Below are 72089 nucleotides of genomic sequence, written 5' to 3'. Positions count from 1 at the left end.
TCATTTTCCACTTCCAGTATGATGACATGACATATATCAATCTTTTTCTCAAAAACCGGAAAATTGAGCATATATACGCAACAGCTATTTGAAGACATTGGAAGGCAAGCAGCACAAGACCGAGATCTTTGAGAGAAGAATAAAAAAACAAGATGAGGCAGAAAACCACCCTGGCTTTCTGTTTGAAAGTACCTTCTGCATTGCAGGTAAGGGGAACCGAAATGGAGGAACGTGATATTCCGGAGGTGAGAGCACAGAGTTGAGGGTTCAGGCAGCCTGAAGCAGCTGGAATATATGGGAAAGAATGTGGGAAGGTGGGAGTTATGCAAAGAATGAACCCCAGAAATCTGTACAGGGATCCCACAGGGACTTTGTCTGAACACTAGGGTGTGCCCCTGTGGACAGAGATTCCATGAGCTCCCAAAGTAGTAGGGTGTGTTTCACTTCTGATGGGCCACAGTGGAGATATCTCAAGGAACACTCGAGGAACTCTCTAGATGCCTCAGAAGGTTCATGCCTTAGTAGTAGATCTGAGCCCACCCTGGGGTAAAGCCTGCTCCAGATATACCCTAACAAAACTTGAAAACACATCTTAAAAAGATCAAGCAGACCCGCATACGTCTTTACTCCCTGTGAAAACAAAAGTTGACATATTTTAATTTTTCAGTCATTTTTATTTATTTTTTCCTAAATGTTTATTTATTTATTTTGAGAGGGGGTGGAGGGCAGAGAGAGAAGGATAGAGAGACTCCCAAGCAGAGCCTGACATGGGGCTCGATCCCATGAACCGTGAGATCGTGACCAGAGCCAAAATCAAGAGTCAGATGCTTAACCAACTGAGACACCCAGGCGCCCCTAAAACTGACATCTTTTATTTTTATTTTTATTTTTATTTTTTTAATTTTTTTTTTCAACGTTTATTTATTTTTGGGACAGAGAGACACAGAGCATGAACGGGGGAGGGGCAGAGAGAGAGGGAGACACAGACTCGGAAACAGGCTCCAGGCTCTGAGCCATCAGCCCAGAGCCCGACGCGGGGCTCGAACTCACGGACCGCGAGATCGTGACCTGGCTGAAGTCGGACGCTTAACCGACTGCGCCACCCAGGCACCCCTAAAACTGACATCTTTTAAACGGAGCCAATAAAAATCCAGAGACTCAGTCACTTTGAGAAATTCTAGCATCCTAAAAAAGACACTAGATATGCAAAGGATTGTGCCAGTGACCAGGAGAAAAAACAGGCAGTGAAAATAGGCAAATGTTGTAGAGCTGGTATACAAGAGATTGTAAAACGGCTATCGTTAAGTATGTTCAAGGATTTAAAGAAAAATGACATAATGAGGAGGGAAAAGAAAGGTACAAAACTATCTTTAGGTTTGGCAAAGGCAATGTCTGAAATTAAAACTTCACTAGATTGGCTTAACAGATTAGGCCCTGAGAAAGAAAAAAAAAAAAAAAAACAAATCAGAGAATTTGAAGGCAGTGCAATAAAATTGCCCAACCTGAAACATACAAGTCAGATACAAGTCTGAAAAAGGAGAAGACTCGTTGATCTGGGAAACCATATCAAAGCATAACACAGGTATTGATAGTCTTAGAAAGAGAATTGAGCAAGAAGTCAGGCAAAAAGAAAAATTGAAGAAAGAGTACCTGGTCTTTTCTCAAATGTGATGAAAAATATAAACTACAGATCCATGAATCTTTCTCTGTCATAAGCAGGACAAACAGAGGGAAAACCACAGCAAGGCGCATCTTGAGCAAACTGCTGAAAACCAGTGACAAAGCAGAAATCTGAAAAGCAGCCAGAGAAACTGCTTTTCATTTGATTCCATTCAGGACCACAAAGCTAAGAATGGTTCAGAGACCATGCAAGCCACAAGACAACGAAGCTAACTGCCAACTTAAAGTTGTAGAAGTAAAAATATTTCTCAAAAATGAAGGCAAAGTGAAGGTAACTTTTTTTTTTTCCCAGACAAAAACAGAGAGAGTTTCATGCTGCAGGATTGGCGACACCCAGGAAAAATTACAAGATGTTCTTTGGGATGACAGAATGTGCAACCAGATGGAAACTCAGGTCTACGCACAAAAAATGAAGACCGCAGCAAATGTGGGGCATGTTCGTAAACGTTCATATTTAAAATACACGCATCACAGATCGTATAGGATAGACATCAAAATATAATTGACAGATTACAGTAAAAATGATCACAATGTAGTCTGAGAAATAATTTCTATAAAATAAAATGCATAGCAATACAAGAGACGGGAGAGGAGAAATGGAAGTGTTTTATTGTGTGTAATGTTTTTACATTGTATGTGAAGTGAATTTAGTGGAAAGGAGGACATGAGAAATTAAAGATGCTTATTGTAGACTCTAGAGCAGCCACTGAAAAAGAAGCGAAGGTGGGGCGCCTGAGTGGCTCAATCGGTTAAGCTCCCGTCTCTTGATCTTGGCTCAGGTCAAGATCTCAAGGGTAGTGGGATCAAGCCCTGTGTCCAACTCTGTGCTGACAGTGCAGAGCCTGCTTAGGATTCTCTCCCTCTCTCTTTCTCTCTCTCCCTCTCCCTCTGCCCCTCCCCCCATGCTCTTTCTCTCTCAAAATAAATAAATAAACTTAAAGTGTCTTTTTATATGAAATTTATTGTCAAATTGGTTTCCATACAACACCCTGTGCTCATCCCAACAGGTGCCCTCCTCAATGCCCATCACCCACTTTCCCCTCCCTCCCACCCCCCCATCAACCCTCAGTTTGTTCTCAGTTTTTAAGTGTCTCTTCCGGTTTGCCTCCCTCCCTAACTTTTTTTTTTTACCCTTCCCCTCCCCCATGGTCTTCTGTTAAGTTTTTCAGGATCCACAGAAAAGTGAAAACATATGGTATCTGTCTTTCTCTGTATGACTTATTTCACTTAGCATAACACTCTCCAGTTCCATCCACGTTGCTACAAAAGGCCATATTTCATCCTTTCTCATTGCCACGTAGTATTCCATTGTGTATGTAAATCACAATTTCTTTTTTTTCAATATATGAAATTTATTGTCAAATTGGTTTCCCTACAACACCCAGTGCTCATCCCAAAAGTGCCCTCCTCAATACCCATCACCCTCCCTCTCCTCCCTCCCACCCTCCATCAACCCTCAGTTTGTTCTCAGTTTTTAACAGTCTCTTATGCTTTGGCTCTCTCCCACTCTAACCTCTTTTTTTTTTTCCTTCCCCTCCCCCATGGGTTCCTGTTAAGTTTCTCAGGATCCACATAAGAGTGAAAACATATGGTATCTGTCTTTCTCTGTATGGCTGATTTCACTTAGCATCACACTCTCCAGTCACATCCACGTTGCTACAAAGGGCCATATTTCATTCTTTCTCATTGCCACGTAGTACTCCATTGTGTATATAAACCACAATTTCTTTATCCATTCATCAGTGGATGGACATTTAGGCTCTTTCCATAATTTGGCTATTGTTGAGAGTGCTGCTATAAACATTGGGGTACAAGTGCCCCTATGCATCAGCACTCCTGTATCCCTTGGGAAAATTCCTAGCAGTGCTATTGCTGGGTCATAGTGTAGGTCTATTTTTAATTTTTTGAGGAACCTCCACACTGTTTTCCAGTGAGGCTGTACCAGTTTGCATTCCCACCAACAGTGCAAGAGGGTTCCCGTTTCTCCACATCCTCTCCAGCATCTATAGTCTCCTGATTTGTTCATTTTGGCCACTCTGACTGGCGTGAGGTGATATCTGAGTGTGGTTTTGATTTGTATTTCCCTGATAAGGAGCGACGTTGAGCATCTTTTCATGTGCCTGTTGGCCATCCAGATGTCTTCTTTAGAGAAGTGTCTATTCATGTTTTCTGCCCATTTCTTCACTGGATTATTTGTTTTTCGGGTGTGGAGTTTGGTGAGCTCTTTATAGATTTTGGATACTAGCCCTTTGTCCGATATGTCATTTGCAAATATCTTTTCCCATTCCGTTGGTTGCCTTTTAGTTTTGTTGGTTGTTTCCTTTGCTGTGCAGAAGCTTTTTATCTTCATAAGGTCCCAGTAGTTCATTTTTGCTTTTAATTCCCTTGCCTTTGGGGATGTGTCAAGTAAGGCATTGCTACGGCTGAGGTCAGAAAGGTCTTTTCCTGCTTTCTCCTCTAGGGTTTTGATGGTTTCCTGTCTCACATTCAGGTCGTTTATCCATTTTGAGTTTATTTTTGTGAATGGTGTGAGAAAGTGGTCTAGTTTCAATCTTCTGCATGTTGCTGTCCAGTTCTCCCAGCACCATTTGTTAAAGAGACTGTCTTTTCTCCATTAGATGTTCTTTCCTGCTTTGTCAAAGATGAGTTGGCCATACATTTGTGGGTCCAGTTCTGGGGTTTCTATTCTATTCCATTGGTCTATGTGTCTGTTTTTGTGCCAATACTATGCTGTCTTGATGATTACAGCTTTGTAGTAGGGGCTAAAGTCTGGGATTGTGATGCCTCCTGCTTTGGTCTTCTTCTTCAAAATTACTTTGGCTATTCGGGGCCTTTTGTGGTTCCATATGAATTTTAGGATTGCTTGTTCTAGTTTTGAGAAGAATGCTGGTGCAATTTTGATTGGGATTGCATTGAATGTGTAGATAGCTTTGGGTAGTATTGACGTTTTAGCAATATTTATTCTTCCAATCCATGAGCACGGAATGTTTTTCCATTTCTTTATATCTTCTTCAATTTTCTTCATAAGCTTTCTATAGTTTTCAGCATACAGATCTTTTACATCTTTGGTTAGATTTATCCGTAGGTATTTTATGCTTCTTGGTGCAATTGTGAATGGGATCACTTTCTTTGTTTGTCTTTCTGTCGCTTCATTATTAGTATATAAGAATGCAACTGATTTCTGTACATTGATTTTGTATCCTGCAACTTTGCTGAATTCATGTATCAGTTCTAGCAGACTTTTGGTGGAGTCTATCGGATTTTCCATGTATAGTATCATGTCATCTGCAAAAAGTGAAAGTTTGACTTCATCTTTGCCAATTTTGATGCCTTTGATTTCCTTTTGTTGTCTGATTGCTGACGCTAGAACTTCCAACACTGTGTTAAACAACAGCCATGAGAGTGGACATCCTTGTTGTGCTCCTGATCTCAGGGGAAAAGCTCTCAGTTTTTCCCCATTGAGGATAATGTTAGCTATGGGCTTTTCATAAATGGCTTTTATTATGTTTAAATATGTTCCTTCTATCCCGACTTTCTGAAGGGTTTTTATTAAGAAAGGGTGCTAAATTTTGTCAAATGCCTTTTCTGCATCGATTGACAGGATCATACGGTTCTTATCTTTTCTTTTATTAATGTGATGTATCACGTTGGTTGATTTGCGAATGTTGAACCAGCCCTGCATCCCAGGAATGAATCCCACTTATCATGGCGAATAATTCTTTTTATATGCTGTTGAATTTGATTTGCTAGTATCATGTTGAGAATTTTTGCATCCATATTCATCTGGGATATTGGTCTGTAGTTCTCTTTTTTTACTGGGTCTCTGTCTGGTTTAGGAATCAAAGTAATACTGGCTTCATAGAATGAGTCTGGAAGTTTTCCTTCCCTTTCTATTTCTTGGAATAGCTTGAAAAGGATAGGTATTATCTCTGCTTTAAACATCTGGTAGAACTCCCCTGGGAAGTCATCTGGTCCTGGACTCTTGTTGGGAGATTTTTGATGACTGATTCAATTTCTTCACTGGTTATGGTTCAAGGTTTCTATTTCCTCCTGGTTGAGTTTTGGAAGAGTGTGGATGTTTAGGAATTTGGCCATTTCTTCCAGGTTGTCCAATTTGTTGGCATATAATTTTTCATAGTATTCCCTGATAATTGCTTGTATCTCTGAGGGATTGGTTGTAATAATTCCATTTTCATTCATGATTTTATCTATTTGGGTCATCTCCCTTTTCTTTTTGAGAAGCCTGGCTAGAGGTTTATCAGTTTTGTTTATTTTTTAAAAAAACCAACTCTTGGTTTCGTTGATCTGCTCTACAGTTTTTTTAGATTCTATATTGTTTATTTCTGCTTTGATCTGTATTATTTCTCTTCTTCTGCTGGGTTTGGGGTGTCTTTGCTGTTCTGCTTCTAGTTCCTTTAGGTGTGCTGTTAGATTTTGTATTTGGGATTTTTCTTGTTTCTTGAGATAGGCCTGGATTGCAATGTATTTTCCTCTCAGGACTGCCTTTGCTGCATCCCAGAACGTTTGGATTGTTGTACTTTCATTTTCGTTTGTTTCCATATATTTTTTTAATTTCTTCTCTAATTGCCTGGTTGACCCTCTCATTCTTTAGTAGGGTGTTCTTTAACCTCCATGCTTTTGGAGGTTTTCCAGAATTTTTCCTGTGGTTAATTTCAAGCTTCATAGCATTATGGTCTGAAAGTGTGCATGGTATGATTTCAATTCTTGTATACTTATGAAGGGCTGTTTTGTGACCCAGTATGTGATCTATCTTGGAGAATTTTCCATGTGCACTCGAGAAGAAAGTATATTCTGTTGCTTTGGGATGCAGAGTTCTAAATATATCTGTCAAGTCCATCTGATCCAATGTACCATTCAGAGCCCTTGTTTCTTTATTGACCGTGTGTCTAGATGATCTACCCATTTCTGTAAGTGGAGTGTTAAAGTCCCCTGCAATTACCACATTCTTATCAGTAAGGTTGCTTATGTTTGTGAGTAATTGTTTCATATATTTGGGGGCTCCCGTATTCGACGCATAGACATTTATAATTGTTAGCTCTTCCTGGTGGATAGACCCTGTGGTTATTATATAATGCCCTTCTTCATCTCTTGTTACAGCCTTTTTTTTTTTTTTAATTTTTTTTTTCAACGTTTATTTATTTTTGGGACAGAGAGAGACAGAGCATGAACGGGGGAGGGGCAGAAAGAGAGGGAGACACAGAATCGGAAGCAGGCTCCAGGCTCTGAGCCATCAGCCCAGAGCCCGACGTGGGGCTCGAACTCACGGACCGCGAGATCGTGACCTGGCTGAAGTCGGACGCTTAACCGACTGCGCCACCCAGGCGCCCCATACAGCCTTTAATTTAAAGTCTAGTTTGTCTGATATAAGCATGGCTACTCCAGCTTTCTTTTGGCTTCCAGTATCATGATAAATAGTTCTCCATCCCCTCACTCTCAATCTGAAGGTGTCCTCAGGTCTAAAATGAGTCTCTTGTAGACAGCAAATAGATGGGTCTTGTTTTTTTATCCATTCTGATACCCTATGTCTTTTGGTTGGAGCATTTAGTCTGTTTACATTTGGTGTTATTATAGAAAGATATGGGTTTAGGGTCATTGTGATGTCTGTATGTTTTATGCTTGTAGCGATGTCTCTGGTACTTTGTCTCACAGGAGCCCCCTTAGGATCTCTCGTAGGGCTGGTTTTGTGGTGAAGAATTCCTTCAGTTTTTGTTTGTTTGGGAAGACCTTTATCTCTCCTTCTATTCTAAATGACAGACTTGCTGGATAAAGGATTCTCGGCTGCATCTTTTTTCTGTTCATCACATTGAAGATCTCCTGCCATTCCTTTCTGGCCTGCCAAGTTTCAGAAGAGAGATCAGTCATGAGTCTTATAGGTCTCCCTTTATATGTGAGGTCACGTTTATCCTTCGCTGCTTTCAGAATTTTCTCTTTATCCTTGTATTTTGCCAGTTTCACTATGATATGTTGTGCAGAAGATCGATTCAAGTTACGTCTGAAGGGAGTTCTCTATGCCTCTTGGATTTCAATGCCTTTTTCCTTCCCCAGTTCAGGGAAGTTCTCAGCTATTATTTCTTCATGTACACCTTCAGCACCTTCCCCTCTCTCTAAACCACAATTTCTTTATCCATTCATCAGTTAATGGACATTTAGTCTCTTTCCAGAATTTGGCAATTGTTGAAAGTGCTGCTGTAAACATTGGGGTACAAAGGCCCCTCTGAAACTTAAAGTGTTTTTTTTTTATTTTATTTATTTTTTATTTTTTATTTTTTTCAACGTTTATTTATTTTTTGGGGACACAGAGAGACAGAGCATGAACGGGGGGGGGCAGAGAGAGAGGGAGACACAGAATCGGAAACAGGCTCCAGGCTCTGAGCCATCAGCCCAGAGCCTGACGCGGGGCTCGAACTCATGGACCGTGAGATCGTGACCTGGCTGAAGTCGGACGCCCAACCGACTGCGCCACCCAGGCGCCCCTTAAAGTGTTTTTAAAAAGAAACAAAATGGCATAGATAATAACCAGGAAAGGAGATAAAAAGAAACACTAAAAAACACTCATTTAATTCCAAAGGTGGCAGGGAAAGAAAGAAAGGACAGAATGAGATGAATAGTAAACTAACAGTTTGATGGCAAAAGCATAGGAAAGGTTATGCCAATGGTAATATAAAAAATCTGGAACAGACATATTAATTCAGACAATGTAGACTGCAGGACAAGGACTATTGTTGGATAAATGGCTAATGAAATCCTAAGATATAAATGTCCCAAGTGTTTATTACAAGCATGAAACTACTGAAAACAGAATAGGCAAATGCACAATTGTAGCTGAAGATTTTACCACTTCTAAAAAAATTTTTTAATGTTTATATTTATTTTTGAGACAGAGACAGACAGAGCATGAACAGGGAAGGGGCAGAGAGAAAAAGGGAGACACAGAATCTGAAGCAGGATCCAGGCTCTGAGCTGTCAGCACAGAGCTTGAGGCAGGGTTTGAACCCACGAACTGTGAGATCATGACCTGAGCCGAAGTCAGATGCTCAACCAACTGAGCCACCCAGGCGCCCCAAGATTTTACCACTTCTAAGTAGTTGATATGGTAATTGGACAGAAAATCCATAAGTCCATAGAAGGCTGGAACAGCACCACACAGACATGACCTAATTGGCATTTCGAGAACACTACACTCAAAGATAAAAAAACAAAAAAAAAAGTTTTATTTGTCAGTGCACAAAGACCACTCACAAAGATGAAACATTCTGGTCCATAAAACAGATTTCAATAAAATAAAAAAAAAATCTACAGAACATGCTCTCTCAGTACAACAGAATTAAATTAAGACTTGGTAACAGTGATCTACCTAGAAGAACACCAAATATTTGGAAATTAACATAATTCAGAATAACCCACATGTCAAAACATTAGGAAATATTTTGTGCTGTGTGATAGTGAAAACACAACATATTGAAATTTGTAGCAAGCACTTTAAAAAAAAATTATAACATAGGAAAAAGATCCAGGTGACCATAGGTTTGGTGATGACTTTTTATCTACAGTACCAAAAGAACAATGCATGAAATAAATGAACACGTTGGATGTCATTAAAATTAAAAAATTCTGCTCTGTGAAGGTTATCATCTAGAGAACAAAACAGGCCATAAACTGGGAGAAAATATTTCTGAAACACACAGCTGATAAAGGATTGGTATCCAAAACATATGAAGAACTCTTAAAACTCAACAATATTTTGGGTTTCACCCAATGAAAGCAAAAAGACTTAATTTGAAAAGGTATATGCACCTTTATGTTAATTGCATTATTATTTACTGTAGCCAAGATAGGAAAGCAACCTGTGTTCATCAATAGATACATGGATAATGAAGATTGGTATATACACAGTAGAATATTACTCAGCCATAAAAAAACTATGAAATCTAGCCATTTAGAGAGCATGGATGGATCTCAAAGGTATTAGCCTAAGTGAAACAAGTCAGAGAGAGAAAGATAAATAGCATATTCTGTTACTTATATGTGGAATCTAAAAACAAAACAAAGCAAATAAAAAGTAAATATAAAACAAAACAAATGAACAAACAAAACAAAACGGACTCAGAAACACAGAGAGCAAACTGGTGTTGCCACAATTTAAGGGGATTAAAAGGTACAAACTTCCAGTTACAAAGAAGTTGCAGGGATAGAAAGCATGGCATAGTAAATATAGTCAATAATATTGTAGTAACTTTGTATGAGGACAGATGGTGACTACCCATATATCATGGTGAGCACTGCATAATATGTAGAATTGTCAAATTACTATGTTATACACCAGAAATCAATATAACATTGTGTAAAAAAGAAGTGCAACAATAAGAAAACAAAATACCCAGTTAAAAAATGGGTGAAAGACCTGAACAGACAACTCACCAAAGAAGATATATAGACAGCGAATGAGCATATGAAAAGGTGCTCACCATCACACGTCATTAGGAATTTCAAATCATAACAGCAACGAAATATGACTATACACCTATTAGAAAGGCTAAAATCCAAAGCACGGACAACATCAAATGTCGTATGTGGAAGAAGAGGAACTCTCATTCACTTGCTGGTGGGAATCCTTAATGGTCCAGCCACTTTGAAAGAGTGTTTGGCAGTTTCTTACAAAACTACATGTACCCTTAGCATGTGATCTATCGATTATGTTTCTAGTTATTTACCCATATGAGTTGCAAACGTATATCTACATAAAAACCTGCACATATATGTTTATAGTCACTTATTCATAATAAACAAAATTTGAAAGCATCCAAGATGTCCTTCATTAGAGGAATGGATAAACTGTAATATACCCACACAATGGAATATTTTTCAGTGATTTAAAAAAAAAATTTATGTCACAAAAGGTAGGGAGAAAACTTAAATACGTTTTTCTAAGTGAAAGAAGCCAAAATGAAAAGGCTACCTACTATATGATTCCAATTACACCGAATCCTAAAAAGGGCAACACTACAGAGTAAAAAGATCAGTGGTTACCAGGTGCTTTGAAAGGGACAGGCGTGGGATGAAAAGACAGAGCACAGGGGATGTTTAGGGCAGTGAAATTATTCTCTACGATATTCTAGTGGTGGATACATGCCGTTGAGCATTTGTCAATACCCACAGAATATACAACACAAAAGGTGAAACCTAATGCAAACTGTGGACTCTAATGAACAATAGTGTGTTAATATTGGCTCATCAATTGTAACATATGTACCACACTAATGCAATATGTTAATAATAGGGCAAAATAAGGAGGAGGTGATAAGGGCATATATGAGAACTCTGTATTTTCTGTTCATACTGATGTAAACCCAAAATTAATCTAAAAACTAAGTCTATTAGTTTAAAAAAATGCTAAGAGAAAAATTAAATACTTCTATTAGAAAAGAGGAAAAGTCACAAAACAGTGATCTAAACTTCGATCTTGAGACCCCAGGAAGGAAAAGCAAAGTAAACCCAAAATACATAGAGGAAAGGGAATAATAAACATAACAGCAGAAATCAGTGAAACGTATAAGAATCAAATAAAGAAGATAAATGAAAGCAAAATGCTTTCTTTTAAAACATTTTGATTGATAAACCTCAAGCTAATCAGGAAAGGAAGAAGGAAATAATACATTATCATTATCAAAAGTGATTGAGAGAACATCATTTGATACACTATGGAATTGAAATGCAATTAAGGGAATATTATGAATTGCTTCATGCCAACAGGTCTGAAATTCAGTTGAAATTGGAAAATCCTCTGAAAGAGACAAATTGACAAAACAAATACTTTCTAAATTAAAGTGAATAAATTTGTACGCACAGGCCTTCCTCCAAAGAGTTTTTTTAGTTCAGATGATTTCACTGGTGAAAACTTGCAAGGTTTTAAAGGAGAAATAATATAAATTTTACATACACTCTTTAAAAAAAAAAAGAGGGTAAGAAAAACTGTCCAACCAATTTTATGAGACCAGCATTATCTTGATATTCAAATCAGGCAAAGTAACTGCAAAAAAAAAAAAAAAAACCCATAAACAAACCATTAGCAAATCAACTCCAGAAATACATAAAAAGTAAGGCACATTATGAGTAGGTAGATTTCATCCCAGGAATGTAAGTTTGGTTTAAAATTCAAAAGGCAGTTAATGTAATTTACCATATTAACAGGATAAATGGGAAAAGAAATAAAAGCATGTCAACAGATGCGGATAAAGCATTTGACAAAATTCAGTATCCATTCATCGTCAAAATTTTTGCACAACTAGAGATAGATAAGAATTTTCTCAACATGAGACAGGGCATCCATGAAAAACCCACAGCTAACATCATATCATACTTCTAGATCTGGAATTAGCAAGGATATCTTTCAGCACTTTTATTTAAAATTGTACTGGAGATGTAAGCCATTGCAATGAGCCAAGAAAGAGAAATAAAGGGCTCACAGATTGTAAAAGAGCAAGTCAAACAGTCTCTACAGTCAACGTGATATTTTTTACCACGGAAAATCCCAAGGCATCTAAAAACTATTATCAGATCTAATAAGTGAATTTATAGAGGCTGAGGAATATAAGATCAACATTCAAAAATTAATTGCTTCTCTGTGTGCTAGCAGTAAACAATTTGAAATCAGTTACCATAGAATAAAATACGCAAAATTTTTTAAAATATGCAATAATTAAGAATAAGTTGAATAGGGGCACCTGGTCGGTTAAGCTCAGTCGGTTAGGCATCCAACTTTGGCTCAGGTCATGATCTCATGGTGGGGTGGGTTCAAACCCCGAGTCAGGCTCTGTGCTGACACCTCAGAGCCTGGAGGCTGCTTCGGATTCTGTGTCTCCCCCGCTCTCTCTGCCCCTCTCCCGCTTGTGCTCACTCTATCTCTCAAAAATAAATAAATAAACACTTAAAAAAGTTCCATTAAAAAAAAAAGAGTTAGTTGAACATAAGATGTTCAAGACTGTCATGCTGAACTATCTAATATTACTGAGTGGAATTAAGTATTGCCAACGTCAAGAAATGGAATGATATATGATGTTCACGAATTGCAAGTCTCAATATTGTTAAATGTCCATTATTCCAAAACTGATCTCTGGATTTCAGTGCAAGTCCAATCAAATTCTCTGCAGGCTTAGTTGTAAAAATGAATAAGCTGATTCTAAAATGTATATTAAAATGTAAAAATCGATTAGAATCCCAAAATTTTGAAAAAGGAGGAGTTCCAGTATCCTACAGTCAACTGTATATAGTTATGCAATTATAAAATTGCAGTTTGGTAGTGTGACATTAGCATATGCCCAAACATATATATCAGTGGAAAATAACAATCTATAAATAGTTCTTCATGTATATGGTCTATAGGTTTTCATCAAAGGTAATTTAATGGGGGTGGATGGAAAGGAATGGAAAGATTTTTCAAAAATAGTAATAGAACACCTTGATATCTATATGGAAAAAGAATAATCCTTAACCCCCACCTCATACCATTTGTAAAAAGTAACTTGAAAGGCAACAGAGAACCGGATGTAAGATCCAAAGCTGTTTAACTTCTAGATGAATAAACTTTCAGATTGTTTTCTGTTTAGCTACTGCTATGTAACAAACCACCCACAAACAGTGGCTTCAAACAATTTTCCACTGTGCCCACAAGTTTGCAGTTCGGGCAGGATGGCTCATCTCTCCTTCACACATCAGGCTGGGATCACTGAACTGTACTAGAGTATCCCATGGCCAGTTGATGGTAACTATCAGTGAGGAACTCGACCACAGGTGACATCTAGTGGTCTCTGTCCCAACCCAGGGGCTTCTCCAAGGGCTGCTTCAGCTTTCTTCCATGGTGAGTGGATTTCAAAAGCCATTATTCAAAGAGACATGAAGTGGATATTGCTAGCCCCTTAAGGCCTGAGCCGCGCAGAACTTCTGACATACTGTATGGGCCAAGCAGTAATAGAGCCAGTGCAGATTCAAGGAGAGGAAATATAGGCTCTGCCTGTTGATCAGAGGGAAGGCAAAGAATTTGCTCACATTTATACTACTGCAAATGAGCTCAAATGTCTCATATAAGACACAAAAGGCACTAATGGTATAAAGGCAATTTGATAAATTGTACCTTCTTGAAGTTAAAAATGTCTTCACTTCCCGCAAGGTCATTAAGAAAATCAAAGGGAGTGACATCTCCAACATGGTGAAATAGGTCGTTCCTGGGTTCAGTCTCCCTCACGAGAACAAGTAACAACTATTCAAGAATAAGACACCACTGACAGAACCCTTGAACATGGGAATGAGGCTAAAGCACCCCCCCCCCCCCCGCATCACAGAGGCCAAGACATGACTGCACTGGGAGGGTACAGAAGTGACTACGTTGACCACATTCCCCTCCCCCAGACCAGCATAACACTGCACTTTAGGGAGAGGAACCTCCAGTTCCTCCAGTGGGAAAAGAGAACCCAGCAGGGGAGATCAACCAGCATCTCCTGCATTGGCATTACTCTGCGGGAGTCCCCATTCTGATCTCATGCCATGGGGTTTGCAGGGAATCTGTGGGGGCTCACCACTGGGAGTCTGACTCTCACAAAAAAGGGAGGAAGGGCTTGCCGAAACCAGCACGTGGATCTTAGCAGACTGAGTTCACACACGCAGCGCCCAAGTGGTGATCCCAATCAGCAGTTTTGCTCATCTACAAGAACCAAATTAGGGACATGTTCTGGCCAGGAAACTTAGTGGGGTGCAGATCTGCCTGATTTAGATTCCCTTACCAGGAGTTCTGCAGGCCCTAGTGCCTGGTTTCCCATGCCCCCCACCCCCCAAATGCTGAATCACACTCTACCAATGGAGTATCTCCTGGGCCCATCTGACCAGAAGGGCTGGTGACAACTCCTGAAATCTGTGTGGCCCAGCAGCCCTCCAATGATCTTTTTTTACAGTAGTAGAAAAAACGATCCTGCACTTTCTGTAAGAACACAAAGGTCCCGAATAACCAGAAATCCAGAGAAATAAATACAAAGCAGGAGGTATTACACTTCCTGATTTCAAGCTATACTATATAGCTATAGTCGTCCAAAGTAACATGTGGGCCTGTCAAACTAAAATACTTCTGCATGGCAAAAACTAAATGATCAACAAGGTGAAAAGACAACCTTTGGATTGGGAACAAACCGTTAAAGCACTCATACAACTCAATAGCAAAAAACCCAAACAACCTAATTAAAAATGGGCAAAGGACCTGAATAGACATTTCGCTAAAGAAAATATATAAAAGTGAACAAGTCAATGTAAAGATGCCCAATATCATTAATCATCAGGGAAATGCAAATTAAAACCACAGTGAGATACCACCTCTCACCTGTTTGGAACACACATCATCAAAAGGACAAAAGATCACAAATGCCTGCATGGATTTAGAGAAAAAAGGAATCCTTGTACACTGTTGGTTGGCATGTAAATTGGTACAGCCACTGGGGGATACAGTATGGAGGATCCTCAAAAATTAAAAATAGAGCTACCATATGATCCAGCCTTTTTACTTCTGAGAATATATCTGAAAAAAATGAAGACATTAGCTCAAAAAGATGCTTGGCCCCCATGTTCACAGCAGCATTATTTGCAATAGCCAAGCCATGGTGAACTGATAAAGCTAGTATATATATCCATAATGGCTGCATAATATTTCATTGTATATTAGTCATAAAATAATCAAGAAGTCCTACCATCTGTGATAACATGGATGGACCTTGATGACATTATTCTAAGTGCAGTAAGTCAGACAATGACAGACACTATGTGATCTCACTTTTATGTAGAACCTAAAATCAAACAAACACCCACTCCTGAAAAGAAAGCCAAAAAAACAGCAGCAGGAACAACAACAAGAACAACACAAACTCACAAAAAAAAGAGATCTGACTTGTGATTATCAGAAATGGAGGGTTGGGGATGGGTGAGAGAATTTGTAGGAAGTTGGCCAAAATGTACAAACTTCCAGTTATCAGATGAGTAAGTCCTAGCGATGTAATGTAGCACATGACGACTACAGCTAAGACTGCTGTATGATAGATAGCATGGTTGTTAGGAAAGTGAATCCTAAGTGTTCTCATCACAGGGAGAATTTTTCAATTTTTTTTCTTTTCATTGTATTTATATGAGAAGGTAGAAATTAGCAGAATCTGTCGTGATCATTTCACAATAGATGTGCAGCAAACCATCGTGCTATATGCCTTACAACTTATACAGTGATGTATGCCAATAATTTTTCAAAAATAAAAATAAAGAAATAAATTAATTTCTCAAAAAAAGAAAATATACAAGCATTATACTCAGATTTTTTTTTTTTTTGGTTAAAAAAAGAAAGAAAAAAAGGGTAAATGAAAATCTGGGAGTAAACATTCAAAATACATATATCCAATGAAGGACTTGTATCTGGAATATATGAAGAATGTTTACAATTCAATAATATAATGCTAAATAATAACAGATTCTTCACAAAAGAATATGTATGAATGGCCAATGAGTACATGGAATGAAGCTCTAAATCACTAGCAATCAGGGAAATAAAAATTAAAACCACAATGAAATAGCATTGCACATTCACTAGAATGGGTAGAATTTAAAATACTGGCAATAATAATTGTTGGTGAAGAGGGGCAGTGACAGGAACTCTCACGCATCCCTAGTGGAAGTATATAATATGATAGCTGTTTCTAAAAATTATAAAAATGCGTGTGTATAAAAGATAAAATCCATGTAATATCCCATTAAAAATAATTTTTAGAAGTAGAAGAGAATATATGATGGGAACACTGGAAGACAAGAAAACTAATATGTACTTATCTGCAAAGAATTTTGTAAGAAGCTTAGGAGGAGATAAACCCAGCACCCATTGTAAGAACCTATTGTCAGGCAAGTAGTATCCAAAGAATATCATCCCCAATCCCTGTGTGCACAGGGGCTTCTCTCTCCCATTGCTTTCTTTTCCTGGCTCTAGCCTGACTCAGTGACTCAGCAAAACAGTGTTTCCAAAATCTTACCTCCTTCTGTGCCATTGGTGTATCATATATTGATGCACCATATGACAGCATATAACACATATGACATATAATATGCTAATGGTTGGTGATGGCTACTTGTGTTCCTTGTCCCAGGACTGTTTGCATTTTAACAAACAATGCCATGGGCATTAAAAAAAAAATAACAACATATGTCTTTCAAAAGAAATTTTCCATTATTTTCGTAAATCCACGGGGATGACATCTTGGCATTGAGTATGGGGGTGGTTGTAAAACCTTCCTGACATTTCTTTTGTGTGCTATGAAAGTGATCAGATATTCTAACTATGAGCATGACTTCACTTGCTTGAGAGAATTATAAATCTCACAGTGAGAAAGGACCATCAAAAGATGGTCCAGAGATGGACTTTGAGAAAAGTAGGAGGATATGATAAGGTTCTAGAACCTAGGACCAAATCTAGTAAAGAAATACATTTTAGGTCCATTCTAGCCCATTCAAGACAACTAGTGTTAAAACCACATTCACAGGAAAAAATAAACCACTTGGAGCACCATTTCTTCTTAGTCTATCCTATATTATTTAGTCCTTGTTCGAAAGTCACCTTAGCTTCGTGAATTTTGCAGTTTTAAACTTTTAAATAAGTGTTGATGGTCTTCCCAACCTCGCTATTGTTTTGGAGAAAGATGAGAAACCAATGCACATAATTTATTGGCACAGAAATGCATGCATGATTCTAGGATGCTGACCATAATATTTCAAAAGACATCGAGGTAGCTAAAACTTCTGCCATTATATAGATGATCTCATCACCATTTATGCACTTGTCATTTCTTCTTTACCATTCTACGATATGCCCAGGCACTGTGGTAAGCACCGGAAATATAGGTGGATAAGGTAAGATCTCTGTCTTCAGTGAGGTGACATGTAATGCATGGCAATGTCAATGTTATCATTGGAATAGGCACAAACTGAACACAACGGATGTGAGGTACCCAGTGGAAGGTTTTGCAGCGAAGAGGTTTAAAGTATAAGCTAGAGAACTTCAAACAGAAAAGGAAAGAGGAGGATTTTCAATGCAAGAGTAGAGCAGGTCAAGTTTAGTTTCTGACAATTTCCGTGTCAACCATTAAGAACGGCTTATGTGTTCACTCGCAAAATGGGTGAAGATTTGCTGGCATTGAAAAAAGATAGTTTTTATAAAGTTACAGTTTTTACATTTCCGTCTGTAGGATTATGTTACGTAGGGCAAATAACATTTGGGGGTCTCAGTTTTTTCATATTTCAGTCACTAGGGCAGATACATTTTCAGCACAGAGTGACTGGTGCTCAGTAGGTGGTGAATATGGAATGTGTCTATCACCTTTTCAGGCTAAAACAACAACAACAACAACAACAACAAACATCTCCTAACTATTTAAAACATGGTAAGCAATTTCCTCTAAGATGGAAACTTTAGAGAAGACTGACGTACTGATTTGGGGAAAAAAAAAAACACCAAACCTAACCCTTGAAATAACTCTTTCACTTAGGCAAATAAAAACAAAGTTCCCACTTGTTCTCATAGAAGACCTGACCCAATGAAATACTCCAAATATTAATGATTCGTTCTGAAAAGGGGAGCATTTTGTAAAGAAATACAAAATGCGTATCTCTTTTAATTTATCCACATTTTTGTAGGTCATATTCGTGCTGGGATACTTTCCCCTACATTGAGTTTTGTAAGTTCCTTAAGGAACATGTGGTTCACCATAACTGATCTTAGTGCCATTTTGTTTCAGAGGACATACAAGAGGGGATGGAGAAAATTCTGAGAAGGACTTGAATGGGTTGACAAGACAATAGGTGAAGGAAGACTTCAAAAAGGGAACTGATCTAGAATTTTCTCGGCATAATGTGGAATGCATTGTGAAACTACAGACTTGGTTTCATTTGCGATTCAGTAACTACAACCTTGTAGCAGGGTGTCTGGGGCATCTGGAGGAATCTGGTTCTCCAGTTCTCCCAAAATACGACAGTGGCCTTCAGTGGTTCATTTTCATTTGAAATGAGAGAAAAGGATTTATACTTACAACCTTAAACAATAACTAATTTTGAAAGGATGAAATTGGTCAAACTCTGCGTTAAACACGCGGGGGGCCTTGGACCACCATGACTTGGTCATTAAAGTGAAGTCAGACCCCACAGACTGGTTAAATTTGTGCTATCTTTATTGTAGCTGAAAATAGCACTAATTACATATATTATACATAATATGTAAATAATGGATTATCATTTGATATGGAATATACTGTGAATATCATTTTATATATGATGGTGAGTAAATGTCATTTTAATAATGATGATAAGGTAAAATTAGTTAAAACTTGGAGAAATCCAATGTTATTGGCAAAGACATTAGGTGTACTTTATTGTGTAAATCATTTAAAATTTTTATAGTTGACAAAATGATATCATTTTTGTGAGGACAGGCCAGATATTTTACCTTAATCGTCGAAAAGGCAAAGCATTTGCTTGTGACACTATCCCATTATTCATGAGATAAGTTAACCTCAATTCTATAACACTGAAGAAAGGGCAAAAGTACATGGAACCCTATTGAAATTCATGCTTAATCTATTTATAAATTCAGTGCAAAATTCAGCATAGACACCTACTTAGACTTCAGATGCATTTATTTCATCCAACTTAGGCGTGGTTAGTAAGATAAAAATAAAAAGTGATATAATAATGTTAGCAACAGCTGTGGGTTCTGAGTTTTATATCCAATTGACTTTGGATGGGATACCAGGAAGCATACATAACACTGAGATCATATAAAAATACACAGGATTAAGATCCTGAACAACGAAGTCCTATTCCAAGTTCCTGTGGTAATGTGTTTTATTGTCAACATTCATCTCTTCATCTTCCTCTTCCTTTTCCGTCGTCATCCATCCCAATACGTTAGCGGGTAACGTCATTTGCAGCAGCCCATGGCTTCTACATTGACATTAACAACAGCACTCTGCAGTTGTCAAGCAGAACTCCAACCTCAATTTATATACTTGGAAAGAGAGAAAGAATGAAACATTTAGCACTTATTAGGTGCCAGATTTTACAGCTTGTAAAAAACATATTTTCCCATTTGACACAGAAGTCTTCAGAGAGGTTCATTGCCCAATGACACAGAGCTGGTAAGTGTTGATAAATCAGAGATTTTAAAAAAGTCATTTAGCCGGGGTGCCTGGGTGGCTCAGCCAGTTGAGCACCTGACTCTTGATTTTGGCTCAGGTCATGATCCCAGGGTCGTCCTGAGCTTGGAGCCTGCTTAAGATTCTCCCTCACACACTCTCTCTCTCCCCTTCCCTCTGCCTCTCTTCCCTTCTCTCTCTCTCTCAAATAAATAATAAAAAAAAAAAAAAAAAAGGAAAAAAGTCATCTGCCTAATTCTACAACCTGGGCATTGTCTTTTATATTACCCAGATTTCCATGTGATTTCAATGGCTAGATCAATCTGCATACTATCCTACATCTATCAATAGTGGCGAACAACGTTAGTCAGAAAGAAACTACAATAGTCCCCTCATCTGCGATTATGACCCACGGTCAACCATGGCCGGAAGCAGATGATCCTTCTGACGTACTTTCAAAAGGTCAACGGCAGCCTAACACTATGTCACAATACCTACATCGTTCACCTCACTTCAGTTAATCATGTAGCCATCTTATCATCTCACATCATCACGAGAAAAAGGAGGAGGACAGTACAACGGGCTGTTTTGAAAGACCACATTCGTATAACTTGTTTATGGTATTCTGTTATAGTATTTTATTACTAGTTACTGTTCATCTCTTGCTGTGCCTAATTGATAAATTCAACGTCCTCGTAAGTGTTCATAATTAAGAAAATACATGATCTATACAGGGTTTGGTACTATTGGCATCTTCAGACATCCACATGGGGGTTTTGGAACTTATGTCCTGTGGATAAGGGGGGGATCACTGTATGTGAAATAACTTCAGCGCCTGCTGCAAACTCATATGCTCAGAACTGCTTTGAAATGCAAGGAAGGACTATGCATTGTTGGAAGTAGAGTGTGAAGAGGGTCATGTCTCACATTGTAGACCGGCTCTGAGTGCAAATTCAATACTATAGATTAAGACTCAATGTACCAGGTGGGTTTTCGGTAGAGTATATGTAACTTTCCAGAGCATTTTCACCTATGTTATGTTTTAGTTCTCATAACAATCAAGACACCTAGGTAGGACAATTTATTCGTTTCATTTCACCACTGACAATACCGGAGTTCAGTATTGTCTGACTTTGGATATCAGGAGAATGCAGTCCTCACAAAATTGGTTGGAGAGTTTTTCTTCCCCACGTTTTTAAGAGTATATGTAAAAATTTATATTATTTCTTCTTTAAAACCTTGCTAGTTTCCCCCAGTGAGGTCATCTGAACTGAGGCACACTTTGAAATCCAGAAGGTTATACATCCAATTAGTTAGCAGCTTTTCTCATATTTCCATACACGTTATTTCTATTACATTATAGAATTCTTATATTTATGGTTTGGGCATTAAATGGGAATAGGATTTTTTGCCGTTTGCCCACCTTGTTGAAGAGAGATGGGAAGTTGGCAAAGATACGTTTGAACTGAGTAAACCTTTTTAGTTAACACAGAATTCTTTATCTTTATCCTTTTTTTTTTAATCCCCACTGCCAAAAGAGGGTGACTGGTTGGCCCTGGGTATTTCTCTTAGCTAGTATTACCAGATCCTAATTTTGATCAGGAAGCATATATACCAATCTACTAAAATGAACCTAATAGAAGTATTACAGGAAGAAGGCACTGACATGTTGATGTAACTTACGTTACCTTTCTACCCTCCTTCCCTACTCTCCCGTTCATGAATCTTGCATTCAGTTCACATGCTCCCAATGCCCTGAAACTGCTTTGGACTTTCTCGCCTTTCTATGGTCATATTTTGTTGCCCTGAAATAGACTTCCTGCTTCTCGCTGCCTGTTGAAATCCCATCTGTCTTTGAGGTCCAGCTGAAATTTCATCTCTCTGAGAAAAACCTTGAGGCAACTAAACCCGGGAGTGAGTTTTGCCTCCTCTCGGCTGTCGGAGACCTTGGTTGTGCCGTCTGATGGTCACGTGTTGTCTGTTGCTGTTCATTATGTTTTCATTTTTAGTTCGTTTTTGAGGGCAGGGATCATACCTATTAAATTTTATCTCAGTGATAAGCAGAGTGGCACAGAGTGGAGGTTCAATAAACACTGTTCAGACTCTAGAGGAGAGTGATTAGTGAACAGCTAATTTGGCCCAGATACATACAAGGCCGGATTTCACCGATAAGCAGTGTCACCTCGCTTTAAGTATGGACAGCACCAGCTGAACTAACAATGTTGCCGAATGGAAGTTCTTCCTGTCCTGCTTGAGTACCATAATACTGACGGTTTGTTTTAGTCCAGTCATTGTATTCCACATGTGGGTACTTATAAAGCCCTCAAGATTTCCATTTTTAAAAAGTAAGGTAAACTTTTCTCCTTTCTGTTTTTGTTAACACTATTTCTTTGCTCACTACATTTTTATTTCTTTTCCATCGAGTCCTAAAGCAATTGCCAGTTGAGCTCCTTGTCAAAACAATCACAAGTGGACTCAGTCTGAACTGATGAGCTTTTATGGGGTTTTTTGCAAATCCTCCTGGTGCGGATTTAAGACGTGAATATTTGAGGCTTTGTTTCCCAGGAAATCGAAAAACCTGTCTCATAAACCTAGGGCTGAAAATTGAATTTGCTGTCAGTAAATAAAGGCAAACTCCCCACCTTTGCCTTATGGCCACCTCCCAGAATGTGAAATATAATATGTGTTTAAGATATGTTTGTTAGGTGAAGTGCAGAAACCTGAGATTTTGTAAGTGATTTACCGAACGTCACATCTGCGGAAGATGTGACGTGCTCTCAAAATTCTTTCTCTTCGTTCTTATCTCTTTGTAGGTACATCTTAATAATGAAGCTTAGGCTGGAGGATAACAACGCGCTTTTGACAGGTCACTCTAGGCATATGGAATGAAGCCAGTGGTTCAATTACCGAAGTGGAGATGTGTCTAATTAGACTCATTTCACCTTCAAGGTCCTCAATCATCTTAGATGACTTATGACGCATTGCAGTTGGAACCTCAGAGTTTCCAAAGGTTAAAAGCACTGATGATGTTCAATTAAAACTTCTCATGTTTTAAAAATTGAATAATACAAAAATTAAGCTTCTTACAACAACGCGGTAGCACTAACTTAGGAACTAAGCTGAGGAAGCTAATTTAAGCTTCCCAGTAATCTTGAATGGCTGCCTATTGGGGAAGAACCTGAAATTTACAAGTTCAATTAACAAATTAATACAAAGAAATTCGGAATTGTTTCTAATTCACCTTTGTTCCTAAGAAAAGCTAATTATTATGTGACACTTAGAGGACCTCTTTATTTTTGGAAAGCACTTTTATATGCCTTATCTCACTCAACACATTGTAATCGAATGTTGGGTCTTATGTATTAAAGTGGAAACGAAACAAGAACATTTTCTTTAGATTTGTAAGACCACATGTTAAGCAACACGTCAACTGGAAAGGATCTAACACATTGCTGTGGTGAAATTCTATGTGGATCCTCTCCTTTCATAAAGCAGAAGTTCACGTAGGCAATAGTCCAACACAAAGTTAATTTACCCAAAACATGTTTAGAGGGATCTTCTTTCATCATTTAATTTAAGTAGGATTGATTAGTTTGCTGTAATGTGAATTCTAATGTCTTCGTAGCTTGGCATATTGCCACCCATGAAGTGGTTCCTGATCAGCTGCCCTTCTTTTGGGTCAGTCATTCAAGGATCCAGTTTTCTTCCACCTGTGGCTTTGCCAGCCTCTAAGGCCTCAGATCACTTTGGTGTATGGGTGTAAAAGAAGGCAAAGAAAGCCCGTCTACTTCTTAACCGCATTGGCCTCATCATTTCTTCTCCCAGCCCATTATCAAGAACTAGAACATGTAGACATTCTGGGTATCCCAGAAGAAATCAGACTTGGTCAACAGCTAGCCCACATATGCCATATATTATATTATGTTGTATTATATTATATTATATTATATTATATTATATTATTATATTATTTTACTTTATTTTATTTTATTATTTTTAAAAAATATTTATTTTTGAGAGAGAGAGAGAGAGAGAGAGAGAGACTGAGCAGGGGAGGGGCAGAGAGAGAGGGAGACACAGAATCCGAAGCAGGCTCCAGGCTCTGAGCTGTCAGCACACAGCCTGATGCGGGGTTCGAACTCACAGACCATGAGATCATGACCTGAGCTGAAGTCAGATGCTTAACTGACTGAGCCACCCAGGTGCCCCTGCCATATTTTATTTTTGAGTTACTCAAAAAATATTTTTTATTCCACATATACCTCTTTTATGTACCGTCAGATATCTGAAACTTTCTCAAGTAGAATCAATTTTTGAAAATTTGACTTGAAATTATGGTTGGCAATGAGAACTACAGTCACAGAGGAAGATCAGAGACAGACATGATGCTAGGGGTGTATTGACGTAATGAAATATAAGACTATGACTTTGGCTCGACAAGGCAGGCCGACCCCCAAAGTTATTAAAGTGCTAGTAAAAAATTAAGACAAACCACAAACAGCAAACAAGAACAAAACAAAACAAAGCAAAATGGAATTATCTAACATAGGGTTTGGGTGGTGGACTGTTAGTCGAGAAGATATTTCAACAGTTTTGTGGAAGATGGAAAGAAGGTAGAGGACACATGGCTGATAAAGTAGGGTGAAAAAATTGGGGTCTGAAATATTATGGACGTGATGGGGTCAGTGGAGGCAGGAGCAGCTCTCCTTTGCAGAGCTGTTGAACAGTGATTTTCAAAGTGAGGTTCTCATACCCTCAGTGTTATTGTCATATGAGCACTTGCTACAGCAATGCTAACTCTCAGGCTCTCTGCTTAGACCTATTGAATCAGAAGCTCCAGGGGGGGCCAGTCTGACTTGCAGCACTGCTTAATAAAGAATTACACACTCTGACACTTATGAGTCCTGGCCACCTGCTAATGGCTTTAAAGTGAAGTCTGATGGTGGATTTTCTGCTTATGTAAACAGATCAATTAGCATGAGGTAAGCTTGGAATATTACAGGTAAAAGGCAAAGAAAAACTTACACAAAAAACTGACCCTAGCAGAAATTAAGATAATTCAACTCTCGATCCGTGAAATAACTCAGTGCTCTCAGAGAGATTTAAGAAGATATCCTTTCTACAAATAATATCAGATGAACCTTGAAAAATTAGTAAGAGACAAAGAATTAGAGTTTTGCAATTAAAAACAGTAAAAGTGTATCAATTCCAATTTGTAATTGGAATATAAGTTTTGTGAAATTTTACTAGCTACAGAAAAATAGACAAGTAGAAAGAGACCATACATGAAAAAAAAATGAGAGACATAAAGGATGGAAACTGGAGGTAAACATTTGACCAAGAGGACATACAGAGAAAATAGAAGGGAACTATAGAATAAATACTGAAAGAAATGTAAAGAGCTGAAGTTTAAGAGCCTTCAGACGAAAAGGGTTCAGTGGGGAATGTGGAACAGCACGAATTACAAAAAGATCTACACCTAGACAAATCACTTTGAAATTTTAGAATGCTGAGGTAAAGGAAAGATTCCAGAAGCTCCCAGAGAGGAAAAACCAGATCACAATACAAAAGAATGTTAACTTCACATCTGCAATACTGAATACTACAAGGAAGTGGAGAAGTGCTTTCAAAGCTCTGAGAGAAAATCATTTTCAAAGACGTTTTCAAAATACCAAGTCAGATTCAATCTGGATAAGTAAAGAATAAAGGCATTTATAGAAACTAAGGACTTTACTTCCAAGGCAATGTTTCTTAGGTCGTTACTTCTTGAGGATTTACTTTAGCAAAATGAGGAGAGTACGTATGAGTCAGAAGACATGGAATCCAAGGAAAGGCAGCTTCTGGGTAGGTGAGAAAGGCACGAGTCCCAAGATGGCGGCTTGGCAGCAGTCTGGAGAATGACAATCCGGACAAAAGTAAGAGAACAGAGGCCCCAGGAGGAAAGCATCTAGCAAAAAATGGCATACCATAGATTTGATATTATCCTCAAGAAGACAGAACTACTTAAGAATGTAATAAAGGCAAGCAATGTAAAAGGATAAGAAGACAATTAAAAACTCTGGAAAAATGAAAAGTTACACAAAAGAGCAAAACAAAGCATAATCAATTATTGACTCTGCAGTGAATCGTACCTAGAGAGGAATAACGAACAAAACATGACTCCCTGACTTTCTGCTTCTATAATCAAACTATAAATAAAGCACAGAAAACAGTTATGGCCTTGGAAAGAACGAAAATATTATCAAACTTGACAGCTTAAAGGCAAGAGATGTTGCTACAAAAAGAAATATAATGGTGAACATTTATTTCAAGTTACAAATGCAATTTTAACAAAAAGCCAAGAAGGAGGGAAAGAATCATATTAGCAGGAAGCAGGGAAGGCCTGGGATGAGAAAAGAGAATTAAATATCATGTCAGCATAAGAAGTCAACAGATGCTATGTCAAATTAATGTATCAAGAAATACAGTAAAAAAGTAGATTATTTAGACCGAAAGTGATCATCACAAATATAATTTTAGAAATAGCAGTGTGCTCCCTGTAAGAAAAACTAGAGACTGAGAGGCATGGGGCAAGAGAGTTTTGTCTTCCATTCGAATCTTCCATTCAGCACCCATTTGGTAAAAAATTTAAAACGTGGAAACACTGATTTTTTCTTAGTTTGTGTAAGGGATGCTGTTGGTTGTATACTCACTATTTATTCCCCCGTCTTCCTGTAGGTAGAGCTCCGGATTTGTTTGTACAGCTGTTTCCTCCATGCATCTGTGGCTGTAGGAAAGGTGACTTTATCTCCAATTGTAAGGCACATTCTTATTCACCTAAATTATAGTAATTCCATTTCTCTAGTTAGATGACTGGATTGAGGTTATTCATGTGACCTAGTTCTGGCCGAAGAGATAAGAGGTATATATGTTGGCAGCTTTTGAGAAAAGATTCCTTGTCTTCAAAAGGTACAAGGGAAAAAGTATTTTTATTCCTAGATGTGAGTCCTGAAACTGTGCAGGTGAATCTGGAAGCCCCGAGGGCAGCTAGCCTGGAAACGAAACAGAGGTGCTGAGGATGTTCCAGCAGAATGATGGAAAGGACCTGGGTCTTTGATGAAATTCCTGAAATGATGAAACCATCTACTCGGCAATTCTCTGAAATTATGGAGCCATTCTTTCCAAGGACTTCTTACCGGATGTAATAATTTTCCTTGTGTTAAGCTATCTTGAATGTGATATTCTGTTAAAGGCCTCCTCCTACATATACCTGGTAGATGCACTATTAAGACTGGATCTCTTCCTGAGCTATGAAGTTTGGAGATTATATAAGGTGTAGGGATATGATTAGTGTATCCATGGATTTTTAGGATGATAAAATAAGAATAAATGTCAAAATGTCCATAAACTCAGAACATCATAGATTTAACGTATCTGCATTTACCATAAACTACATATCCATTATAATTTAAAATGTGCTCAGCAAGAATCCTTAGAATTTAACATCTGGGAGAAAGGAAATGATCAATCATTGCCACCTAATATGATTGAAACACTGTAAATTACTTCTGCACACATTATCTCCTTAAAATCCCCATAACAGTCCTAGGAATTGGAGTTTTGGTTAAAAGAGCTGACACCCTTTCATATCCATGGCTAGGCTAACTAATGGAACAGAGAGCATCTGATAGCCAGATGTCAAATTTTATAGGCCTACCTGGGAATCAGGGCATTTGGCTAAGCCACAACTGACTTTGAGACAAGTTTTCTCAAAGATTTCATAAGCTTCAACACCCACAATACCTTTTCAAGTTCTCTTCTGATTCTTTCCCCACCATGCGAAATAGGTAATCATCCACATTTTTTTTTAATTTTTTACATTTTATTTATTTGTCATAGGCAGAGAGAGACAGAACACAGGTGGGGGAGGGGCGGAGAGAGAGGGAGACACGGAATCCGAAGCAGGCTCCAGGTTGTGAGCGGCCAGCACAGAGCCCCACGCGGGACTCGGACTCCCAAACCGCGAGATCATGACCTGAGCCACAAGTCGGAGGCTTAACCGACTGAGCCACCCAGGTGCCCCGGAAATCATCCACATTTGCATGCAAGGGTAGGAGTGCGTGACACAGAGGAACCTTGCCAGAAAGAAGAGTTTGCTGCTGAAACGTTTCACAGCAGTTCTGAGAAGTTTCTGACCTCTTCTTATTCAATGGCCTCGGCTGGTACTTTGATATCCTCAATGGGCCACGGCCACCATCGTCGGTGTCCTAGGCAAAACTTCAAAAACCCTGGGTGTATGTAAATTAGCTGTTGAAAGCATACAGCTGTTCTGGGCATTCAAAGCCCTCCTGCCTTTAGTGAGAGCAAATTGGAGGATAACGTCTTCCTGAATGCTCAGTCCACTTATAAGTATTATCAAACTTGTAACGTGTAAGGTGATAATGGCCTTGTACTTTTGTACTTTGTAGTTGAAAGTGGGAATAAAGAATTAGCTCCAGTTTAGGAATCAAACCCAAGTTTCCTTACCACCGAAATCCATGTGCTTTCCAGTATCCCACTTTGTGCAAAGTTTCAGTGTGATGAGACCAAACCAGACAAATCGTTTTTGAGGTTTTCGAGGGAGGGAGGAGGCGTGGAGGCTTTCAGGCACAGGCCCCGAGAACGTGCTTTTTCAAGATGTTTTGGAAGAGGTTCAAGAACACGTGGATTGGAATTGGGTTCTAGGGCCTCCCCTAACAATGTGATTGGACGCTTTTAAATGAGGGCCATATTAAAAACACTCTTGGGATTATCAAGGAGGTGACAAGCTCAAATTTTTGCACCCTCTCTTACTGAAAAAACTCAACTTGAACCCAAATTTTGTAGGTCACAGACTTGAGTCTTCATATTAACTCATGCCGACTCCCTAGCAGATTAGCTGCTCCCAAGTATGTTGGTGCTGATGGTTCTGCCATTGTAGGAACAGGGATACTTACCTCTTCCAATGAAAAGTTAGGATCAAAACTGATGACTCAGGAACTTTCAGAAACTCTTTCTTTCTTGACTTTTTATTGCCTGGGCTGTCACCAAATATTCTCCTCTTCCTACATAGCTAATAGGAACCTGAATAGAAGCCATCTTCCAGATAACAGCCAGAGGAGAGAATTGTAATTTGGCACTAGCATTGATGGAGATAGTCTGCGATTTATGGTTTTGGCAAGTGGAGGCCAAGGAAAAATTAAGATATTCCAGTGTGGGGAAAACAGATTTTTTGGTAAGTTTTCTCAGGCAGTTAATTTGTGTTTGACAGATTGTTCTCAAAGTGATGGAGACGAATAGAAATAACTTTACCCAGAATGGCCTTTTTTTCTGAAGCATGTTCCTTTTAATGTCTCAGTTTATAGGGCCTGGAATCTTTAGAATTTGGTAAAAGACCTAAGCAGAGATGTTCTGCTGAGTATTCAAGACTCTTGTTTTTACCTAGGGTGTCACTTTTCTTGAAGTCAAAGTGCTATCAAATCTCCGGTGTAATGAGTTTTCATAGGCAAGAAATCAATTCCTTGCATAGAGGTGAAAGTATCAATAGGTTTCTTAATTTTTGGATGGGCAAACTGAAGTACCATAACTCAATATCTCACTAATTCTAAGAATTAGAGCCATGTGTAAGATCCCCGTCTCCTGAATTCTGGCTCATTCGTGGTTACCCAAGATGGCCGTTTCTTTGTATTTCCAAATGAGACAAGGTCATTGAGCTGCTATATCTAAGATCACTGCTTCAGCATTCTTTGGAAGACAGGCTTCAGTTAATTGCCATAATGTGTGGAGCCAGGTAGATCTGCGTGTTCAGCCTAATTTTGAAGCTTTCAACCAGAGTGAGAAATTTACCAAAGGGGATTCTCAGGTGTTTTTTACTTCCTACTGGTATCTCCACATTTTCATTAACCCTCTGTTCTCCAAGTTACTGACAGCATGGTGGTGGGCTGCAAGGTAGGAAAAATAATAAGAGTAACGACATTTGCTCTTGACAACTTTTCTGTTTTTCCGGAACTCTGGCCAGCTGATTTAAATGGAATCTCCTTCTTTTTCTTAGTATTTCTACTACCCCTCTGACTCCCCTTATGTTCTCTGATTGACACACTATGGGTACTAATAGAAAGTGTGGGATGTTTATTTAAAAAACATCTGAAGCTTCTGATTTTTTTTTTTGGTTGTTATTTTCCCTTATTCCTCATGTGGCTGGGAAGTCGGAAGGAAAGAAGGATGTTTTGATGGACAGAGAGAATTCCAGTGATGACGCCAAAGCTTACAGCTTATCAGTGAGGCTTACTCTCATACTAATTTTCTCACCTTTGTAGACTGAATTATTGCCTTTTAGCTTGCGCTCTTTAAGAAAATGCTATCTAAGAAGATAATGAATAAATTAAGAGTGGTAGTGGTTATTTGTATTTGGTATGGGCTGTTGTTTGTGTTCCCTCACTATTTGTATGTTGAAATTCTATCCCCTAAGAAGATGGTATTAGGAGGTGGGGGTCTTTGGGAGGTGATTAGGTCATGAGGACAGAGCCCTTATGAATAGGATTAGTAGTGCCCTTCTTAGAAAAGAGGACCCACACAATTTGGGCACCCCTTCCACCACTTAAGGACACAGAGAGTGAGAATGTGCCATCTATGAAGCAGAAAGTTGCTCTCATCAGACATAGAATCTGCTGGAAACTTGATCTTGGACTTTCTAGCTCCAGAACAGTTGAAAATAAATTTATGTTGTTTATAAGCTACCCAGTCTATGGTATTTTTTAATAGTAGCACAAACGGATTAAGTCAGTATTGTAAAAGACTAAATTTTTTAAGACTGAGACTTGGGCAGAAACAGATAGACTATGAATAAATTTGTTTTCCAAGATAAGGTTGTGTGAGTTCTTAAATAATTAAATATTTAGGAAGACAAGAGTGAGTAGATAATGAAGAATGGTAATATGGCTAAAAAAACATAGGCAAAAGATGTGATGAGCTAAGAAAAATCATACCCTTTAAGATAAAGTTTCTTTAAAAAGATAATATAGATTTCCAATAACAACAGCTTTTAACAAATTATTTATTGTTTAATTTACATCCAAGTTAGTTAGCATATGGTGCAACAACGATTTCAGGAGTAGATTCCTTAATGCCCCTTGCCCATTTAGCCCATCCCCCCTCCCACACCCCCTCCAACCACCCTCTGTTTGTTCTCCATATTTAAGAGTCTTCTATGAAAATAACACAGCATTTCAGGACACATTTCAACTAATGAATCAACTACATATGTTTAGTAAATGTCAATCATGATTTTGCTTTGTGCTGTTCCATGTATTGAGAAGAACACAAAGTAAATGCAAGTTATCAAGCCTTTGAGAAACTTCCATTCTAGCTGAGGAGGCGTGATATTATACAAGCAACAATTAAGGCAAAACAATTAAGGCTGAAGTCCAGGGCTCCATTGTGTAAAACAATTCCCAAGCGCTGTTAGTGTTTCATACATGAAAAGATTAAATCAGTAAGGATCCATTCGAGCATGACAGCCCCATGGAAGAAATGGGAATAAGTTCTTATATTTATTCTAAACTTTGATATTTTAAGGTCAACCAAATCAAGCGAATGGAAACTGTGGATTTCTTTTTTTTTAAATTTTATTTATTATTTTTTTAATATACTTTGTTGTCACATTGGTTTCCATACAACACCCAGTGCTCATCCCAACAGGTGCCATCCTCAGTGGCCATCACCCACTTTCCCCTCTCTCCCACCCCCCATCAACCCTCAGTTTGTTCTCTGTATTTAAGAGTCTCTTACGGTTTGCCTCCCTCCCTCTCGGTTTTTTTTTCTCCCTTCCCCTCCCCCATGGTCTTCTGTTGAATTTCCCAAGATCTACGTATGAGTGAAAACATATAGTAATTGTCTTTCTCTGACTGACTTATTTCACTTAGCATAATACCCTCCAGTCCCATCCACCTTGCTGCAAATGGCAGGATTTCATTTTTTCTCATTGCCGAGTAGTATTGAGTGGAAACTGGATTTCTATCATAGATGTTCAAATATATGAAGTGAAATGATTTTGTACAGTCACCTATTACTTTCATAGTATGCTTCTTTAGTTTTCATTTAAAGCATAGAGGAGAAAGAACAAGATGGGAGATCCAGAGAAATGGAGGAAGAAAGGCCTTTTAAACATCCTGGAGGAATTGTCTATTCGCCTTCAATAATGATCAGATGGAATATACTCTAACGGCAAATCAAAGGATAATTTTCACTCTGTCGTTTCCATAAACTCTACTAGGTAATTATCTTGCATTCCTTCTGCATATTAAAGTCAAATTTGGTTATAAGAAGAGGCATCAGTTGGTTCACAGAGACTGTCCAAGGTATTTTAATGAGGGTTTTTCACAGCTTCCCTCCAATACTTCCTCCTATTATGTATCCCTACTTGACTTCCAAGGAGAGAAAGAAAGAAAGAAAGAAAGAAAGAAAGAAAGAAAGAAAAGGAAATGAAAGAAGGAAAGGAAAGGGAAGGGAAGGGAAGGGAAGGGAAGGGAAGGAAAGGAAAAGAAAGGAAAGGGAAGGGAAGGAAAGAAAAGAAAGAAATCAGGTTTTATGGTTTCTTTCTGATCTATCAAAGGCCAACAGTGAAACATCTAGAAGGCTTTTGTATGAGGTCATTAGGGATTGATTGTCCTTTTTTGTAAGGTTGGCTCTTACCCATGGTTTTCTTTACTTCCCACCATACTGTGTTCCTTAAGTCTTTCCATGCACTGTTCTTATCTCCCTACCAAATTATGAGTGCTTTTAGGGCAGGGACACTTTTCATGTAATTCTCTACCTCCTTTCCTCAGCATCTCAGGGATGGCCCTGTTCATCATAGATACTCGATGGACCTTTGTTAAAGTAATGGGTGATATGAAAGCCAGCTCGTATGCCTTCAGGGAGATGTCTAACTAAAATGTAGTTAATGGAGTACAAATAATCGATCATAAGTGAGACACAATAAGTTAGTAATTCCCACCTACAAACATGTTCCCAAGTCTTAGGATTTTGCGATTAATTTTTAGAGCCCTGAGGCATGGCCCTACCCTTGTAAGTGGTGGAGTTTTCCCCTGAAGGAACAGGGCATTCCCACTGGCTGTCCTTCTAAAAATAAGGCAAGAGATTAGGCAAGCCTGGAGATTGAAAGTGGTAAAGAGCTTCCTACACAACTTCTTGGTCCTGGCTCTCTGGTGGAAAGGCCTGGAATCGGTCCTGTGGTAGGAGCTTGCTACCCCTCACCAGAGGGAGGAGAGAAGCATGGCCAAGTCTCCACTGGCGGCAATGACGGTGATAGAAGCTGTGGTAGAAAGTAGTATCTTTTGGAAGCATCAGGACACAATGTAGTCCTACAGGAAACTCTGAAGAAACAGGACGTAGGACCGAACCTTTCAGCTGACGAGCCGTGTCCTTCCAGGGGGAATGAAAAGACAGCTGGTTTCTGAGCACAGCATTTGGACCTGGGTGTTGACATTGCGTCGTAGGGAAAATGGCCCTGTGCGTTTTTGTTTAAGAATGGAATGCTGTGATGATTCAGTTTTGTGTCAACCTGATGGGCTAAGCGATGCCTAGAGAGCCGGTAAAACGTTATTTTGGGTGTGTCTGTGAGGGTGCCTCCAGAAGAAATTAACATCTGAATTTCTTAGCAGACTGAATGAAAAAGGTCATCAGCGTGAGTGGACATCATTCGATTCATTGAGGGCCCAAACAGAATAAGAAAGCGGAAGGAGGGAAGATTTGCCGTCTTTCCTTGATCTTGGAGAACTACTTTCTCCTGCCTTGGACACCAGGGCTTCTGGATCTCAGGCCTTCAGCCTCGGATTGGGAGTTGGGAGTTACACCATCAGCTTCCCTGGTTCTCCAGCTTGCAGACAGCATCTTGTGACGTATCTCAGCCTTCATAATTGTGTGAGCTGATTCCCATAATAAAGCGCCTGTGATATATATCCTATCGGTTCTGTTTCCCTGGAGAACCCTGTCTAATACAGACTAATCCAAATCCTAAGAGCTGGATCTCTTAGCCCCTTGCCATTTTTCACCTATGATAATTAAGGTGACACAGAAAAGGCCGTTGCTCTTTGTTCCCTGAGGGACTCTGGGAGCATTGCAGATTGGGAGATCCTATACGGGCAGTTATAGGAGCAGTGAATGAGGCACAGGGACAGCCAGCAGTCATGGTGCTGGAAATGATCAGAATCATTTCATCAGATGTTTTGAACCATTTGGATTTCCCAGGCCACGTATCTTCACTAAATCTACTTTAGCTCTAGAATCTGTACATCATTAAAGTGGTGTTGCTTCCCTAGCATTCACTTGCTTAGGAGCGATTCATTTCATACACACCTGTTCTTATTCTGTCAGTCCCTACCTCGCTGAATGAAAAAATATTTTTTTCACACACGATTCCGGATTCTGTATTCCCTGTGCATGCTAAAGCTCACGCTACGCTTTTTCTGAACAGGCTATTTCGGGCCTTTGCCACCATGATTTTTCTTGAGGTAAAATGTTCACTGAGCTGGTAAGCATTTTACTTGTAGGTTCATGTACAGTGGAACATATCCCAATGGCATGGACAGCCCAGGTTCCATTTTGCGGATCCCGAAGCGATTCGTTTAGAGCAGTGACTTACTCATGTGTGGAGCATTTGACTTTTAAAACCATCTGGCTTATAGTTGCAGATATAATGCAGCAGCCTTTCGATTCCCTCATCTCCCATCTTGGAGAGGCCATGCCATTTAATTTCAGAAATGGAGCGATCTTGACTGACTGCCAAGTATCAGCTTTCAGTGCACCTTTTATAAAAGGAGCACGCACCCTCCCAGCGATCAGGGTTGCCCAGCAAGGTTTATAGTATTTTTGCTCTGGCTTTGGTGGTAAAACAAAAGAAGCAGCAATAGAAACATATCTGCCTAGCTTTGGTTGCTAAGTACTTTTTTCTTCCAATTTTCAAAACAGGGCAAAATACAGTGTAAACCAGAAATTCTTCAGATAACTCGGCTCCTAGATCGATACGGATTTCATTCCCTTTTTATTGCATCTGTGCTTATTTTTCTAATTAGCTTTTGCTATTTGCTCTGACCTAGGCTATGTATTTTTTAATGGGATGGGAAAATTATGTCAACTTATCATCTAAATATCTATGCAGAGGAAAACTTTGGATTGCTTTTTGGAATTATACACAGGAAAGTATTGGGGATACAGCAGAACATATTCTTGTTTCTTTAAAATGTTCTGGTGTTCGTCTCGTATTGTTTTCACAGTCTTAGCTAGTTTATGTAGAAAGTTTAGAATCAGTTACACTAAAACTTAATGGGCAAGAGACATCAAATATCTGTTTAATTTCAAATTTGTTTGGTGCTGGGTTCCCATGTAATTTTCCACCTCTGGGAGGCAAGTTGCCTTGACTTACGTTGCTAATCTTGTTTCTTGTATTTTCCACATTATCTCTGTGCTCCCAACAAATGGACCCACTTCCTTTTTCCTAGATATTTTCACACTTTTCTGTTTTGCAAGCTTTCCTGCTTTTTTAGCTCCTTCTCACTTCCTCTAGCCCCTCTAAAACAGCACTCCTCACCACCTCCTTTCCACACTCCTTCTTACCCCTTCTGGGATCTTAAACCGCAGCCTCCCCCTGGTGGCCAAGGAAATTTCTCCCTTGATGACCCTTGATGACCCATAGCATTTACTTTCCATCTTTTTTTTTTTTAATTTTTTTTTCAACTTTTATTTATTTTTGGGACAGAGAGAGACAGAGCATGAACGGGAGAGGGGCAGAGAGAGAGGGAGAAACAGGCTCCAGGCTCTGAGCCATCAGCCCAGAGCCCGACGCGGGGCTCGAGCTCCCGGACCGCAAGATCGTGACCTGGCTGAAGTCGGACACTTAACCGTCTGCGCCACCCAGGCGCCCCGCTTTCCATCTTTTAAATTTTCTTTTCTTTCCTCTTGCATTATATGGTCTCTCTTTTTCTTTGTCATCTATGTATCTGTCTGTCTGTCTATCCACCATCTACTACCTATCTATCCATCTATCTAGGTTCATTGTTTTATCTTCTTTAATAGCTCTAGACTTTTTTAGACCCTGAATTATCCTTGTATTCTCTCACTATATCTAACATGCCTTACTTATAACACCTATTCATTAAATATTTAGTGATAAATCAATGAATGAAAATCCCTGCAGGTCATTGCTGCATAATAGATTTTTTTTTTTCAATACTCACGAGTTCCTGAACAGGATGCTTATAGCTGCTTCAAATTTTGCCCTTGGTTCAGGTTTTTATTCAATTATTTTCGTTATATAAAGTAGGTGGGGAGTGGACTGGAAATAGTTAAGACTGGAGATACAGATGCAGAAGACACCTCTCCTTGCTCTCTCCATTTTCTTCCTTTTCATATTTATTTTATTTCTTTAACAGAACTGAAGACAGAAAATACATTATTCTTCTGGTGCATTACAAAACTCACATTTTCTTTCCAATGGGATGAGGGTTTTCTTACATTCTAGGTCTTTCTTGAAATTTAAACATAAGACCAGTTTTCTTTGCAGCCGTTGAGCTTCTTTTAAACAAAGTTGTAACTTTGCCAAATCGCCTTAAAACATAATTTGCTTTGTATCTTTTACCACACACCACTGTATTTGGAAAGGAAATTAGAGGTTTCAAGAGTTATTGTAAATTCTTTTGTCATAGGCGCCGAGGGATATTTTGTAGGAGAACAAGGCGGCATTGGCTTCAGAAGTGTAGGGCAGCATCATGAAATACCACAGTTTCTATTATACAGATATTATATATCAACCACTGGGAATGTCGACAATCATCGCAAAAGAAATTGTATTTTCAGTTGGCACAATCTTCAAATAAATGAGAGCTGTAATTTTAGGATTCACTATATAAGTCTATCTGATGGAAGTTGGTTATGTAGGTTGTATCAGTTAAAGCTTCATGGGCATCTTGAGGGGTTGTCTATGTACTTAATGCTGAACTTTGATTCCAATAGAGGTATGAGAGTCCTTATAAGATAGTAACGCTCTTCATGCTGTGAGGAATGTGGAAGAGAGCAGGATGGGAGAAGAAAGTGTTGGATACTTGGAGAAATAGCTAGGTCAGGAGATAAGGCCCATCTGCAATCCAAAATACACAAGTTCACTGAATGTAGCAAGACTCTATTCCATTGTAGTCAAACAATCAGATTAAGGTAAAATGAGGCAGGTCTTTGTTATGTTGGGGAATGTTGCCTGCTTTGACATTTCTAATGCTCACTGTTGGTACAGACAAGATCTTTTTGTTAGCGAATTGTATTCAAGGCAAGGAAGGTTGCAGTGGAGAGTTAAGACTCCACAAAAGCCAACTGTTTGCCAGGAACTCCTAAGTGGAAAAGGCCCTGATGGAAGGTGTATTACTAGTATCTCTCTAGACACTGAAGACTCAAACCTACAGATGAACTCTAGAGACCAAGGAAGTCCGCCTTCCCATCTCCAAATGGTTGGGAAGTATATTGAAACACTGCTAGTCATTCATTCATTCATTCATTCTTCATTCTTCATTCTTCATTCATTCATTCTAGCATTTATTGAGCACTTACTCTTAACCATTTGCACGTTAAGGGTTTTGCGTACGTGGATGCATAAGACAAAATATCTCTTTGCTTTTAAGGAGCTTAACCTTTGCTGGGAGAGTGGTAGCCCGATTGTGTGAATGACCCCAGTTCTTGATCCTATCTGTATATATATGCTTTGCCATGAGATTTTTGAGTTCGTCTCCCTGAAAACATAGTCTGTTTCTATGCACGTTGATTCTGAACTTTGCCATGTGACTTGCTTTGGTCAATTGAATTTTATTTTATTAAAAAGTGTTTATAATTAAAGAATAGCTGATATGCAATGTTATAGGTGCATAACATAGTGATTCAACAATTCTATACATTACACAATGCTCATCGTAAGTGTAATTATCATCTATTACCATACAATGTTACTATAATAATATCAACTATATTCTCCATGCTATACTTTTTTCATCCCCATGAAATGGAGTTGAAATATAAGCATAATTCATATTTATATAAAATAAACTTATTTAGGGGTGTCTGGGTGGCTCAGTCCGTTAAGCATCTGACTTCAGCTCAGGTCATGATCTCGTGGTGAATTCCAGCCCCGCGTCAGGCTCTGTGCTGATAGCTCAGAGCCTGGAGCCTGCTTCAGATTCTGTGTCTCCCTCTCTCTCTCTGTCCCTCCCCTGATCATGCTCTGTCCCTCTCTGTCTCAAAAATAAATAAAAACATTAAACATTTTTTAAAAAATAAACTATTTAGGGGCGCCTGGGTGGCGCAGTCGGTTAAGCGTCCGACTTCAGCCAGGTCACGATCTCGCGGTCCGTGAGTTCGAGCCCCGCGTCAGGCTCTGGGCTGATGGCTCAGAGCCTGGAGCCTGTTTCCGATTCTGTGTCTCCCTCTCTCTCTGCCCCTCCCCCGTTCATGCTCTGTCTCTCTCTGTCCCAAAAATAAATAAACGTTGAAAAAAAAATTAAAAAAAAAATAAACTATTTATTTTAAACTGGAAGTTTGTACCTCTTAATCCCCTTGACTTATTACACTCCTCCATTTACCCCTTCCTTTCTGCCAACCACCAGTTTGTTCTCTGTATTTATGCGTTTTAGCAGATGTGAGGTACCTTAGATTTGAAAAAGGGTTTGCACTTTTTGCATCCATTTTTGCACCTTTTCCTTCAACTGTGAGATTGAATCAGGGTTAACCTCCTTGAAGAATATAGGAGCATGTGGAACAGAGCCAAGTAATCCTAGCTGACAAGTGGTCAATTATCAGGCATGCAAATGAGCCCAGCTAAGTGCAGAAGAACTGTCTGTTCCAAGTCACCAATTACCAATCACCAATCACAGACCAATGAGCAAATAAAGGCACATAGTTTTTAATCATTGAGTTTTGATGTGGTTTGTCCCACAGTAGTATTATTGCCATAAGTACTTAATATGAGAGATATAGATAAGCAGACAATTACAGTTTAGAGTAATATAGTGATAAAGGATATGACAAAATACACGCAAGGGAGACCTTGCTTCCAGAAAGATGGTGTAGCACATTTCCCTAATTCCTAGGCAAAGTACAACTAAAAATTCCGGACATTAAATAGAAAATGAACATAAGAAGGCTCAGAAAGACACAGGGGGGAGGCAGTTGGTGATGGATCTCATCACCCCAAGGAATGATATGATGGTGGGTTGTCTGGACCCCCTTTCTGCTTCATGTATCCTGAACTGGGGGCTGAAGAAACTGGCAACCCAGAAATGTCAACAGGTGCAGACAAAAAGCCTCAACAAAAGTCTGCTCTCCGTCCAAAGCTCCAGGAGACAGGCAGCTTAGCAAGACGGAGAACACTTTTTAATAATAACTGCTCTACTTGGCCAAATACTGTAGTCCCATCGCCACCCCTCCAACAAATCAAAAAGTTTAAACTCAAGAGAATGCACATAGGCTGCTGGGGAGCTTGCCACTGACTTTGAATTTTTCTTATGACTCCCCAGGTATTCTACTGCTTGATGTTGGGAGCACAACGAGTGACTCTATCTGGGTGGATTTGGACCAACAAAGAGAGTAGTGAGAAAACATTCCAAGCAGATAGATGGCATGAGAATGTACATGGAGAGTTGGCTGTGAGTGTATTTATGAGTTTTCATCCTTCTGGCTTGCTTATGATGTGATTGTTCCAACTGCTCATGTATCTCAAGTCATTCATTTAATCATTCACTTATTTTTTTCCAAGTTTATTGAGAAATAATTGGCATTTAAGAAACAAAACAAATGAACATAGGGGAGAAAAAGAGAGAAGCAAACCATAAAACAGAATGATAGAGAACAAACCGAGGGGTAGTGCTGGAGGGAAGGGAGGTGGGCGCTAGGCTAGATGGGTGACAGACATTAAAGAGGACACTTGTGATGAGCACTGGGTGTTACATGTAAGTGATGCATCACTAAATTTTACTCCTGAAACTGACATTAAACGATATGGTGACTAACTGGAATTTAAATAAAAACTTGAAACTAAAAAAAAAAAAAAGAAATAATTGGCATTTAACATTGTGTAAATTTAAGAGATGCAACCTGATAATCTGATAATTAGATATACTTCTAAATTGCAAAATAATTACTGAAGTAGTGTTAGTGCCTTCGTCACTTTACTTTGTCAGCATTCTTTTGTGACGAGAACCTTTAAGATTTACTCTCATAGCACCTTTCAAGTGTGCAACACTGTCAGGTCAACTATAGTCACCATGCTGCGCATTAGATTCCCAGAACTCATTTCCCTTATAACTGAAAGTTTATACCCTTTGACCAATATCTTTCCACTTATCCTACCCCCTCGCTTGTGGAAACCATTCTGTTTTTATGAATTTGACTGTTTTGGATTCCACATATGAGTGAGATCATTTGGTATTTGTCTTTTTCTGTCTGATTTATTTCACACACAGTGAACTCAAGTTCTGTCCATGTTATCCTAAATGGCATTTCTTCTTTTTTATGGCTAAATAATATTCCATTGTATATATTATACACACCACACATTCTTTACCCATTCATCTATTGATGGACACTTGGGCTGCTTCTATATCTTGGCTATTGTAAATAATGCTGCAATAAACATAGGGATACACGTATCTTTTCGAATTAGTGTTTTGTCTTTCATTAAAATTTTTTTTAATGTTTATTTATTTTTGACAGAGAGAGAGGCAGAGAGTGAGCAGGGGAGGGGCAGAGAGAGAGGGAGACACAGGACCCGAAGCAGGCTCCAGGCTCTGAGTTGTCAGCACAGAGCCCGACGCGGGGCTCGAACTCATGAGCTGTGAGATCATGACCTGAGCTGAAGTCGGACGCTCAACTGACTGAGCCACCCAGGCACCCCTTGTCTTTCATTTTTGATAAAATAGTGCAATTACTGGGTTGTAGCGTAGTTCTCTCTAATTTTTTGAGGAAACTCCATACTGTTATCCATAGTAGCTGCAACCATTACATGCCCAACAACAGTGCACAAAGATTCCCTTACTCCACATTGTCATCAACGCTTATTTCTTGCCTGTTTGATAGTCACCATTGTTAACAGGTTTGAGGTGATAGCTTACCCTGGTTTTGATTTGCATTTCTCTGATGATTAGTGACCTTGAGCACCTTTTCATGTACTTGTCAGCCATTTTTGTTTTCTTCGGAAAAATGTCTATTCGGATCCTTTGCCCACTTTTTAACTGGGGTACTATTATTATTTGTATTTCTCCTATTGAGTTATATAAGTTCCTTACATATTGTGGATATCATTTCCTTTTCAGATCTATAATTTGCAAATATTTCCTCCCATGCCATAGTTTACCTTCTCATTTTGTTGACTTTTATTCTGGGCAAAAGCTTTTGTAGTTTGAGGTAGTACCACCTGTTTATTTTTGCTTTTGTTGTCACATCCAAAATATCATTGCAAAGATATGACCAAATCTTGACCATATGTGTGTCAAATCTTGACCATATGTGTGTGGGTTTATTCCTGGGCTCTGGATTATGCCCATCGGTCTATGTGTCGATTTTTACGCCAGTGCTATTCCGTTTTGATTATGTCACTTTGTAGTATAGTTTGGAACGAGACAGTGTGAGGCCTCTAGCTTCGTTCTTTCTCAAGATTCCTTTTGTCATTTGGGGTATTTTGCGTTCCGTGTGAATTTTAGGGGTCTTTTGGTATTTATTTGAAAAATGCCAATTTTTTACATAAATACAAAAATGCAATTTTGAGAGGGAGTACATTGAATCTATAGATGGCTTTGGTTCGTATGGACATTTTAGCAATATTAAGTCATCTGATCCATGAACACAGAATATCTTTCCAGATATTTGTGTTTTTTTCAAATTTTTTGGTCAATGTCATAATTTTTGGTGTAATGATCTTCATTTCTTTAGTTAAGTTTTTTCTTAATTACATATATATATACATATATATATATGTATATATATACACATACATAATTTCTATTTATCCCCTTCTCCCCCTGCCTTTGATTTCAATTACCTAATTTACTACCTAATACTAAAAATTTAGGAAGCCTGCAGAGGCATGGGCTACAGGGGTTATAAGAAGGCTCTATATCTAGAATGATAAGGACTGGAAAGGTAAGTTAGAACATATAAAGCTGTTCATACTCTCTTTAAGCATTTTTTTTCACTGAAATAAAATTTGCATACATTGCAATGCATAGAACATAAGTATACAATTTGATGAGACCAGCATAGAATAATTTCATCACCCCAGAAATTCCCACATTACCCCTTCCAGCCACTTCTTACCTGACATATATAAGTACCCTCCTGATATCTCTTACCATAGGCTAGTTTTGCCTTTTCCTATACACACAAATCATGTAACTGGAATCAATGAAAATGTAGGTTTTGTGTGTGTGTGTGTGTGTGTATGTCTGACTAGGGGTTGTACCAGTTTACCTTCCCACTGACAATGTTTTGTGTTCATTCCATGTTATAGAGAAAAGAACACATTTTCAAAAGAGACTTGTCTTCCAGAAAAGAAGTTTACTCCATGCAATAGCTGATTTTTCTCTTTGCAGCTGACCATCATCTCTTGAATGTCCTTCCAAACATTCCCACGCTGTGAGCCCCGGCTCTCCAGCATGTAATTCAAAACTCAAATTCCCAGCTCCTTGGATGCTCAGGCACTAACATTGACTAAGGCTCCACCAAACAAAAATTCCCTCAGGGAATTTTAATTCAGAAGCGAGTAATGTGAATAGGATTAGCAACAAGCTCTCATTTTGTTGGCAAAGGTATCTATTTTGTGGTTTTGGAATAATGTTCTGAAAAATTTAGCCTTGACTCTGTTATTCCAGGTCACTTAGTGATTCCGTGATCCATTCCATACCCTGTGATATTCAGCTTTAACTATCTAGGAACTATCCAAGTTACTTGCAGGCAAGAACCCTAAGTAGGGTAGTACATGTGCCATGGAATTCACATGTCTTGGCTCACTCTTTCCCGCCCCTAGTATAAGCTATTATTTACTGCAATTATGCTGAGCCATAAGAACATTTTAACGTATCTTCCAAATTATTGCAGAAGACAGATTTTGGTTTGGTAGGTGCTTTGAGTTAGACATATTTTGATACGCTTTAATTCTTTGAAAGCTGTTTATTCCTAATATGGTTTAGAATTTATTTGAGTGGTGTTACAGTCACCAAGAGAGGCAAGACTGTCTATCACAGTGCAATCTAGTAGAAATGTAATGCAAACCACAAATGTAATTTACCATTTTCTAGTAGTCACACTGAAAAAATTCTTTAACTGCAGATGAATTTATATGAATAATATATTTTATTTAACCCAGTAACACGAAATGTCTCAACATATAATCAACATCAAAACTTGCAAATGAGATAATTCACATTATTTATTTGTACAAGTTTTCAGAACCCAGTGTGTGTTTTATACTTATGGCACATCTCCAAGTAGACCAGCCGCATTTCAACTGCTCAGTAAGCCTACCAGGGGAACTGGCTGCCATACCGGATAATGCAGGGGTATCACACAGAGCATGAGCCAAGAGATTTCTAGAAGAATACTTCAGAACAGAGTAGAACTCAAGAAAGCTATGCTTTATGAAAACGCTAAGCCAAATTGGGTGGATTGGACATTATAGAATCCAATATTTTATCCAGGGGTGGAACTAAACCCCCAAATGAGGTTTATATCAAGAATAAGGAGTTGACATTCTAGGGATGATAGTGTATATTGCTGACGGAATAGTCATTCTGTAGGCAAGTCATTTATCATAGTGTTTCATTCTTGATTTTTGTAACCCATACCTTTATTCACATGGTACCTGTCTTACAACGATTGCGCTACTCCCCTTGGTTGCCGACTGATAAATATTTAGATATTTTTGCAATCGAATGTTTGAGTAACTAAACCCCGCATTCTCTAGCTCTGCTAAATAAGTGTCGACCGCACTTTTATTTGTTCCAACAAATCGTGCCTCACATACAGCAGGCGTTCAAAAAATCGTAGTTCCCTCTCTTTCCTTACTTGTCCATGCCACTTGCCCAACCCCAGCAACACTGCAACTCATGCCAGTCAGACCAGATTCTACAAGATATTACCTATTAGGTGACATAATTGCATCAAGGTGGCTTTGTTCTGCTTCTTGGAAAACAGAAATATATCTTTCTTATCTATCTCATAGGATTGTGGACCAGATGAAATGAGACCGAATACGAGAAATTTAAAAAATTTATTGTGCAAGAATTCATTGGAAAACAATTGTACGACAGTATCCATGTCCCCGTCCTGTGTTTTCATTAACTATTTGTTTAAGAAAATATATTTCCATTTAAAAAATTTTTTGAAACTCAAATTCAGATTATGGGTCATTAAAAATAGAGCAGTTATTAACTTTAGCTCTTTTATAAATAATTAATCCAAATTCTGGTCACTGCAACTTGATGTTATCTGAAACGTTCTAAATTCAAAATGAAAATGCTGCTGCTGTCAGTAAATGCTTGCATGATCTTGCGTTAATTGTGTGGCGATCTATAGCGGGAAATAGGTACCTTCCAAAAACATTGAAGGGGGTTCTAGTAAACTCGCTGAAGAAACGGGAAAAGTTCATGCAAAATAGTGCAGTGGATTGCGTTGAACAGAGTTTCATTGTAGTTGCAGACCTCATTTTCCAAGGCTACACTGACACTGACGTGGGGGGAGAAGGGAAAGGAAATGAGATGTCATTTAGCTTTGCTAACAAACACCGAGGTGATGTAGGTAAGCATGGCACTCACCAACCTGGAGAGAAAAGTGAGGGGCCAAGAAACCCCAGTGACGTGCGTCTCATCATACTAGGAGCATAGCGTATTTTCTAAGGATGGTCTTCCTCTTTCGCGCTCTGCCACTACCATTGCGCCGAACTGAGCATTTCTGCTCTTGACTCTCCGTTGCTGGTGTTGCCACTTTCACCTTTGTTAGTTTTCTTTGTTTAGAGGCAAATGGAAGAGACCTTGTATTATTTAGATCGTTGTTATTCTCTCTCTCTCCCTCTTCACACACACACACACACACACACACACACACACACACACACACAACTACTTGATTAATCAAGTGCAAGAAATTAAAGTCTCCTGCTACTATTTTAGTTTCCTCTGTATTTCCATATGTTTCTCATAATTTTGGCTTTGCTTTGATGCTGTGCTGTGTGGTGCTTAAGTGTCCATGGTTGACATATATTCTCATTTTGGGTGTAATCCAAAATGGATGGTTGGATCCATTATCAAAGGCATAATTGCAGACTTCAATTTTTTTTTTTTTTTGTGGTTTAAATTCTACTTTGTCTGACTTAATATTCCACCCCCGCTTCCATTTTTTTTTTTTCCTACTGCTTGGAATACCCATGCCATTTTTTTTTTATTCTTACAATCTTTGTCCCTTTATTTTAGATGTGTCTCATGTACAAGCATATATGCACTTATGATCCAACTGAGAGGCTTAATTTTTTCATGAGATAATTAATACATTTGGTTTTATTTCTGTCACAGTTCCTAATACTTTTTAATGATTCCCGCTCTTCCATTAAAAATAACGTATGTTATACTATCTTCTTTCAGTAACTTAGAAGGTATAGATCCATTTTAATGTATCTACTCATTTAATCCTTACTATTAATTGAAGCAATATCTAGGTTCTTCCCCATGTAATATGAAAGCAACGGTACAATTTCATTTTGTGCCAGCTTTTCCTCTCCCATTTTCTCATTTCCAGCACTACAGTCTAGAATTTTATACCAATTATAATTATTCTTTATTAGGAGTCTCTTGGCTGGCAAGACTATGTTGTAGAGACTCTCTTTAATCTCTGGTTTATATATATATGTATATATATGTATGTATGTATATATATGTATATATATACATGTATATAAATACACACACACACACACACACACACACACACACATATATATATTTGCAAAGGTCTTCAGGTGGTACATTTTTTGATGTTTTGCATTTGCATTTGTGAGAATGTCTTCCTTAAGCTTCCACATTTGGTCAATCATTTGGAGTGCTATAACTTTAGAATCACAACCTCTTCCATGAAAAACTCTGTCACTTATAATACACTTGGTTTAATAACACAATACTTAAGTACAGCGTAGAACTGAAGCAATGATGCTACCTACTTCCATGCAGTGAATTTTATAAAGTACTCTTTGCTACCGGACTCTGCTTGTTATCTCCTGTTCATTATCATAGACTTCTCACTTTCTCGGAATGTTACTAACGGCACAAAACACTGTTAACAAATGTCCTATTTTACTTTTCAAAAACGGTATTTCTTATCTTTCTTATCTTCTTGAGTATACCATTCTCTTTCTATTCGTGATTGATTTTTTTTTTTTTAATAAGCTCTGCTGGCTTTGCCGTGCTCACTTGTCTTTTAGGCGAGCTCTCCCACAGCCTGAAACCGGACCACAATGCAAGGTGGTTGGATCGGTGCCTTGTCGTGCTCTTGGAATCCCCTCACGTCCTGCTCGGTAGAAGGCTGCACTCAGCCATCCGGTGATCCCGCTGCCCGAGGGAGTGGAGAGAAAGCCAGCCTCACGGGTGAACGGCTCAGTTTCTTTTCTGTGGTGATGAAGCTGTTGAGTGAGGAGCCAGCCTTCTGCTTCTAGGTTTTAATTCATCTTGGCCTACAGTTCAGCTTCAATGGTTCTTAGACTTGGTTGCGCCAATTAAATCAGAATGTCTGGGGCAAAGGACCCAGCCATCAATACTCTGAAAGGCCCTCAATGATTTTATCATGCGGGCAGGCTTGAGAATCACTGCTTTTAGTGTGGCTGTGAATGGATTCCTCCTAGAAGCTACTGCACTAGAGGCTTCACCACCTGCCGACTTCTCCTTACATCCCCCAGAATAATTGCTTTTGTGTGTTTTTGTTCAGCAGTAGGGAAAGCGGCATTAAGTGGAGGGCTCTCCGTTTTTCTCAGAGCCTCCATTTGTCTTTAGGTGTGTGTGTGTGTGTGTGTGCGCGCGCGCGTTGCCCCTTCGGATAAATGGATATTCCCAATAGTTTGCAAATATCTTTTCTATTTGGCAAAATATCTGTCGACTGGATGGTACTTTTGTCTATTTTTTCATTACTGATTGTAAGATTCTCTATATATTTTTGCCCCTTTGGGTATTGTAGTCATCAGCTAAGGGAGAGAAAGACATTTATGCCTCATAATCATTATTATCATTATGACGATTACAACTGTTGTATAACAAGTACATCGTATTACCAGACACCATAACTATAAACCATACGTAAATTATTACATTTTTCTTTCACGACAGTTTTGAGAGGTAGATAGAGTATCTCTATTTTATAAATAATTCTCTAGTTGTCATTTTACCCGAAAACATTCAGCTGAATTGTGAAAAATGACAAAAAGCACTCTACCCAATGATTCAGTAGTGATGGATTCCAGGGGAAAGAAGAGATTGGAATGGAATGGAAATGGAATGGAATGGAAATGGAATGGAAAGAGATTAATGCAAGGCATTTTACTCCTGCTAATTTAAGCCTACCCAGGACCAGGCTCCATGAGAACCAAGCTTGGGGGTACAAGTGGAAACTACTCTCCAGCCAATATTATCTAGAATTAGCCTAATTAGCCCACTTCCCTTTTTTCTTCCGGCAGTAATTCCCAGCATTCCTAGTGTCATGGACCTGATGACAAATTTGGAATTTGGTATCCCTGCGAGCATTGAAAGATACCCGATGGAATCTTCCCTCACCATGAGGGGGCCACTTTGTTTGAATGGTCCTTAACTCAACTGCCTGGTGTCAGGCTCTCCTACCATTCCCTTCAAGAAATGCAGCCTCAATTTGAATCCCTGAGAAGTGACTAAGAGCCATGATCTCATTTTATCTTTACCAGTACTTGTCTAGGGGCCTGGATACTGCTTCAGAGCTCTTTCGTTCCATCTTTTCAAAATATTTTAATTTGGTAAATTTTAATATTTTAAGAATTTTTTTCTTATTTTTTAAAAAAATTGACTTATTTATTTTGGGAGGGAGGGAGGGAGAGAGGGAGAGAGAGAGAGAGATTGAGAATCCCAAGTAGGCTTCATGTTGTCAGTGTGGAGACCAATGCAGGGTGTGATCTCACGATTTGTGAGATCATGACCTGAGCTGGCCATTTAACTGACTGAGCCATCCAGATGAACTTCTTATTTTTTTTATTTATTGAGATAATTGATACATACTGTTATATGAGTTTTAGGTGTACCACATAGTGATTTGACATTTGTATACATTGCTGAATTGTCACCACAATAAGTTACCATTCATCACCTTACAAACTTAATATCATGTTATTGACCACATTCCCCATGCTGCACATTACATCACCATGACTTACTTATTTTACAAATGGAAATTCATATTTCTTAATCTGCTCCCCCCCCCATCCCTCTCCCCTCTGGCAGTCACCAAACTGTTTTCTATAAGTCTAGGTTATGTTTTGTTTTGTTTGGTTGGTTCTTAGATTCCACATAGAAATGAAATAATGTGGTATTAGTCTTTCTCTCGTGACTTATTTCACTTAGCATAATACTTTCAAGGTCCATCCATGTTGTCACAAATGGTAAGGTTGCATTTTTTTTATGGCCAAGTAGTATTCCATTGTATATGTATCCCACGCTTTTATCCATTCATATGTTGCTGGGTGGTCTCACGTTTTCTTACAGAAGCTTTATAGTTTTGCAGGTTTTCATTTCTTTTTCAGAGGGAAATGATCCATATGTAGTTGCAGACTCGTGTCCATGGAAGGAAATGAGTCCAGAATCTTCCTATGCTGCCATCTTGGACTTCTCTTCAATATTAATTGTTTTTATTCTTAGATTTATTGATATATACTTGACAATTAAAAATTGTATCTATTTAAAGCATACAACGTGTTTTTTTTTTTAATGGTTATTTATTTTTGACAGAGAGAGAGACAGAGAATGAGCGGGGGAGGGGCAGAGAGAGAGGGAGACACAGAATCTGAAGCAGGCTCCAGGCTCTGAGCTGTCAGCACAAAGAGCCCATTGCGGGGCTCGAACTCACAGACCGCGAGATCATGACCTGAGCCAGAGTCGGACGCTCAACCAACTGAGCCACCCAGGTGCCCCAACATGATGTTTTGATATACATGTACTTTGTGAAATGATCACCACAGTCAAGCTAATGATTATATTCATCACCTCACATCGTCACCTTTTGTTTTTGTGGTAAGAACCATTAAGATCAATTCTCTTAGCAAGTTTCAAGTGTGTAATACAGTGTTATTAGCTATAGTCACCCTGCCGTACGTTACATCCTCAGAACTTATTCATCCTGCGTAAAAGTCTGGATCCTTTGACCAATATCCCCCCATTTCCTTTACTCTTAGTCCCTGGAAACCACCATTTGACTTTCTGCTTCTAAAAGTTACACTTTTGTTAGGTTCTGTATGTAACTGATGTCATGAAGTGTTTGTCTACCTGTGTCTCATTTGTTTTATTTGGCATAATGTCTCCAGGTTTATCAATGTTGTTGCACATGACGGGATTTCCTTCTTTTTTTTTTTAAGGTTGAATAATATTCCATTGTATATGTGTGTATATATGACAGTTTCTTTATCCATTTATCTGCTGATGGACAATTAGCTTGTTTTCATGTCTTCCCTTGTTCCATCTTAAAACTTAAAAAAAAAAAGTTTATTTATTTTTAGAGAGAGAAAACGAGCGTAAGCAGGGGAGGGACAGGGAGAGAGGGAGAGAGAGGATCCCAGGCAGGATCTGCGCTGTCGCATACAACCTGACATGGGTCTTGATTCCACAAACCGTGAGATCATGAGCTGAGCTGAGATCAAGCATCAGACACTTAATGGCCTGAGCCACCCAGGTGCCTCCCTTATTCCATCTTAAAAGAGCTTATCTTGTTGAAAATGCCATCCCCCCAAAGTCTAGATGTGGCCTCACTTAATTCTCTTTAACTGGACTCCATCTTTCTCCTTGAGTTTTGCTTACATCGATTGTTCTTTTTCATCACTCTCTTAGTTATACATCTGTGCTGCTGTTCCCAGGAAGAAAATGCTTCCGCTGCGGGATGGGTTTTTTTAGTTTCTTATCTTGTGTTGTCAGAAGCCTGCTAGGCTTTTCTCTGAAATAAGGCATTCCCCACGTTATGTGGCCGGGAGAGGATTCCTTCTGACACTTGTGTTTGTCTGACTTGAATTTCTCCTCATTGTTTCTGCAAGGAAGCTTCTCTGATAACCATGCGACTGGGATTGTTTGGTTGGTTCTTAGATTCCACATAGAAATGAAATAATGTGGTATTAGTCTTTCTCTTGTGACTTATTTCACTTAGCATAATACTTTCAAGGTCCATCCATGCTGTCACAAATGGTAAGGTTGCATTTTTGAGGTAAACATGATACCCTTGGACATTGGTGATATAAAATTTAGAGCAGCCCCCAAAATATTAGTCTGTCATGTGAATAGTTTCTATCTTGGAAAGGAGAAATCTCAACCATAACTGAGGATCACCTATCTTTGGTTATAAAGGCGGGAGAGCATAAAATCTTTGGAGACTGAAAAAGTTCTCCTTACCTGGGCACATCACATTAAGAGGAATATATTTGGGTTGGCACCAGAAGCTTGGCCAAAAGTATTAAGCTGTTATTCCTTTTTAATTATCGTGTGCCCTTCTCCTGAGTACCAAAAGCTTGCAGTATACTGATGAGCTCACTCTATTATTTTTCCGTTTTATCTCACCAGGAGCTTCTCACCCAGGTGTTCAAAAATGTCAGTCTTTGAAATTTCGACAGTGTTCTCAATTCCAGAGAGACCACACTTAACTGGGGAATTGATTGGAAGCTTTGAACAAGAAGGTCAGGTTGTTGAAGAATAGAGCTCCCCAGCCGAGACAGTAATGAGAAAAACAGTGTTTGCAAAAGTTTGTTTTGAGTCATTGGCTGACTTCCTTCTCATGATGTGCAGAGATTGGTAGAGGAAAGAGCTTACGGCCTGATAATTTGGGATGTCAGCTCTTCTCAAAGACATTTCTCTTTTCAGGTGTTTGCTGAGCCCTGGCATGGAAACAAGGCCCCACGCTGTGACAGGCAAGACACAATCCAGCAACAAAGACACTTTTTTTTTTCCCAGATAGATTTCAACAGAAAATTGCCCTTGCCCTGAAGGCTTGGAGTTGGAGGCCCTTGGGAGTGAGTGACAAAAAGGAATTAAGCAGCAGGTTTTTTCGATTACTTAAGGTCAGTCAGGGATGTGATTTTTTTAGTTTCCGTTTTTCACCCCTAGTAGTTACAAATAACACCCCTCCCCAATCTGCTTTCTAAAAATCTTGTGGTCAAATCAATGATCCCCATTAATTATTTCCAGGTTAAGTACTTTCATTCGTCTCTTAGTTTTCGAACAAGACAAATCTTTTCTGTCTTGGAGGCTAGTGCATTTTTAATCAGGGCATGATGTAACTGATATACTCTATGCCTACAGTGAACATACCTGGAGGAAAGAATTCCATTCATTCACTTATGGATCTTGTAGGAGACAATTGACTTCTTCATGAGTTTTTTAAATTTATTTTTTACTCCCGGAACAGAAACAAATCTCTTTGGGCCACCAGTGCAAAGGCAAAATATCTTTCTTCCTCTTGCCTTCTAAGCAAATCTTTGTTCTCAGCACATGGAATAGGTATTCCTTTTACAATACCAATTGTTTGCCTTGAAATAAAATTAGCTGGAAACACAAAAAAAAACTTTTCCAGAAATTTGTCCTAAAATAATAGAAACAGAAAACATTTACTGAGTGCATAAAATATGCTAGGCCCAGCACTGAGTTCTTTTTCTACAATATGTTTTCAACTATCACAAAAAAATTATGAAAAACATCATCCCAGTTTCACAGATAAGGAACTAAGAACGTTTCATTGATAGCATATAACTTAATCAAGGCTGCATTCACTAATAAATGGCAGACCCTGGTTTTAAACTTGGGATCATCTGATTTTAGAATTCTATTTCATGGCCATCAAATAATATTTCCTCCCAGTATGGAATTACCTGGTAATACTGATAGAAATGTATTCTATTCCGTAATAAATTCCAGGTATTACTCAAGCAGGCAGAGTGTTTATTTAGTATTTACAGAGTTTTGTGACCACTGCTATGTCAGGCGTCTATTGTATTGTCCTAAAATCTAAGCAGAATGAAAATCATGAAGTTTCTGATATTTGAAACCACAGGCAGCAATGAATAGAATGAGTGGAATGAGTATAGGCACACCTCAGAGACAGAGCGGGTTTGACTCCAGACCACTACGATAGAATGAATGTCACAAAGAAGTGTGTCCAATGATTTTTTTTTTTTTTTTGGTGTCCCGGTGCATATAAAAGTTGTGTCTACACTATATTGTAGTCCATTAAGTGTACAGTAACATTATGTCTAAGAAAGAGTGTACATGCCTCAATTAAAAATATTTTATTGCTAAAAAGCGCTAACCATCACCCGAGCCTTTAGTGAGTTGTATCTTTTTGCTGAGGGAGGGTCTTGCCTCCATGTTGATGGCTGCTGACTGATCAGATTAGTGGGGGCTGAAGGTTGAGAGGGCTGTGGCAACTTCCTAAAATAAGACAACAGTGAAGTAGGCAACACTGATTGACTCTTCCTTTCACGAATGCTTTCTCTTAGCATGGGATGCTGTTCGATAGCGTTTTCCCCACAGCATAACTTTCCAAATCGGAGTCAGTCCTCTCAACGTCTGCTGCTGTTTTGTCAACTAATCCTATGTCATACCCTGTATTTTTGGTTGTCATGTCAGCAGTCCTCACAGCATCTTCTCCGGGAGTAGATTCCATTTCAAGAGACCCTTTCCACCTGTTCATCCATAAGGAGCAACTCCTCGTTCATCAAAGTGTGATCGTGAGATTGCCGTCACTCAGTCCCATCCTCAGGCATCACTTCTAATTCTATTTCTCTTGCTCTCTCTGCCATATCTGCAGTTACTTCCTCCACTGAAACCTGAAATCCCACAAAGTCACCATGAAGGTTGGAATCCACTTCTTCCAAAGTCCTGCTCATGTTGATCTTTTGACCTCTTCCCATGAATCCCAAATGTGCTTAATGGCAAATAGAATGGTGACTCCTTGCCAGAAAGTTTTCCATTTACATTGCCCAAATCCATCAGAAGAATCCCTGTCTGTGGCAGCTATAGGCCTAGAGCACGTATATCCTTCTTCTTCTTCTTCTTCTTCTTCTTCTTCTTCTTCTTCTTTTAATTTAATTTGATTTAATTTTTTATTTTTTTTAACCTTTATTTATTTTTGAGACAGAGAGAGACAGAGCATGAACAGGGGAGGGGCAGAGAGAGAGGGAGACACAGAATCTGAAACAGGCTCCAGGCTCTGAGCTGTCAGCACAGAGCCCGACGCGGGGCTCGAACTCATGGACCGGGAGATCATGACCTGAGCCGAAGTCGGACGCTTAACCGACCGAGCCACCCAGGCGCCCCTTCTTCTTTTAATTTTAGAAAGAGAGAGAGAGCGCGCAGGGGAAGGGCAGAGAGAGAAGGATTCATAGAATCCCAAGCAGGCTCCACACTGTCAGCACAGAGCCCCCTGTGGGGCTCAAACTCATGAACCGTGAGATCATGACCCGAGCGGAAACCAAGAGTCAGACGCTTAACCGACTGAGCCACTCAGGTGCCCCAGAAATGTATTTCTTAAATAATAAGACTTGAAAGTTGAAACAATCCATAGGCTGCAGAATGGATGTTGTGTCAGCAGGCACGAAAACCACATTCATCTTGTTCACCTCCGTCAAGAGCGAAAGGTGCATTGTCAGTGAGCAGGATTATTTTGAAAAGAATCTTTTTCTGAGAAGTAGGGCTCAACAGGGGGCTTAAAATAGTCAGTACCCATGTTGTAAACAGATGTGCTGTCATCTCGTCTTTGTTTTTGCACTTAGCACAGGCAGAGTAGATTTAGCATCGTTCTTGAGGCCCCCTAGGGTTTTTGGAATGGCAAATGAACATTGGCTTCCACTTAAAGTCACCAGCTGCATTAGCCCCTAGCAAGAGAGTCAGCCTGTCCTTTGAAGCTTTGAAGCCAGGCATTGACTTTGCCTCTGTAGCTATGAAAGTCCTAGGTGGCATCTTCTTCCAACAGAGGCTGCTTCACTATGTTGTAAACCTGTTGTTCAATGTCACCGTCCTCGTGAATTATCTGAGCCGGATCTTCAGGAGAACCTGCGGCAGCTTCCACATCAGCTCCTGCTGCTTCGCCTTGCACCTTGATGTCACGGAGACAGCTTCTGTCCTCAGACCTCGTCAGCCAACCTCTGCCAGCCTCAGACTTTTCTGCTGCAGCTTCCTCACCTCTCTCAGCCTTCACGGAATTGAAGAGAGTCAGGGCGTGCTGGATTAGGCTTTGGTTTAACAGGATGTTGTGGCTGGTTGGGTCTTCTATGCAGACCACCCGCACTTTCTCGATAACAGCAATAAGGCTGCTTTGCTGTCTTACCATTCCTGTGTTCACCGGGAAGCACTTTTAATTTCCTTCAAGAACGTTTCCTTTGCACTCCCAACTTTGCTAACTGGTGCAAGACGCCTAGGTTTTGGCCTCTCTGGCTTTTGGCGTGCCTTCGTCACTAAGCTCATTTCTAGCCTTTGATTTAAACTGAGACACGCGTGACCCTTCCTTTCATTTGAACGCTTAGAGGCTATTATAGGGTTAGTAACTGGTGTAATTTTAATATTGTGTCTTAGGGTTAGGGACACCCAAGGAAGGGAAGGGGATACGAGAACAGGTGCTATGTAAAGCAGTCAGAACACACACATTTGCTGATTAAGTTACTGTCTTATATGGGTGCAGTTTGTGGAGCCCCAAAACAATGACAAGAGCAACCCCAAAGACCATTGATCACAGATCACTGTAACAAATTAGGGATAATTAGAAAGTTTGAGATATGTGAGGATTACTAAAATGTGACACAGAGATGCGGAGTGAGCAAATGCTGTCGGAAAAATGGTGCTGGGGCTCCAGTGAGCTGGTGGCTCGGTCACTTAAGCATCTGACTTGGGCTCAGGTCACGATCTCATGGTTCGTGGGTTCGAGCCCCGCATCAGACTCTGTGCTGACAGCTCAGAGCCTGGAGCCCGCTTCAGATTCTGTGTCTCCCTCTCTCTCTGCCCCACTCCCACTCATGCTCTGTTTCTCTCAGTCTCAAAAATAAATAAACATTAAAAAAAAACCTTTAAAAAAGAAATCGCGCTGATGCACTTGCTCAAAGCAGAATTGCCACAAAAAACATCAACTTGTTAAAAAAAAGACAGTCTTCAGATTTGTAGAAAAATCTGTGAAGTCCAATGAAGTGAAGCACAATAAAATCACCCCAAATCCATAGTTTACCTTAAGGTACATTCTTGTTTTGTACATGTCATTAATCTGTTCGGCTTCCGTTTCCCCAGGTACAAACTACTCGCTTGTATTTGTAACATATGTGGTTGACAAAAAATTTCTCTTTAAGACATGTTCTTATTTGAATATAACCAGAAGCAGGTAAAAATGACTCAAGTATCCTAATTTTACAGATGAGAAAACAAAGAGGCCAAGTGGCTCGCCTAAAGTCAAAGACTACTAAGTTAGCAGTTAAGTGAAGGTCAATTCTCATGTGAAATCAAGTTCCTTATACGTTTGACAAGATGGTGAGGAGCAAGTAACCTAAAGTATGTGACCGTGTTTTGCAGTTTGTAAAACCCTATAAATTGAAGCCATAAGATTATCCAGTCGTTGACTATTTAGTCTGGATTATTATTGGAGATCTACCCCTTTGGTACGTACCCAGGATGTTTGTAACAGGGACAAGAGAAAAGGACAGAAGAGAAGGTTTTCTGGCTCAAACCCCTACCCATTGTTAACTCAGAGATCTACACAGCACCCACCACTGCTTCAAAGCATTTTATATTCAGGAGAGGAGGATATTTCATGCACAGGAAGCAATTCTGCAATGTGCACAATGCCTCTGAATGTTCCACAGTGGTTCAGCCTCTTTGAATATCATTGATTCTATCCCTTCTAGGCATTTGAAAAGGGGAAGTCCTTTTGACATCAAGGTGCCTATAGTTTGTGCCACGGCCTTCTGATCAGTGCTGCACATCTGGAACCAAGTCAGCTGGGGAACCTCCCTTGACTTTCCTGACAGACAATCTCAGTGCCTTCTTCCTTATCCCAGGTGCCCACCGCAATTCCTGAACACCTCCTTTTCCCTTAGTCCTCAGAGTGAAACTCTTTTCTCCCTCTCTAGAGAGGCCATCAGTTTTTGTTAATTCATCCAGTAGACCAAACCCTTCAAAGAATGTGAAACATAAATAACCAAGTTCATAATAAAATGTGGAAAAGATCCATTCAAAGCATCTGGGTACAAAAATGTGTGTTTGTGTAAAAGGGAAAGAGAGGGAGAGAGGAAGGAGTGTTGGGAGAGACAGAACTAATAGGTCAGGAAAAATCAAAATCATAGTTTCTAAGCACAGCTGGAGAGAGACATAGGACTTCAGCAGAGGCAGAAAAGGAGCAATTCCTTCATTTACCTGTGTAGGTTCACTAATTGCCTGATGATTCTGTGTGAGTGGTAATTTATTGGGGTACAAGAGGAAGGCAAACGAGGAATAGAAAATTCAGAGTACCAGAGGTCCCAGAAATACAAAAGCATGTGAAATCCTAGAATATATTAGGCTCTGTTTAGACCAAAGTTTCTCAACTTTAACACTATTGATACTTTGCGTTGGATAGCTTTTTGTTGTGGGAGGCTGTCCTGTCCACTGTAGAATGTTAGAAGCATCCCCGGCCTCTGTCAACTAGACACACTCTTCTCTAAGTTGTGACAACCAAAAAGTCTCCAGATGTTGTCAAATATCACCTGAGGTGGAGATGGGGACCAGGAAAATCACCCCTGGTTGAGAACCACTGGTAGAACTCTTTGACCTAAAGGCACCTAAGTTAGAAAAAAAAAATGTAGAATCAATATAGAATATTATAGAATGTTAACAGTGAAAATCATTTGTGTCAAAGATATAGATCATTTACAAGTGTAAGTTGGTTTGTCCTCTACATTTTAAAATATTCTGTGAAGAACATGCATTACTCATGTAATCGGAAGAAAGGACTGTTAAGAATGTTCTTAAAGGTAAGGATATGTGAATTACCTTTATGAGTGTTCTGGTGAGTGACGGTGTATTCTGAAGAAAAGCAAAGCAAAACAAAACAAAAACAGAGACTCATAGTGTTATAATCAAATGAAATAAGGAAGACAATCCAATCTGACCAGGGGAGGGAGAACATTCGTCAAAAAGAAGGAAGGGGGAAGAAGGCAAAGAATAAGTAAACAACAACAACAACAACAAGAACTCCCAAGAATTAAACACCCCTTCCATGTGCTTAGGCATGAAGTTGAGTTCAAAGCACTGAAGCATGGGATGGTGACATTTGGTTATGTCATACGCAGGTGCATAGTGCAGTCTTTTAAGGAGAGAGTGAACATCAGCGTTTATGAATGATTGCACGTGGTTGAGCGTGTCTCTAAATGTTTAGATATACATTATCTTCTGGTTTAGGACCCAGAGATACTGCAGTCTGTTGGGCTGTTGCCACACCACTTAGGTCCTCAGCAGAGACCCCCTTAACGAGGGAAAACTCCTAAGAACACAAGGTGGTAGGAGGAACACAAAGGCCAATCATTCCATTAAGAGGGTTGTTGTTCCCAGGATCTTTCCTTCATTTCCATGAAGGTTTTCATTATAGCAGGATTAAAGCTTTTGAATGTAAAATGTGGTTCCCTTAGACAGGGGAATAATATTTAGCCTTAGAATTTTTCCTCTAAAGAATGACTTTTAATGATTAGGCATTACTAGGTTTTGTTTTCTTTCAACCATTTATTTGTTTCACAGACATATTTTGAACCACCCACTCTGAACACTCTACTATCTTAAACAAACAAGCATCTTATGTCCTTTTACTATCATGTGGCTCCCACTAAGGTCTTCCACTTGGGTCACACCTGTCTCTCAAAATACCCAAATGTCTCAAATATATCTTCAATCTGCCTTCTGTCCCAATCAAAACACATGTTGGCTCACAGAGAAGAAGACGAGCCAGGCCATGAAAGGCGAAAAATTCTGATTCTGACACCAATTCTAATAGGTATGCTTTTTTCACACCATGAAGCAATGGACTCAACTCGGATGCTTTGTGCCTGGAGAAAAACATCAGGTTTCGCAGGTTAAGGGCTTGGTGTCTAAGGGATCACACACTCCCCATCCCGACCCCCTCCAGACCCCAAGTTGTCACCTGGGCTTCTGAACTACCACCTATAGATTGGATGCTCCCACAACATCTTCCCTAAGGAGGGATTAATTTGTTACAGTGGTTCATAGAACTCAGAGAAAGTTCTATGGGAAAGGATGTGGAGCTTCCGTGCCTTCTCTTAGTCCATCGCTCTCCCAGCACCTCCTTATGCTCACTAACCTGAACGCTCTGTGAAGCCTGTGATGTTGGGTTTCATGGTGGCTTCATTACCCGGCATCATTAATTAAATCACTGGCCGTTGCTAATTGAACTCAGGCTCCAGCTTCCCTCCCCTCTCCAGAGATGGAAGGGTGCAACTGAAAATGCCAGCCCTGTAATCACATTCTTAGGTTACCTAGGACTTCCCCAAAGTCACCTCATCACCCGAACGAAAGACCTACTTGCCATCTCCACTTTAGGAAATTCCAAGGGTTTTAGGAGCTTTGTGTCAGGAATGGGGAGGAAGACTAAATATGTATTTCTTACCATAAATCACAGTATCACGAAGGTACACATACAGGATGGTGGGAAGAAGGATATGGAGCGAGGAGAGAGGACACTGTGAACACCAGAACATGCATAGTATGGTGAAGAAATTTTAACTAAGGCCAACAACATTGAGTGTTTTAAATGATAGGGTGTACATTCATATGAGTGATTGCCACAGAAAGAGACAAGAGGAATTGTATAAAACCACCAATCTTTCCATTTAAGCCATATAATTTAGTGAGGAGGAGGCTGGAGTTCAAAGAACTTTGGAGATGGGTTCTAAGTCATCAGTCCTGGCACAGGACAAGGGGCCTTCTGAGCACAAATGGATTATAGGCATGGGCTTTGGAACCAAAGAGACTTGAGACCAAGGTCAGGCTCCAACACTACCCAATCATATGACTTTGGGGTGGTTTCCTAACATCTCAGTGCCTGTGTCCTTATTCATGAAGAGGGAGTAATAACGGAGCTCCTCCCCAGGAGGGTGCTGGTAAAGGTTTAACCACCGGCTCTCTGGAGGAAAAAAAAAATTGCCCAATTGTTGCATTTGCTGATTGTCCTGAAACACATAGTCCCAGCATGGCTGATTTCAGGCTAGCCCTGTGAGGTCACTGAATGTGGACGTGGGAAGAGATGCAGATAACAAAGAGAGATTCTCATAAACGGGTACAAGCTGGTTCTACCAAGACGACTGCCCATCACCGAGGGTGCTGGGAGGGTGGCACGAATACTGTGGTCAAGCACTTAGCACAGTGTCCGCAAAACAGCAGGTGCTCAGTACTGTTTTCAGGGACTTCCCGGTGCTCCTGGGTCCAAGCACAATGCCCTTTTCCCAGTACCAGGCTGCTTTTCTCGAAGCTGTGCGCAGTCTTATGAATCACGTCTCCAGTAGGAACGGGGCTGGATTGATTAATGCAAGTGCTGTGTTGCTTACCCCTAGATGCTGCCAGCACCCACTGATGCATTCCTGTTGTTTTGGAAGCACACTTGAAAATCATTTATCAAAGTCTGGCTGCCGGTAGATTTTTCTCTCCACTTGAATGGCATCACTCCATCTCCTGAGCTACAAGGTCCGCCTTTGGGCCGACCCCGTTCCCCGAGGGTTTCAATAGTTTTTGGCAAGGAGCATCCGTTCTGCCTTCAAGGAGCCATCCAGATTTCCGGAGCCATTGTGTCCCATGACTTGGAGGGCAGCCTGAGAGGGCTGTGTGCCCCTGGCCGACCCGTGTTTACAGTCATACAGCACTTCTCTTCTGGCTAAGGGGCTATCTCCTCCAATCGATCTTAGGTCATGATACAGAATCTTTTCCGAATAATCCACTCTAGTTGAGAGAGCCTGCGATTTTCTGATTCCTCGTTCTTTAAATCATGTTATGTTTACCCACCTTAGAATGCACTTACGTCTTAGGGGAGATTATAAAGCAAAATAAGTTTGTGCGTCTTCTTCTACCCTTTCAGGCTTTTCTCCCGTGTCTTTTAGAATACCTGTCCTTTTCACATAAGGTGCTGAAAGCCCTACTCCAGATCTTTCACTCTCACTCCTGCTGGGTCTTCTCATCATTTCCAAGCTCCTGTTTGTTAGGTGATAAAGAATGGTTCTGAGTTAATCAGATAAAGCGACCTCTGCTGATTTGGGTTCCCGGTATGTAATTCCTTCTAGACCTTGGCAATTTAGATCGTTGGGACTATTAATGTACCTACTTCCCAAAGGTCCCACGGAGTGATACCAAGAGGTAATTACCAACATTGTAGTAGGGGTTTACAGAATGACGGGGGCTCTGCTCCGTTGGAAGGAAGGAATTTGTGGTCCTGAAATAGTGCAACGCAGTGCGATGTCACTTACTGTGACAAAGTAAGTTTTTTTTCCCTAACTCCAGTGGGCAGTTATCAATCAGGCAATGATTTTCTAAAAATCTCTCTTAAACTTTAATTAATTAATTAATTAATTAATAATTCTTCATGTTTATTTATTTATTTTGAGAAAGAGAGAGAGCACAAGCTGGGGAGAGGCAGAGAGAGAGGGAGAGAAATTGCCAGCAGGCTCCGTGCTATCGGCTCCACTCAGGGGTCCACCTGAGCCGACAGTGAGATCATGACCTCAGCCAAAATCAAAGGTCTGACACCGAACAGACTGAGCCAGCCAGGTGCCCTCTCCCAAACTTTTACATTTAAAGTGATCAAATCTTTAGCTCCCTTAATACGTAGGGCTTAATGAAGTCGCCATATATAGAAGGAAAAGGGGTATGTTTTGCTGGGAACAATATCCTAGATTCCAAGTGTAATAAGATTCCGTATCCGTATCATATTTGTTTGGAAAAACTGGGGCTGCTAGAACAAACCACCATATACGAAATAGGTCGTAATTCCTATGAGCTTGGGCGAGCTAGCTAACAGGGGTATTCCTTGTATATGCTATCTTTTATGGGATTCTAGATACTTAGATATATTGTATCTTTGTAACTTTCTTGTAACTTTCTTAGCTGTCCGTCCTGACAGCTCAGAGCCTGGAGACTGCTTCGGATTCTGTGTCTCCCTCCCTCTCTGCCTCTCCTCGACTTGGGCTCTGTCTCTCTCTCTCTCTCTCTCTCAAAAAAAAAAAATAATAATAATAAAAAAATAAATAAAATGTAAAAAAAAATTGTTTAACGGAGATTCTGCTGAATTCATTTTATCGTGGCTATTTCTGATTGCAGATTTCTCACATGGACACCTGCAATTGCTCAACCAATCTATCAACCAAAGGTATTGATTGAGCACCTCTGTTTACAAGGCACAGGCTGGGGTTAGTTCCAAAAACAATAATGCGTTATATATATGTCAAAGACCTTTCTGGCAAAGGAAAGCTCTGAGCACACAATCTTATTTTATTCCCTCTGAGAAAGATTAATGGAAAATAGATTTCATTCCATCTTTGCATCTCTTCACACAAACCAAAAGATATTTCCTGTCTTGCTCAAGGTCATACCGAGAGTGAGAGTGTAAAACTGACATCTTATGTCACAAAGAAGTAAATTAAGTGTTCACAGAGGACTTCCAAGTCACTGGCCAATGTAGTACCCAGGATTTCCTTTCTGCATATTCTTCAGAACTGGTTTCAGCCAAAACCAATTTGTGTAGGAGGTAATCTGATTATTGACACTATCAATCTGCAGAATGCAGGGTCAGCATTGACTTTCCACTTGGCCATTCTCAACAGCTGGGCAAGGTAAGCATAATCACAGGCAAATTTCAACTGTTCCCCTTGTTCAATTTGTGCTTGCCTCCACGGGTTCTTCAAATACAACAATCTGCTGTCTCAGAACCTCTCGAGCGTATCATAATTTTCACTTCTCAGAGCTGAGATCTTCTGATTAGGACTTGACAAGAGTAAGCCTTCGACCTTCAATTCGTGGGGGTGGTGGGGGAGGGAAATGCACGTCTGCATTCATTTTTAGAATGCCGAAATAGAGGTTGTTAGCAACCACTGACCTTGAGGAAGTGTCGAGATCTTGTCATCCTCTTATCCTAAAGAGGAGATCTTAAATCACAAAGAAACCCAAATCGAACCAAACATTGCAATCCTTACTTATAAATATCAATTTAATTATTTGGTTTGGGTAACAATAAATGCCAGTGGCCATGGTTCTGTGGGAGAGCTATGTGTGACGAGATTAGGACGGTATTAGCCCTCTCGTTACGGGGTTTTACTTTTCTGTTTCCTTGCCTGACTGATGATCTTTGATTGGATGCCCACATTGTGCATTTTACCTCATTGGGTGCTGGATATTTTTCTATCACTCTAAATATTCTGCATCCTTGTTTTGGCATGCAGTTAAGTTACTTGGAAATGGATCAATTGTTGGATTCTTGCTTTAAAACTTTTTAGGTGGGATCAGACCAGCCCCATTTCCCAATACTGAGGCAAAATGATTCTGAGCACTCGACCCAGTACCCCATGAATGGATGAGGTTTTTCCGGTCTGTCCGGCGAGAACAAAAACTACCCTTAGATCACTGGGTGCTGCTTTCTCTACTCCTTCAAAGAGTTCTTCCTTTTGGCCTTGGGTAATTTCTTCACATGCATATGCTGAAGTGATGAATAGTCAGATAGGAGTCTGCAGATCTCTGGGGTTCTTATATAGCATCTCCTCTTTGGTACTGTCTCCGGACAGCTCTAGTTGCCTTGCTCTCCCCAGAGTCTTAGTTCCGTCTCCTCAATTCAGGGGTCCACTGGCCTCTTCCTGGCTTTCCTGCCCCCCTGCATTGTAGCCTAGAAACTCTCAAGGCAGGAAGTCGGGCAAATCACAGGGCTTTACCTCATGTGTTTTCCATCTCTCAGAGATCCAGTGTCCTTTGTTGCCCGATGTCTACTGTCTTAACACTGTTTTCTTATATTTTGTCTTTTCTTTTTTTAAAGTTTGTTTGTTTATAGATTTACCTCCAAGTTAGTTAGCATGTAATGCAATAATGATTTCAGGAGTATAATCCAGTGATTCATCCCCTACGTATAACACCCAGTGCTCATTCCAACAAGTATCCTCTTTAATGCCTCTTACCCATTCAGCCTATCTCCCCTCCCATAACCCCTCCAGCAACCTCACTTTGTTCTCTGTATGTAAGAGTCTCTTATGTTTTGTGCCCCTCCCTGTTTTTATATTATTTTTGCTTCCCTTCCGTCCTGTTCATCTGTTTTGTCTCTTAAATTCCACATATGAGTGAAGCCATATGATATTTGTCTTTCTCTGACTAATTTTGCTTAGCATAATACCCTCTAGTTCCATCCACAGAGTTGCAAACAGCAAGATTCAATTCTTTTTCATTGCCAAGTAATACTTCGGTATATATATATATATATATATATACACACACACACACACACACACATATATATACATATATACATATATATACATATATACATATATATATACATATATACGTATATATATACATATATACATATATATGTGTGTGTGTGTATATATATATATATATATATATATATATATATCTTTATCCATTCATCCGTCAGTGGACATTTGGGCTCTTTCCATACTTTGGCTATTGTTGATAGTGCTGCTATAAACATGGGGGTGCACGTGCCCCTTTGAAACAGCGCACCTGTATCCCTTGGATAAATACCTAGTAGTGCAATTGCTGGGTTGTAGGGTAGTTCTATTTTTAATTTTTTTGAGGAACCTCCATACTGTTTTCCAGAGTGGCTGCACCAGTTTGCATTCCCACCAACAGTGCAGAAGAGATCCTCTTTCTCCGCATCCTCGCCAACATCTGTTGTTGCCTGAGTTGTTAACGTTAGCCGTTCTGACAGGTTGTCAGGTGGTATCTCATTGTGGTTTTGATTTGCATTTCCCTGATGATGAGTGATGTTGAGCATTTTTTCATGTGTCAGTTGGCCATCTGGATGTCTTCTTTGGAGAAGTGTCTATTCATGTCTTTTGCCCATTTCTTCACTGGATTATTTGGGTTTTGGATGTTTAGTTTGATCAGTTCTTTACAGATTTTGGATATGAACCTTTTATCTGACATGTCCTTTTCAAATATCTTCTCCCATTCTGTTGGTTGCCTTTTAGTTTTGCTGATTGTTTCCTTTGCTGTGCAGAAGCCTTGATGTGGTCCCAATAGTTCATTTTTGTTTTGTTTTGTTTTTGTTTCCCTTGCCTTGAGGAAGAAGTTGCTGTGACCGAGGTCAAAGAGGTTTTGCTTGCTTTCTCCTTTAGGGTTTTTGATGGCTTCTAGTCTTACGTTTAGGTCTTTCATCCATTTTGAGTTTATTTTTGGGTATGGTGTAAGAAAATGGTCCAGGTTCATTTTTCTGCATGTCGCTGTCCAGTTTTCCCAGCACCATTTGCTGAAGAAACAGCTTTTATTCTATTGGGTATTCTCTCCTGCTTTGTCAAAGATTAGGTGGTTATACGTTTGTGGGTCCATTTCTGGGTTCTCTATTCTGTTCCTTTGATCTGAGTGTCTGTTCTTGTGCCAGTACCATACTGTCTTGATGATTACAGCTTTGTAATACAGCTTGAAGTCAGTGGTTGTGATGCCTCCAGCTTTGGTTTTCTTTTCCAGGATTGCTTTGGCTGTTAGGGTCTTTTCTGGTTCCGTACAAATTTTAGGACTCTTTGTTCTAGCTTTGTGAAGAATTCTGGTATTGCATTGAATATGTAGATTGCTTTGGGTAGTATCGACATTTTAGCAATGTTTGTTCTTCCAATCCAAGAGCATGGAATATTTTTCCATTTTTTTTGGTGTCTTCTTCAATTTCTTTCACAAGCTTTCTGTAGTTTTCAGTGTATTATTTTGTCTCTTCAAATTGTGGTTTGGTCGTTTTAAATGGCAACATAAATCCAGTTCCTGTTGTCATGTCTTAGCAGAAATAGAAGTTCTTGTTGAGTCTGTGAGTGGTAGAAGCTGCAACTAATAAATCAAGTAAAATTATTGTCAAAAGCCGATAGACACTGGGCCAGGAGAAATGTCATTCCATGACAGCTAGCTCTGGTGCCAGCCGGATCAGATGTGGGCCAAGGCAAAGCAATAGGTGTCCAGACGCTTGAGGACTCTCTGAAAATGGAGTGTGTATAACGTTTCTTTCATGACCATGCCTTTTTCCTTTCCTTAAAGTGACAGTGTTCTTGAGTTACCCACCATTTATCATTCATCCATGTAAACATTAATACAGTGCAATTCTGGAGCCTGGGTGGCTCAGTCAGTTAAGTATCCAACTCTTGATTTCAGCTCAGGTCATGATCTCACAGTTGTGAGATTGAGTCCCATGTTGGGGTCTGTGCAGAGCCTGCTTGGGATTCTGTCTCTCCCTCTCTCTGCCCCTCCCCTGCTCACTCTCCTTCTTTCTCTCTCAAAATAAATAAATAAACTTAAAAAATACAATGTAATTTTTTGCAAAATTCCAATAGCTGGCATAAGAGGACATTTTCTCCATCCTTACAAAAAAGCTTCTTCCTATTTAGGGGAACCGCTCTTTTGTATCTAATGCAGGAAAATGGCAGATCCATTTTGTACTTAATACAGAAAACTCCTGTCGAGAAGTTTTTGAGAGATTGTTGTAGTGTTCCCTTACTCTTCGTGGGATTTGATTCTCACTCATCAGTCAAGAGCCTAAAAGTTTTTTTCCTTTAATTTCTATCAGTTTTTGCTTCATGTATTTTGATGTTTTGTTGTTTGGTGCATACACATTTAAGATTGCTAAGTGAATTTGTCTCTTTATTATTATGTAATAACACTCTTTGTCTCTAATAATTTTCTTTGCTCTGAATCCCACTGTATCTCATATTAATGTAGCCTCTTCTGCTTTTATTTAATGCTTGCACACTATATGTTTTCACATCCTTTTACTCCCAACCTACTATTTATGTTTAAAGTGAATTTCTTGTAGACAGCATACAGTTGGGCTACACTTTCTTATCCACTCTAACAATTTCTGATTGCTTGTGCTCTCTTCTAGGATTTTCATGATTTCAGGTCTTACATTGCAGGTTAATCCATTTTGAGTTTGTTTTTGTGTATAGTGTAAGAAAGTGGTCCACTTTTATTCTTTTGCATTCAGGTGTTCTGTTTTCCCAACACCATTTGTTGAAGAGACTGCCTTTGCCATTGCATATTCATGCCTCTTTTGTTGAAGATTAAATGACGATATAATCGTGGGTTTGTTTCTGGGCTTTCTATCCTCTTCTATTGATATAGTTATGTGCCAGTACCATACTGTTTTGATTACTACAGCTTTGAAGTCTGGAACTGTGATACCTTCAGTTGTGTGGTTTCTTTTTCCCAATGTTCCTTTGGTTTTTTAGGGTCTTTTTAAATTTTAGAATTGTTTGTCCTAGTGCTGTGAAAAATGCTGTTTGTATTTTGATAGGGATTGCATTAAATGTGTACATTGCTTTGGGTAGTATAGACATTGGTACAACATTTGTTCTTCCAATCCATGAACATGGAATATCTTTCCATTTGTTCGTGCTGTCTTCAATTTCTTTCATCAATGTTTTATCATTTACAGAGTACAGGTCTTTCACCTCCTTGGTTGCAACCAAGAAAATAAATAATCCAATTAAAAATCGGCAGGACACCTGAATACATATTTCTCCAAAGAAGACCTACAGATAACCAAAAGACACATGAAAATATGCTCACCATCACTCATCATCAGGGAAATGCAAATCCAAACTTCAATGAGACATCACATCACACCTGTCAGAATGGCTAGAATTCAAACCACAAGAAACCACATGTGTTATCAAGGATGTGGAGAAAAAGGATCCTTCAGGCACTATTGATGGGAATGTAAACTGGTGCATCCACTGTGGAAAGCAGTATGGAGGTTCCTCAAAAAATTAAAAAAAGAACTACCCAATAATCCAGAAATCTCACTACTGTGTATTCATTCCCCAAATACAAAAATGCTAATCTGAAAGGGTATATTCACTCCTATGTTTATTGCGACATTATTTACAATAACCAAATTATGGAAGCAGCTCAAGTGTCCATCAGCAGATGAATAAAGAAGATATGGCATGTATATAATGGAATATTATTCAGGTGTACAAGAGAATAAAATCTTGCCATTCACAACAACATGGATGGATCTAGAGAGTATAATGCTAAGTGAAATAAGTCAGTCAGAGAAAGACACATACCATATGATTTCATTCTACATGGAATTTAAGAAACAAAACAAAGGAATAAAGGAACAAAGATAGGGACAAACCAAGAAACAGACATTTAACTTTAGAGAACAAACAGATGGCTACCTGAGGGGTGGGGGATGGTTGAAATAGGTGATGGGGATTAAGGAGTGCACTTGTTGTATTGAGCACTGAGTAATGTATAGAATTGTTGAGTCACTATATTGTACACTTAAAACTAATATAACACTCTCTGTTAACTATATTGGAATTAAAATAAATTTTTTTAAATGGGACTTAAAAAATAAAGTGTGATATCTTAAATACTTATTTCCTTTACATACATTGAACATCACATTGGATCTAAAAGCTCATGAGGAGCAAGATAGTCAATTTTATTTACCCCGACATTTACCCATTCCATTGATCTTTCTTCCTTTTCAGATATTCAAGTCTCTTCTGTTATACTTTTTTTTTTTTTTGGTTTGGAGAACTTCCCAGAGCCATTCTTACTTGATGATAACAAATTCTTTAAGCTTCCCTGCATCTGAGAATGTCTTTCTTTCCTCCTCATTGCTAAAGGATATTTTTGCTGGATATAGAATTCAAAGTTAGTGGTTCTTTTCTTTTAGCATTTGAAAAATGTGCTTCTTTTTGACTGCATAGTTTCTTTCTTTTCTTTTTTTTTTATTCAGAGAGAGAGAGAGAGAGAGGCAGAGGGAGAGGGAGAGAGAATCTTAAGCAGACTCCACACACAGTGGGGAATCCCATGCTGGGTTAGATCTCACGACCGTGAGATTGTGACTTGAGTGGAAATCAAGAGTCCAACCCTTAACCAACTGAGCCATCTGGGTGCCCCTTGGCTGTATGGTTGCAAACGAGATTTCCACTACCATTCCGATCAGTGTTCTCCTGTATATGTCATTTCTTTCTAGGTGCTTTCAAGATTTTTCCTTTGTCTTTGATTATTAGAAGTTTGATTATGATGTGTGTTCACAAGGATTTCTTGGAGTGTTTGGAACTTCCTCAACTTCTTGAATTTGTAGGTTTAAGTTGTTCACAAACTGGGGACATTTATTATTATGATTATTTTGTGCATGTTTTTTTAGTTCCACACTTTTTCCCTGTCATTCTTTGACCCTGATGACATAAATGTTAAGTGTCTTGTTGCAGTCCCACAGGACTCCGAAACTCTGTTCATTTCTTTTTTTTATTAAATTTTTTTTTTTAACATTTATTCACTTTTTGAGAGACAGAGTGTGAGCAGAGCAGGGGCAGAGAGAGAGAGGGAAACACAGAATCTGAAACAGAATCCAGGCTCTGAGCTGTCAGCACAGAGTTCGACGTGGAGCCCAAACTCGTCAACCATGAGATCATGACCTGAGCCCAAGTCAGACGCTCAGCTGACTGAGCCACCCAGGCACCCCCGTTCATTTCTTTCAGTCTACCTTCTCTGTGTTCTTCCAGCTGGGCAAATTCTATTCATTTGTCCTCAGGTTCCGTGATTCTTTACTCTGCGGTTTCTACCTTACTTTTGAATCTATCTAGTGAAGTTAGATAGATAGATAATAAACCAGATTTATTACTCACAGGTCCCAGAATGTGCCAGGAAGGCCTCAGGGCCACACAGTGAGGCCGCAGGTAGAGAGACAGAGGAGAGAGAGAGAAAGAGGGAAGGAGAGAGTGAGGGAGAATGGATCTGAAGCTCTGCCCTTTTTAGGGTCCAAGGGTAAGTGTTCTAATGCTTTGCGGGTTTATTCTTTATTGGCTAACTTAAAGCAGAAGAGCAGGAATCAGGGTGCAGGAAGGAAGAAGTGGGGTCACCCAAGCGGCTAGTCATCTAGGTTACCCAAGGCTTTCTGACAGAGGGGACTTCATGAGTGGGGAGGGGGCAGCCTTATTCCCTATCTAGTTGTTTTGCTCCTAACTGTGTCACACGGCGGGCAATATGTTTATTCAGGATGTACGTCTTTTGACACGGATGCCTCGGCAATCAAAAGCTGAACGGCAGGCGCTTACACTACGAGGGCATTCTGGACCCCTGAAGTGGAATTTCAGGCTGTAGTTCAATTCTCAAATCTTTCTGGGTGCCGATTCTGGCCAGTTTCGTGTTTGACTTGGTCAGACCTTCCTATGCAGGGTGTAGGAATCTCTTTCTCCAGTTGTCTCTCCTCCTAGATCCTGCCCCCACTCTCTACTTTGGAGGGTGGTGGGTGCTGCCTGGTGCCACCGGGCAAGGGTGGAAGTCCATACTTTCTAGTCTGTCTCCACTAATAAGGCTGGGAGATTAGGGGGTGCTGCTCTAGATCCCCTTGCTGGGAAACAGAATATCCAGTTCTCTGCCTGCTCTCTACTGGTACCACCAGCAGGGAAGCAAGGTACTTCTCCTGGCCTGCCTGCTGTCACCAGGTGGCAACAGAAGATGGGGCTCCTCGTTCAGCCTTTGCTGGCTCCCAAGTGGTAGGTAGTTTATGGTGTTTGACTAGCACAGGGCCGATGACCAAAAGATTCTGTCCTGCCGATATGTTCCTTTCCTCATCCTTCAGCTAGAGAGAACAGACTTCTCGTGGGCCTTTGGTTTGTTTGGTTTATGCCTATTGGAGGCTCCGGGTTGAAAGTCTCTTCAGCAGTCTGGGATATATATGGCGGATAAAAGGAAAATCCACAGTACTCACCACCATGTCATTCTTCAGTCCCAGGTCCCTAGCCATTCTGCCTTCTTCCCACCTTTTGGTGTTCTTTTATGAATGTCTGTTAGATTATTTCCAGGATTTTTAGTCGTACTTCGAGGAGAGGAGCAGAGAAAAGCAAGTCTATACTTTCTTCTCCAGAACTGGAAGGATCATTGAAAAACCCTTGGTTTACTCTGTTCCTGGCTTAGATCGATGATTTAACCATTCATTTAAAGGCATAGCCTGTATGGAAACCAATTTGACAATAAACTTCATATGGTGAAAAAAAAAATAAATGTCTTCTTGCTTACAAAAAAAAAAAAATAAAATAAATAAAGGCATAGCCTGAGGGGCGCCTGGGTGGCTTAGTCGGTTAAGCGGCCGACTTCGGCTCAGGTCATGATCTCGCGGTCGGTGAGTTCGAGCCCCGCGTCGGGCTCTGTGCTGACAGCTCAGAGCCTGGAGCCTGTTTCAGATTCTGTGTCTCCCTCTCTCTGACCCTCCTCTGTTCATGCTCTGTCTCTCCCTGTCTCAAAAATAAATAAAACGTTAAAAAAATTAAAAAAAAAAAAATAAAGGCATAGCCTGAGAAGACAAACACCCATGGCACATAATGTGGATGCACCCAGACATTACGCAAGGCATTAAGATTTCAACATTTAGAAGAAAAACCACCTCACATTCTAGACGGGGAGACAGACATGACGACAAACAGCACCAGGTCATAGAGTTGACTGGACTTGAGTTGAAGGTTGTATAAAATGTGACAGGAAAACAGATGTGGGAGCAGTAATAGTGTCTAGTTAGGAAGGAAGGAGCCAGAGATTAGTCCGGAAAATGGAAAATATGACACGGGCCTTGATGGATAATACAGGTATTCATCTGAGAGTAAAATCAGGGAGTTGAACATTCTGCAGAGAAAGCCAGATTCTGCAGAGCATGAGCCAAAGTGTAGAATATACTCGTACCTGGCAGTGTGGAAACAGTCGAGTAGCCAATTTTTCCAAAAGTAAAGGGCTTAGTGGCTTAAAATGGCTCCAATGTAGAGAGCATCAGCCACATTGCAAAGGGCCTACCATTCTATATTTGGGGGTTGGCAGATGTTTCCTAAGAAATAGGAAGCTGGAAGGCTTGTAAATGGAAACTTCACAGGATCACGGGAGCATTTTAGAAAGATTCTGATACTAATGTGGAAAATAAAAAGGATACAGGAGTGCGGATGCATAGGGGCACATGGACCCCAATGTTGAGAGCAGCACTTTCAACCATAGCCAAATTATGGAAAGAGCCTAAATATCCATCAACTGATGAATGGATAAAGAAGATGTGGTTTATATATGCAATGGAATACTACTTGGCAATGAGAAAGAGTGAAATCATGCCATTTGCAGCAACGTGGATGGAACTGGAGGGTATTATGCTAAGTGAAATAAGCCAGGCAGAGAAGGGCAGATACCATATGTTCACTCATATGTGGATCTTGAGAAATGTAACAGAAGGCCATGGGAGAGGAGAAGGGGGAAAAAAAAGTTACAGAGAGGGAGGAAGGCAAACCATAAGAGACACTTAAGGACTGAGAACAAACTAAGGGTAGATGAGGGGTGGGGGAGAGGGGAAAGTGGGTGATGGGCAGGGAGGACGGCACTTGTTGGGACGAGCACTGGGTGTTGCATGGAAACCAATTTGACAATAAATCATATCAGAGAAAAGAAAATGAGATCTTTCCGCCCCCCCCTAAAATCATTGGAGATGAAATTGAGAGAGAGGAATTAAGAAGTTAATTTTTTCAAAAACATAATTATTCAAATGGATGCCGTACAGACCTGAGGTAAAAATTCAAACAATGCAGAAAGCATGAAATGAAAGTCTCCCTTTCCCCTGTCCCAGTTAACCCCCAATCTCCCTCCAAAGGTAACCATGACTGAAATTATTGCATAATTTTAGAAAAAAATGAATTCCTCTATCAAAGCACACGTAGGTGCCCAGATG

The sequence above is a fragment of the Lynx rufus genome, unplaced genomic scaffold, assembly GCF_022079265.1.
Source record: "Lynx rufus isolate CCGP_SWC_20201006 ecotype Redwood Valley unplaced genomic scaffold, mLynRuf1.p SCAF_3, whole genome shotgun sequence".
In the NCBI taxonomy this organism is placed as follows: domain Eukaryota; kingdom Metazoa; phylum Chordata; class Mammalia; order Carnivora; family Felidae; genus Lynx; species Lynx rufus.
Note: the sequence above shows the minus strand (reverse complement) of the source record.